Here is a 60,948-nt window from a genome sequence, read left to right on the forward strand (position 1 = left end):
CATGAGTGATGTCAAATTCAGACAACAATAATAACCATCTGGCAGTCCTGCCTGTCAGGGCTGGTTTTTCAAAGAGATATTTCAGAGGATCCATCCTCGACAAAAGCAGGACCTTATGTGATAAAAGGTAATGCCTGAGTCGCTGAGTGGCCCAAACTAAGGCTAAGCAGGTTTTTTCTAGGACAGTATACTTCTGTTCATACTCCAACATCTTCTTGCTAAGATAATACACAGCCTTTTCATGCTTGGTTTCTGGATCTTGCTGTGCTAACATACAACCCATTGTGGTTTCTGTTACTGACAAGTAAAGCAGCAATGGATGCCCCGGTATCACTGGTGCTACTATCGGTGGCTCAGACAAACTTTGCTTTATCTTTTCAAAGGCCTGCTGACATTCCTCTGTCCATTCTTTGGAAGAGTTCTTCTTTAAGAGCTTAAAGATAGGTTCACAAGTTGATGTCAGATGAGCGATGAATCGCCTTAGGAACTGTATCCTTCCTAGGAATCCCCGAATTTCCTTCTCGGTTCTAGGCGGTGGCATCTCCTGGATAGCCTTAATCTTCTGAGGATCTACCTCTATACCCCTTTGACTCACCATAAATCCAAGCAACTTACCGGAGGTAACCCCGAACACACACTTGCTAGGATTCAGGCGAAGCTGGTATTTGAGAATTCTTTCAAAGAACTTCTTAAGGTTCGGGATATGATCTTTCCTTTCCTTGGCTTTTACAATCATATCATCGACATAAACTTCGACTTCTCTATGTATCATGTCATGGAGCAAGGCTGTAGCTGCTCTTTGGTATGTCGCACCGGCATTCTTAAGACCAAATGGCATTACCCGATAGCAATATGTCCCCCATTGTGTAATGAACGAGGTCTTAGCCATGTCCTCGGGTGCCATCTTAATTTGATTATAGCCCGAGAAACCATCCATGAAAGATAGTAATTCATGCCCGGCCGTATTGTCCACCAAGATATCGATATGTGGTAGAGGGAAATCATCTTTTGGACTTGCCTTGTTCAAATCCCTGAAATCTACACACATTCTCACCTTTCCATCTTTCTTCGGTACAGGTACTATATTTGCGAGCCATTCTGGATATTCCACCACTTGCAGAAATCCAGCATTCAACTGCTTAGTAACCTCTTCTTCTACTTTCAGGACCCACTCAGGCTTCATTCTCCTTAGCTTCTGCTTTTTAGGTTTAATCCCAGGCAATAAAGGTAGCTTGTGCTGAACAATGTCTTCGCTCAACCCGGGCATATCTTTGTAGGACCAGGCAAAAACTTCTTTATATTCCTTAAGTAGGTTTATTAATTCATCGCGCTCTTCAGAGGATAGAGTATTTCCAATTCGTATTTCCTGTATTAAATCTTCTGTTCCGATGTTTATAATTTCGATTTCATCTTTAAGAGGCTGGGCTCGGCGCTCCTCCTCTTGTTTGAGCATATGCTGCAATTCAAGGGGAGTTTCGTTGATCCCCCCTTCCTCATCTGAGGAGGGAGTGTTATCATTATTATTAAAGTCAGAAGCAAACACAGAGACATACTGAGAATCAGATTTCATTGAATTGAAAGAAGTTACATCATTATCATTGGACTCATCCTGAACAGGTTCAGGATTCACATAGTAAATAAACTCAGAAAATGACTCGCCTGGACTAGGCACTGACACTGATTCACTCGACTTGACTAGACTTGACTTAGCAATAAAATAAGATGGAAAAACATCAGAACTCCAGTTTGAAAGATTTTCTGTTGCAGGTGCAATCTGACTCTGAGGTTCAGTAAAGGTATCATTACTCTGAATAACTGCCACTAGCACATCTTCACAATCTGTCTCTTCTTGTTCTTCAGAATAGTAATCAACATCAGGCACATTTTCTTCAAACAAAGATTCCAGCACATCTGGCTCAAGGTAGACTAACCAGTCCTCAACAGTTTTCTCAACATAATATATCGGCGGTTCTGTTTCTGGGAGAGCAAGGCCACTGAATATTTCAAAACCGGGTATCATGATCCCTGTCACTGAGTCATACCATGGTTCAGAAAACCCATAGTATGGAAACGTCTCACCTTCTTTGATAAAATGACCATTCATTGATAAGGGATATGGAGCCATTAGGAGTACCCTTCCGGTGCGGCGGATTTCTTCCTTCAATTTCAACAATTTTTCCATGGCTTCCTCCTCCTCTTCAGTAGGTACATATCCAAGACCGAAAATTCCATGGTTTGCTTTGATTGGGCGCCAGTGAGATGCCTTGCTTGGATCACGGCCCAAATTCATACCAGGGAAGTAGTTCATTTTTCTCATCATCTTGGCCACCACAGAACTGATGGCGAACGGCAAACACAACTCCTCCCGAGAGGCATCCTTGTAAGAGATAACAGCAACCTCGAATGCGAAACCATTCAAGTTGTAGTCATCTGCTTTTGCAACTGGAAGGATCAAAGTTTCTCCTGTTATTTGCCCTATTTCTGGCTCTTCATCACCTCTGACAGTGAACAACTTCCCATCTTTAATGAACTTCAATTTTTGGTGAAGGGTTGAAGCGACAGCACCTTCCTTATGCAACCAGGGACGTCCTAGAAGCATATTGAACGAGGCTTTGATATCAATAACTTGAAACTCAACCTCAAATTCTTGACCGCCCATAACGATCTTGGTGGTGAGGACTCCGACCACATTTCTTCGGGTATTGTCATATGCGAGGATACCAAGGGTTGATTCGGCAAAATCAGTGGGACCGAAACCCAAGGTAATGGCAGTTCTTAATGGACACACATTCAACGCGGATCCGTTATCTACCAACACAGATGGTACTTTCTTGCCTCCACAAACAATAGTGACATGAAGAGCTCTAGCATGATTCCGACCTTGAGGAGGCAGCTCTTGATCTGAGAAACTAATGGCCCTGGTGGCCTGGGTTAGAGCAACAACTTCAGCCAGTTGCTCCGGAGATATCTCTGAGGATACCTGTGTTGTATTCAATTCTTTTAACACAGCCTCTCTGTGTTTCTTTGATGCTATCAATAATCCCCATACAGATATAACAGCCTGAGTTTTCTTTAACTGCTGCACAACTTCATCATCTGGATCTTTCACATATTGCGGCTCCTCTCCTCGAGCCAATGCCCCTGGATTTTCGACTCTCAATTCAACAGGTTTGAAAATTCTTCCGCCCCTTGTCACATGTCTGACTTCATCCAATTCAGGCTCATCATAAGTGATAATTTGAGGGACTTGTGGCTCATAGGTGATTACCAAGGGAGGTACAGACTCTCTTAGGTGTGATTCATCACAGAATATGATTTGGGGTTCAGAGATGGGTTCTAAGGCACATATGAGGGTAAGAGGATCAAACTCAGGATCTCCTATGGTTATGGCATTAACGGCAGCAGGAGGATTTGCATGACCAGGTAATGGGTTTTGGGTGACATTGGGTCTTGGCTGGAATGCAATGACTTTCTCATCAATGAGTTTCTGGATTCTAAATTTCAAGGCAATGCAGTTGTCAGTAAGATGACCAGGACCTCTGTGGTACTCACAGTGTAGGTCAGCTCGCCAACTTGCAGGTAGAGGATTGGGGGGAGGCCGGATGGCAGGTAAGGTTATGCGACCTGAAGCAAGACACTGCTTAAGCACCTCTGAAGATGGAATGGGAAGAGGGGTAAATTCTACCCGGGTTTGTTGCCGAGGTGCGGTTGCGGTTTGAGCATAGTCCATTACTAAAGGTTCTTGGGACCTAGAGGATTGAGCATTGGAACGGGAAATACTATTGACTTGGGCTGGAGGGGACTTTTTGAAATCTCTGGGGTTTGGGTTGCTACGGTTGAATACACCTTGAGCCATAGCCTCCTCTATCTGGGTGCCAGCCACGATGAAGTGTTTGAAGTCTGGATAGTATTGCAAAGACATGTGATACTGGAGCTGGGGGGAAATATTTTTCATGATTATCTGGACTTGTTCTTCCTCAGACGGGCGCTCCATCATCTGAGCTGCTATTCTCCTCCATCTTTTCACAAAAATCAAAAAGGATTCCCTCAACTCTTGCTTTGTTCTCTCTAAATCCTTTCTGGTGATTTCTGTCCCATCATCATATTTGAATTGCCTGATGAACTGCTCGCCGATATCCTTCCATGTCCTGTAACGAGTCTTGTCCAAGACCATGAACCATCTCCTCGCAACCTTGGTTAGGGAAACTGGGAACAATTGAGCCATTTGCTCAGAAGATAAGCCTTGAGGCTGACACATGATGGTGAACATTTGCAAATGTGTGATTGGACAACCCACACCATCATATTTGTCGAAATCGGGCATTTGAAAATTGGCAGGAAGGCGAATTTCGGGAAATAAAGTAAGATCACTAGGATTGAAACCACCCTGGTCTTGAAACTGAATGTCTTGAACTTTCCTGGTAAGAGTCTCTAATTTCTCCATAACAGACTTATCAACCATGGACTGAGAAGGCCTACTGTGATTCTCGCTGTACTGCTCTTTTTCTAAGTCTTCTTCGACTTTATCAGGGATATTGATGAACACTGTTTGGGCAGGTGCTACTGGAGTAGCTGCTTGGCGCATAGGCCCTTTATCCTTGGACAACGACGGTCCCAACTTTTCAGAAAGCTGAGCCTTGATAACTCGGTTTTCTTCTTTGAGTTCTTGAAGCTGTTGGAGAATCAAGGTAAGAGTATCGGTAATAGCAGCGGGTGGAAGACCATCTTGGTTGTCTGCCATTGGTGAGGATGAGGACGGGAAAGAAGGAGATGCTGGGGTTCTTAGAGAAGGTGGCGGAGAAACAGATTTCCTCTCTAACCTCGAAGAGACCCGAACCCAAGGAGTATTAGGGTTAGCTATGATGTTTATTGCCCTGTAATATTCGAAAGACATATTTTAAAATCAGAGAGAAGAATAGACGATGATGCACACATAGACAAAGATAATGAAAGAGAAGGATGGACTTTATTGATCAATCATTTGAGTACATGGTTCAATCTTTCAAAGATAAACATGGAACTAAGCATTCTTTTTAGACTTCTTCTTCGGACGACAATCTTCCTCAACTGACTCCTTTAAAGGTTTGATGATTCTTGCATCCCAAGCAGATGAAACAGCTTTGACAATCTTGGGCTTGAGACCCTCAGGCGGATAGAAATGATGAAGGGGAGGCACAATGGATTGCTCCCTTCCATACTGACGCTGAATCCTGGCAGGAACATAAAAGGAAGTCTTTTTGAGACCAAGAAGGCGAACGTAGTTAGCTTCTCCGGTGTTGAAGACAGCTTCTTGGATTCCGGGAATTTGCCAATAAATCTGATCTTCTTGGCGAGAATTTAACCATTCAACCCAATCGCTTTTATGATCGAAAGAAACATCATGACGCCATTCACTGAAGGTGTATAACGTATGATCAAAATGGACAGGAGCTGCAATTTTTAGCTTGTGGCATAACCACACTTGAAGTAATGCAGGACATCCTGAGAAAGACCCAACGAAAGAGCGAATATAAGAGCTTGGACCTGAACTGGCACGAAGGTGAGCCATATCATCCAATCCATTGAAAGTTTCTGCAAGCATAGTAGGAATTGGATTGGCGCCACGATCCATTTGATCAACGAGGTCCAGAAGAACAGCTGACGCAAAGCGAGAAGGCTGGACAGTGAGGAACCTAGCAAAGGAGCAGAATCTCAAAGCGCGCCGTCGAGCTTTTTGAATATCAACAGCACCAATGTATCCAACAGGAGGGTAAATGTCAATCAGTCGCTGCATGGACACTTTTTGGCCTTTCATGAAAGAGTTCATGGATTCATCTGGATTATCCATCAAGCAAAGGAACAAAGGACGATAATCTGGAACACAGGATGGCTTCACTAGAGGGCCATCCACAGGATATTCCAATAAGGCACACCATTCTTCAAAGGTGGGACACATTTCTTGGTTGCCAAAATGGAAGACATGATGATCGGGATCCCAACACTCTGATGCGGCATAGAGTAATCCCCAATCGAGCTTGATGGTTGCCACGTAGCCGAAGAGATTTTTCTCTTGTTCACTTATGGCGTAGATATGGGATTCTCTTAATGTACCACGGATCCAATCAAGAATTGTACGAGTAGACATAGTGCCCGTAAGCCAAGAGAAGGGATATAAGAATGATCAGGATTACATGAACACGAGATTGGGATAAGTTCCTGCCAGTACAAGGAAAGTATGAATACATGATCGAATCATACGATAGAAGAATGAAAGGCATACGATCGAAAGATTAGATGAGATAGCATAAGATTGCTTTCAACGGATAGATCAAGAATGACTAATCCTATGAGATCTTTGGAAATGATAGGATTTATATCCTAACCCCTAAAGGAAATTTTTTTTTTTAATCTCGCACATTTTAACAGTGTGACCTGAAGGCATCAACCCTAATCCTAATCAAGCGGAGTGGAGAGAGGATCTCGACTCATGACTTTGTTCGTGTAACTAGGACCGATCGTAGCCATTGGAAGATGGTCTACGGCCTAATCTAGACACAAATAGGCAGGATATCCTAAACTAGGCTCACACACGTGATGCACATGTGTTCGTATACTACATCCATGTGTGGGTTAATCTAGGGGTAAGGCCAAGAGTTCCCTTAGCGCGAATCCCTGTTCGATATACTGTACCAGTGTCCGGCGTATCAGTACGTGAACAAGAGATCCGTTTACGTACCATAATGGTACTAGGCTAAGGGTGGAATGCTTCTCTAGCACAGAGGCACCAGGTGATGAAATCCCAGTCAACCATGCTAGATAACACTCCGGGTTCCTAAAATAGGACGTGTGTGCACGTGAGATGCAGAGTTTAGATGCAAGTGATGTAAGTGTGTGCAATATGTTTGCGCAATCTATGATGCCTTCAGGTTTTGTTAGATTAAGTTTGAGTAAAGTGTGATGAGAAAATAAAACAAGACAAACTAATCTAACAAGTATAGAGTTTTTATGAGCCAATTAAATTAAATTCAAATGAATTATCTTTTGAAATTTTAATGAAGTTAGGTGGTCCCCAGCAGAGTCGCCAAACTGTGGTACCCGAATCCCGCGAGAGGGGTGGGGCGCGAGCCGCCGCGCTCTCTCTCTTGGTCTCCTGTATCCACGCGATTGGCGTGTGCATTTAATTATTGATTTGAATTCGTCTTTCATGTGAACTTGGGATCACTTAGGCAATCCGAATTCCACACGAAAGAGACTGACAGAGTCGCCACCTAGATGTGGGATCTAGGACCCGAAATTAACCAGAAATCTAGACTCGCTACCTGGTTACGAGAATGGAAGGTATGGGGAGTTATCCGCCACATGCACCATTCCTGCCCGATAATCGGTCTTCGATTCCAAAAGCTAACTCTTTTAAATTTATTTTAAATGGCTCATTCAACTCTATGTTAATGTGCGAACTAAGTGACATGCATCCTATGATCTAATTTCAATGTGAATCCTAGATGTGTATCTTGATTTATTAATTTGTCTGGATTCATTCTAAGTGAAAGTTCTCCTAGAATTCTAATTTCATGGAAAGCCCTAAATGATTTGATTAAGCATTTACAAGAAAATTAATATCCAAAACACCACAATTTGTTGTGGTGCCGACTCGCGGGTGGTATGCCGTCAGACATCCAAGCTGCCTACGTACCCAAGCCTCACTGGGATCAGAGTCGACGTAGTTCGGTGCACCTAAGCTAAGTTACATATGCCTAACTCAACTAAGACACCGACCTAGACGGGATTGACTGTTTCAACAGTTTTAGGGGAAGTTATTTAATTCAAGTTGAGGATTTTATTATCTTAGGATTTCATCTAAGATGCTATATGATTCTCATCTAAATGCAAATGGTCCCTTAGACTAATGCAGGTTTGCCTTACATCCTAGTTTACTAGGCTTGTCCTAGGGAAAGATTGGGTGACTAGTGTAACTAGACCTATGGCACGGTTGCTATACATAGCAAGCGTCCGTGATGAGGCTGGACTCCTAACTCTAGGACTCTCTAAAACTTAGGACACGACACGACACCGGTGTTCCTAAATTGGGCTCTAAGGGTCCTTACGACGGAAACCGTGATCCAACGGTTCCGAAAGACACAAGACAAATCGATTTAAATTCTCGAGGTTAGTGAAAAAAAAGATGGAAGAGATGATGAAATAGTGTGAGGGAATGAGAAAGATAGAGAAAGGTGTGACTGAACTTGGGAGTGCCAAATTGCCTACGTACCCCGCGATGGGGATCAAGCCACACGTAGTTCCGCTGGGGAGGTTGCTTGGATTTTGGAAAACAGGATTGGTATTTGGATCAGGAATCGGGTTTGTATTTGAGCATTGGACTTGAGATTCAGAAACATTGATTTAGCAATGGGATTTTGGAATTGGGAATTTGCATCAAAGAATTGAGCATATAGGAATCATCAAGGGTTTGAATTTTGGGAATTCAAAATGGGCGGGCTTATGAGATTCGGTCAAATGGATTCAGACATGCGACTCAGATTGTGTTGGGATATGACTTGGTTAGGCAAAAGGGAGGAAGTTCTATTAGGTGTAAAAGGGCATTAGTAGAATAGGGGAATGACTCGGTTGTGACATGGAAGGCCGCAACTTGGTCGAATGTGACTCGGTTGCATTGGGATGGGTTGATTAAGGAATTGGATTGAGTCAACTAAGGGGAGAGTCCAATCGGTTAAAGAGGTTGAGCATACTCGACTAGAGAGTTGGGTCAACTCGACTAGGGAGGTTGGCTAGAGTTGACTCAGTTGAGCTGGGTTGGGATCCCACTTGGATGGATTGTATTGGGGCGATTTTACTTAAGCTGCAGGTGGCCTGGCTGGGTTAGATTTAATGTAACTAGATTTATGGATAAATGGTGTGCCTCAGTGAGTGGACAAAGGTATGGCTTGGGTTGATGTGACTCGGTTGAGTTGTGCTAGGGTCAGGTTAGGTGGGGTTAATGGTTGAGTTGGATTGGATTGGGTTAATGGTCAAGGTCAAGTGTGGGTTGACTTGGCTTAGACTGGATTGGAACTGGTTGAGCGTGGATTGGGGTGCGGCTTGAGGTTTGGGTGGTTGGAGTATCTTAGGAACCAATAGGGCAAAGCGGCTCTTAAGGGGAATGAATTAATTGGGCCGAATGGGCCCGATGGCCGGGTTAACTGGGTTGGCCGGGTCTATTGTAGGGGTGTATGAGGGTACTGTTGGGTGGATGAATGAAAGGCATGTGGTGTATGATGTGTGGCTATGGTTATAGGGTTTAAGGCTTATGGGTATGGGTTTAGGTGTGGTTAATGGTTAGGTTGGATTGGGTTAATGGTTAGGGTCAAGTGAGTCGGGTCTAAGTTAGGAGCAAACCCGAGACTAGCCATGGTCTAACTAGGAGGAAGCAGGGTACAAACCAGGGTGCGGACCAGGGTGCACCAGGGTGCGAACCAGCAGGGAACCAGGGTGCGAACCAGCAGGGGAACCAGGGTGCAACCAGCAGGGAACCAGGGTGCAACCAGCAGCGAACCTGGGTGCAACCAGGGTCTAACCAGAGTGCGAACCAGCAGGGAACCAGGGTGCGAACCAGCAGGGGAACCAGGGTGCAACCAGCAGGGTACAAACCAGGGTGCGGACCAGGGTGCACCAGGGTGCGAACCAGCAGGGAACTAGGGTGCAACCCGCAGGGGAACCATGGTGCAACCAGCAGGGAACCTGGGTGCAACCAGCAGCGAACCTGGGTGCAACCAGGGTCTAACCAGAGTGCGAACCAGCAGGGAACCAGGGTGTGAACCAGTATCGAACCTGGGTGCAAACAGCAACGAACCTGGGTGCAACCAGGGTCTAACCAGAGTGCGAACCAGCAGGGAACCAGGGTGCGAACCAGTATCGAACCTGGGTGCAACCAGCAACGAACCTGGGTGCAACCAGGGTCTAACCAGAGGCTAACCGGGGGGAACCAGGGTGTGAACCATTAGGGAAAAATAAAAATGAAGATAAGATGGGTTAAGAGAAGAGGGAAACATGTATAACTTCAAAGTCTACCATCAAGAAGAATGAGTAAAGATTGATCCTAGATGCTTCCTAACATGGTTTTTCTTTTAAAGTAAAAGATATGCATGAAAATAGACCCTACATAGAATTGAAATAAATGCCTACCTCTTTGAAAACCCACTTTGTGTTTGATTTTTCTTTGATCTTAATTCCTTGAAGACGATTCCTTGCTTGATAATGACTGCTTTTGATATATATCACCCAACGTATCACCCGATCCGGCAAGGATGGCCGAACCCTTGAAGAGATGAGGGAGAGGGATGAATTTTCTAAGAGAGGGATTCTTTTTCTTCTTTTTCCTTGGATGGTGGGATGAGAGGGTATTTATAGGAGAATGGGATAGGAGGTTAGGTGAGGTTAGGTGAGGTTAGGTAAGGTTAGGTGAGGTTAGGTAAGGTTAGGTGAGGTTAGGTGAGGTTAGGTGAGGTTTGGGTGGTTAGGATGAGAGGAGAGGTTAGGTGAGGTTAGGTGAGGTTTGGATGGTTAGGATGAGAGGAGAGGTTAGGTGGTTTTGGATGGTGAGACCCAGGTCAAGATCTGTCATTGATCTAACGATTTACGGAAATCGGGTCTCGGAATGGAATCAGGGTCCGGGCTATGAAGTGACCCTAGCTTATTTTGTCCCGATTGATGATCCGTAAAGTCAGATCAAGATATTAATGACCTAAAACATATAAATCAATGATAGAGGGGGTTCTCACATGGATTTAACACACTAAATTCACTAATCAGGGTATTTTTCAATTTTTCGGATCTAATCATCTCACCAGGTACATCTCTTTATCATTTTGTTTTTTTCAAAAAATTTGAGGATGGATCAATATATTAGGTTATTGTTGGTTAAAGTAAAGCAAAATGTGGGTGTCTACAGTATATTGTCGGGATTAAATATGCCAAGACTTCTAAAGGATGGTGACCTTAGTGGGAGTGTAGTGTCTATAGTTAAATCACCTTTAAGGAGAACCAGTACCGGTACTGGTGATCCAAGAGAAGGTGGTACCAATGCTCATTGGAACATTAAAAGACACATAAGTTAACAACCCACATTATAGATGTTTTGGTGGTGACAACTACCGAACAATCCTTGAGGCTAAGGAAAGAGGCACATAGTCTGTAGACTTAGAGATTCTGCTTAAGGTTTAGAGCAGACTTCTCGACAATTGTACATAAAGTTCCATCAAGTACTTTCTATGTTAAGTTTTAAGGAATTGTCACAGGATAATGGATATATCTTAAGGTCAGAGGAGTAATATTATTTTCCTCGTGTTATGTGTTGATGGTATACTACTTGCTAGTAGTACTTAGCCATGTTCAATGATATTCATACAAAAGAATTCAGGTGAAGCATCCTAAATAATAGGAGTTTAGATTCACCTAGTTGGGACTCGATGATTGCTGAGATTGCAGAAAGTCTATCTTGGTAAAGTCTTAAGTATTGAACATGGATAAATTACTCAATTTGTAGTATTCCTATAGTTAAGGGTGATATATTCAGTCAGTTCCAAGGTCCCAGGATCGATTCATTATAGGAGCAGATAAAGAGGTTCCCTAATAGTTCCGCAATTGGGGTCTATTGAATGTTTAAATCTGCACCTATCTGTGTATAACCTATATGGTGGGCAAATTTAGAAAGTACCAATGTTATTTATGTATGGATCATTGGAAATTTGCCAAAAGGTTATATATTGTCTGTAAGGGACTAAAGGTTTAATGCTCACATAAAGTAAATGAGATAACCCTAGTGTGATTGGTTAATCTAATTCCGACTGTTGTCGGAACACCTAGAGTTCTGCTCTAATATATTTTGCAGAAAGTCCTAAATCGTGGAAGAACGTCAAATTGACACTCAGTTGCTTCCACCTTGGGTACGGAGTTTATTGTGTACTTCAAGGCCTTGTACTATGCCTTGAAGTCGCGGAATTTTATCTCAGGGTTTTATCTTGTTGATAGTCGACAAGTTACTGGGAATGTATTGTGATAATTCCGCTGCGGTTTTACAATTCCAAGAACGACAAATCAAGTAATGGGGTCAATGTATTGACATATTGTCGTGAGGAAGTTCAGAATCAGTGTGTATCTGAAGATTACATAAGCACCGCACTTATGTTGGCGGATCCTTTGACTGAGGGCTTGTCACCAAAGCTCTTCAGAGAGCATGTAGCGCGCATAAGGTTGGTTGACACTTTTGATAGCCTATGACAGTGGGAGTCTGCATTAGGTATTGAGATACACTATTGTGATCACATTTTATTTTATGATTCTGATATATATTATTTTCTACCGCTCCATTTCGTGCACATTATGTAAATGGATTGTGAGTAAGAGGTAGAATGTCTGTAGACAGTTTTGGACCATGTTTACATCTTATGCATGTATGCTTTTACATTCATGTTAGTAAGAATTACTAATAATATAATCATGGGGTAGGCTATTGGGTAGAGTTGGTGACCCAATTGTTACATGATTTATTGTTGGTAGTTTTTGCTAAACGGAATGTTGGGTTTATTATCTAACTAATTTAAAGTTATGATCCTTATGTTTGGCTCAAAGATCTTGCTAGCCAAGTGGGAGAATGTTAGGAAATAATCCTAACGGTGGATGTGGCTTTTGCAAGATCGACGGTCAAGATCATTTGGTTAGTTAATTACTTTTGTGAAAAGTCATTAATGAAAAGACTTTATGTGAAAAGGTATAAACGTAAAGAGACGTTTGGGGAGAGGGATCGGCGCGATGAGGAGTCGCATCTCTTCCCACAAACGCTTATAAAAAGTACTCTTGGGTCCTATTTGCAAACAACGAATTTGTTTCCAAACTTTGAGAATCCACGCTTGAAGAGAAAGGAAACCGGTCCCCATCACCGACTATTGTGTAGCAAAGAGAAACCTTAAGAGAAAGAAAAACAAGATTCATGGCTTCCGGTATGTCTTTTTCTCATTTCAATTTATTCCATATTGTTACATGTGATTTTCTCAATGTTGAATCGCTAAGATCCGTTGCCGGTGTTCATATTGTATCGAACACTTACAAACACAACTGTAATATGAGCCCATGATGAAGTTCCTACATTTGCCACAACGCGGCCTCATAATGAAGATGTAGAACAAATCCACCACATCTTCGAGGCTGAGGTTGGCTCTGGAAGTCATGTCAATGCTCACAAAAAGATCATAAGCCTCAGCAAATTACATCCCACTCCTAGCAAGGAATTCGGCAAGCTCTTCGACGCTCACCTTGCCATTGCCATCTGTGTATCATTCCAAACAACTTGTGGGCAATGTCTCCCTGAGAGAGATTAAGGGCTTGACAATATAATAGACCGGCTCTCAGTATCTCCTCCATCGAGCTCTCTTTCGGTTTATCCCTTTTCAGTCCCTGCGCTTATGATGACAACTCATAACCATAGTTAGCAAAATTTGATTTGGCAAAAAAATACAAATAAAATCAAGTTTAATATGGTATATATATTGGTTCAAAAAAAAAAAATGTAGTAACAAAAATGGTCAGATACACGGAAACATGAAAAAAAAAAATTTACTATACTTTTAAAACTTTGTCATTTACAAAATATAGTTGAAAAGTTAGCTAAAAACATATTTAATATGTTTATTCTGAAAATATGACAGTCTTTTTTGGCGCCGTAAAAGTTGTAAACGGAGTACTAATCGGCAAACCTACAAAACATGTTTTTTTCTTTCTTTCAAAAAAACGTTGTTTAAAACGAAGTTTTGCTAACTATGGTGATAACCCTACAGTTATCTCACGTGAAATCTCTCTCAGCCCTCTCTCTCTATTAGAATATATAATATCCTAATAATCCTAAAATGACAGTCTAACTTCACAGCCGAAGCTGGATAATCTTGGAAACAGGATAATCTTGGAAATTCTAAGAAATCCAATCAATCAAGAGAGATTCCCAGTGAGGCCGGTGAGGCAATTCTCTTAATTGGCCAATGACTCTTGCTCTATAAAAAAAGGGAAAGGCTCAAAGGTGGGAATTCTGAAACTATTCTCTTGCTTGTTGAGCTCTCTGACCACTCAGCCATCATATATATCTATTGCCGATTGATGGCTTAAGCATCAGAGAGCCTCCCCAGAGTTCAAATTCCGAGTGGTTTTCTAATGATTTGTTCTTGTGATCAGGTTCCGGATCTTCGCCTCAGGAACCATCTTAGCCTCACAGATTTCAGCGGCACCACCCATAAAAAATTGAACAAGCTAGGGAGAGAGAGAGAGAGAGAGAGAGAGAGAGACTACCACTTTACTCCAAAAGCTTAAGCTGTTAGAGAAAGGCTGTATTTAATCTTTTACACTCTAACACACACACACACACACACACACACAGAGAGAGAGAGAGAGAGAGAGAGAGAGAGAGAGTTTTGAATATAATGTGGAGGCTAGCTTAATTTTGTAAAAAAATAAATAAAATAAAATCAAGGGAAAGTTACAGATAGACCCCTTGTGGTTTGGCCATTTTCCGCTTTAAACTCTGTGGTTTGGAAGTTACCAAAGACACTCCCTCAACTTTCTGACATTTTTAAGTAGACCCCCTCCGTTGACGGTCTGTTAGTTTAACCTGACGGAATGACTAAAACTAACCATGGTTAATATTTTGAGGATAGAAATACCCTTTTATCACTGGTTTTAAGCCATTTGCAAAAGGGATTAGGGTTACGCCATTTCCCACCGCCGCCGCCGTCGCAGTCGCCATCTCCGGCCACCGCTGTCACCTCCACCACAGACAATGAAACCCCACCCCATGGCTACATCAAAGTATCAAACCCACATTTCAAGAAAAAAAACATTGATAAAAATAAAACAAAAAATTCCTAAAATATTTGGGTTTATGTGTAAATCATGATAATGATGTGAATGAAGACATATAAAACTCCTAAATCGATTGTTTATGTTGATGAATAAACAAGGGTTTGAATCAAACCTTAGTTCTCAGTTTTAAAGTATGAAAACCCTAATTTCAGTTGGGGAAGACGAGGGCATAACAGTCATTTCCCCCTTTCCGTCTACTCCGTCACGTTAAAAAAAACCCACGGAAAGATGAGGGGGTGTCGTTGGTAACTTCCAAACCACAGAGTTTAAAGCGGAAAATGGCCAAACCACACGGGGTGTATATGTAATTTTTCCTAAAATCGAACTATGAGATAGCTTTAGGTAGTTGACAGGTATGTCAGAGTCGTGCATGTATGAGACGGTTCGTATAATTTAAAGGCTTAAAAAGAAATTACAACAATTTAGAACCAAAGAAGAAGCTTGTAATCAAGGAGGTTTTACATGGTATATGGTCGGATAAGGCAGTATTTTTCAAAAAAGAATTCTAGGCTCACTTCATAGGATGATCCAAACCGTTCACTTGTTGGGCCATAACATAAATAGGTTGTGCCTCGAGGGGCTGCATATTATAGAAACCTCAATAGATTGGAAGATCATCCTTTGAAAATGATATTTGGGGTACAACCTATTTACGTTGTGGCGGGGCCCAACAAATGGCCTTACAGTACTTTTTGAAAAATATTGGACTACACCCAGCACCATATAAAATCTTATACTAAATAGAGGGGTGCATATATCAAAACAGGATGTTTCAACCGTTCCATGTCTCACCAAGCAATCTATTATCTATTATAATATATCTGGATGGGGGTTTCACTGTTCACGCCCACGTGGACAGCTCCCCCATCCCGCTTGAGATCTACGGGGCGCTTTCCTCCTAACAAGAGAACGTATTGGTATTGGATTCCCAGTTTAGTCTCCTAATTCCTTTCCATTTTTTCTTCTTTTGGACTCTATTAAATAAGGATTAATAGCAATAGGGATTCAGTTACTATTTCTTATACCATTTAATAGTTTCCTAATAGGAAAAGTTCCCTAATAATGTGGCACACACCCTTGTTTTTTGGATTTTTTTAGCCTAAATAGAATAGTATTTTGAGAGAGATTTTCAGTCCTTGCTATTTTATTCTGATTTCCATCTCTCTCTCTCCCCCGTTGTTTCTCAATTTCTCTCCATGTTCTAGGTTCTTTTCTGCAGGTCTCTCTCTCTGTTTATCGATGGTCTTGGGCAGGCAAAATAGTCGGCTAGCTCTTCAAATTTGGAGCCGGATATTGGAACCGATGGCGTCCTCCTTGGTGTTTTCTATCCTATACCACCAACGATTTGGATTTTCTTCTAAGATTTTATTTCAGTCTTCCCAGTTTCTATTAATGATGCCAGCAAACCTTAATCCTATCATATTCAACAAGGTATTTTTCATTGTCATCGAGCATCCGGGATTCTGACATCTAATTTTTCTTCTTTTTTCAGCGGCAATGGGAAGTCATGCTCGGAAATGCGTATGTCGGATGCACGGTTGGTCCCTGAATTTCATTATTAATGGTGATTTCTCAAACTCCAAAACGAGCAGGGCCTAATTGTACATTATTTTTGTTTGCTCCAATGGATAAAATGGCATAGTTCACCTGATTTCCTCCTAATCTACTGTATGTTAGTTAGTTTTTCACCTGATTTCCTCCTAATCTACTGTATGTTAGTTAGTTTTTTACCTGATTTCCTCCTAATCTACTGTATGTTAGTTTTTTTCTTTCCAGTTTTGTTATTAATATATTTCCATTGATACCATTGTAATTACATAGCAGTAATTTCATTATGCCGCCCTTATTCCGTATTCCATATCAGTATATTTCCATTTATTTCCATTGATACCATTGTAATGACATAGCACTAATTTCATTATGCCGCTCCTATTCCGTATTCGATAGCATTGTAAAGAACATGTAAAACCTAAACAAATGGATGACAATGGACCTACCAAAGCTTAGGTTTAATAGCGAAAGAAAATAAAGAGAGCTAATAAAATCTACAAGTTCTCAAGGGCAATGGAGTTTCACCGGTCTTCAATGGAGTTTTAGGAGAGGCAATGGAGCTTCAGTACTTGGCTTGGGGAAGAAGAAGGTAAAAAAGGTGAAAAAGGTTGGTGAAATGCATTGGGATCCGTTTCTCAAAAAGGTTGAGGGAAAACCAAGTAAAGGGCATTCTTGTCTTAAAAAATGCATTGGGATCCGTTTCACCCCGTTCTCATAATTTAGAAAAGAGACTCCTTTTCTCATAATTTCAGTTAATAGTCCCATTTTTTTTTATCATTTTCCCTTAGATAAATGCAACTTTTATCTGTTTAAAAATTTTTAGCTTGAGAAAAACATATTCAAATCAAAATCTCTCAAAGATCCTTCTTCACTAAGAAAATTCAAAGTTCAAGGTTCCTTCGCATTGTTACGGTCCTAAGTGGGGCCTTACTTAGGTATTGGGCTAGTTGCGATCCAGTTTAAACGCGTTAGGCTAGGCCCTTTAAACCTGTCCCATGCTAGGCTGGGTCCCACGTAGTCCAATACCTAAACAGGACGCTACTATGGACCTGCAACAATAGCTCAGGTGAAGTCGTAAATTGTTGAAACGTGAAAACAAATCCACATAACGTTCCTTGAGTAGAGAATTGTGGGCAGACTAACGCTTTTTGACGTGAAATCATGTTAGAAGTGGGGGCATTATCCTACGCAGGAATTAATAGTGTGCAATAATAATAAGCGTTGTAGAATCATATTTTCGAAGTTTAGTAGATTAAAATAAAGACTCATACCATAAAATGAACAGCTATATAGTTATTAATAGAATTGTGTCAGGAAAAAACAAAGGCAGCCGTAATCATGATCTCCCCAAGCCTGTTAATAAGAACATGTGGAAATCCAAGATAAATATATAGAACTCGGGTCTAAACAATCCAATTACTAGAGCATCACTAAAACTAAATTATTTTAGGGCACGTTTGGCTGCCAGGAATTCCTTTTCATGACAAATTGGCCGTTTTCAAGGGGGAGATTAGGGTGAATTTGCTAAAAATCAGGAAACCAAATCGCTCATCTTCCCTGATGAAATGTGGCTAAAAAATCAGGAAAAGGTTGATCGGATTTTGAGTAGAGTTTTTTGTTTCCTTATTTTTAGCGGCATTTCATCACGGAAGACATACTGTCCTCGATTTGGTATCCTGATTTTTAGGAACATCACCCTCATCTCCACTTGAAAACTGTCGATTTATCATGAAAAAGAATTCATGGCAGCCAAACGTGTCCTTAGTGTTCACTGTTAGGTATACAAACTGTCAGCCAGACACAAATTATTAAAGCGAGGAGTTATATGAAACCAAAAACAAAAGAAAATTGATATTAAATATGATTAATACTAGGCTGGCGCCAGGGACGGAGCTAGGAATTTCCTCTAGAGGGCAATTTTTGCCGAAATCCTGAAATTTCTGCCGAAATTCGGTAAAGGCGCATGAAATGTTGTTTTTTTGGGCCGAAGTTTTGGCTGAAATTCGGTAAAGGAATAAAAATTAATATTTTTTTTCCAGTTTCGTCCGTTTTGGTTTCGGTGCGTTTCGGTGTCGGTCTAGACCGAAATCCGAAATTTCGGCGGATTTCGGTCGAAATTTAAAACCATGGTCATAACCATAAGTACCTTATAGGCCATGTTTGGATACCCACTAGATTTAGATGTGGATTTCTCACATTTGGCAGTTGAGATTTGGATCTGGATCAAATCCTTAAATTCCCAAATCAGCTGCAATAGTGAAAAAAGATCTGATTTTCAAATCTGTTCTGCAAGAGATTATTTGGAACATATTTGTGCCAAGTACCTTCACCCTCACTGCTCCTCGACCTTGCTGCAGCAGTAGCAAGCCGTCCATCCATCTCTCTCTCTCTCTCTCTCTCTCTCTCTCTCTCTCTCTCTCTCTCTCAACATGAGCATGGAAATGACTGATGTATTTTGTATCCAAAACTCAAATCCAAATCCAAATACAAAAAATGATGTATCCAAACGTGGCCTAAACGAGAGAGGTCTGGGAAGAAAAGGCGGAGATTAGGAGATTATATCACTTCCATTAAAATTTAAAAACAAGCATCATTTACATTTTTTTATGTTTATAGAAAGTTAGTGGTTGATTCTTGTTATGAGACAATTTCTAACTCAATCGACTAAAGGGATGCAACTCGGGCCGGGCTTTCCAAAACCCTACCCTACCCGAGAATTATCTCGGGTTGGGTCGGGTTTAATTTTTTACAGGAAAACCCGAGATTCCTAAACCCGACCCTCCCCAAGACAGTTTCTCGGGTTGGGTCGGGTCGGGTTTTCATTTTTTAGCGTAGGATAGTGACTAATTTTGAAGATTGTAGGAAAAAAACATATCTTCACTCCAAAAATTTCTAAATTTATGTCATCAAGTGTATAACTTTAAGAAGGACACTATATTTTCACATAACAGACATGATCACCCCAATCAAAATAATTGTATCAATATATTGGAAAATAATGTTCTATGTTATTCAAGAATCACAGTACAACAATTGGAGTCGGGTCGGGTTTCGGATTTTTTTTCTTTAAACCCGGCCCTACCCAAGATTGAGTCGGGTTTTCCAATTTAAAACACGACCCTACCCAAGACCCATGATTTCTAAACCTGACCCATGTTATTTTCGGGTCGGGTCGATGCGGGTTGGGTAAAACCCGACCCGAGTTGCAACCCTAGGTACCATACGACTTTATTGAAATTGAGTATGATAGAAAAAAAGGCGTATAGAAAAAGGTTGCCACGTGTTGCACTCACGTCGTCCAGGATTTCGGGTTGCCACATGTTGCACTCACTTCGTCCAAGATTTCGTTTTACACATATACTATATGGTGTTGAAGCAACTACAAGGTTTAAACTTAACATTAGAAAAGGGTCAGAAGACTTTGTTAAGTTGCTACATTGGGGAACCTTTCTTTTTCTACAAGGAAAAATAAGATAAAACTGAAATTTTATTATTATTCCATGAAATATCTAATTTCATACAATTAGAAAAGGGTCATCATAAATATACTAGAGGAGGGTGGCCGAAGGAAGAAAAGGGGGTGGAATTATTACTTCCCCTCATCTTTTCAGAGGACATGAGTGTAATGGTGCATTCACATAATGTTGCATACGGCAGTAGCCACATCTAGGGCAGTGCGAATAGCGTCCGCCACATCAGAGGCATTGCCAATCATGTCCCCAAAATCAGCCGCATTGCCAGTCATGTCGCACCCGTAAAAGCTTTTGCCAGTTCAATTGCCACGTGGACAATCACCTTAAAAATCATGAGAGTTATTTTCCCTCCTTTCCCATTTCCTCCCCGTGACCCTTTGGTTTCTTCTCCTTCCCCTGCTAAGCCACTACTCCCCTGGCAGAGAATGAAACAAAGATCAATTTCTCAAGTAACATTATGTCCTTGTCAACATTTCTGGCGGAAAGCTTATTTATTTGACTTTTTTTCATTCTATGATTTGGAGGGAAATGATATGATTATGATAAATTTAGAGGGATTTGTTAGACAATTTTGAGAATCTGCTAAAAAGTGAGCCTGTGGTTGTTCTCTCTGCAAAAGTGAGCTGCTAAATTGCTTTCCGCTAAATTGACTAGGGAAAGGATTTCACACAACAATGTTTTGAGAGAAATTATATGGTGCCCGACCATCAAGTAGCATGAAGGTGGTACTTCAAAAGCATGGTTTTAAATTTCGACCGAAATCCGAAATTTCAGATACCGGTGGGGACCGAAACCGAAATTTTTCGAAATTCAATTTTTCGCCATTTACCAAATTTCGGTCCAAAATTTGGAACCAAATTACCAAATTTCAGGCAGAAATTTCGGTTTTTGGTGGTATCCGAAACGGTTACCGAAACCGAAATTTTAAACCATGTTCAAAAGTACCACCCTTAATATTTGATCCAACAGCAGCCTCTTAAAAAGTACCTTTTTTACGGTACTTGACGGTCGGGCATCATATAAAAACTCATGTTTTGATATTTTCACTAGTCTTGTCTTTTAATATTTGAAGAGCCGTCAAAAGTTTATTACAGTTCCTTAAAAGTTCTCAAAAGGCAATTAAAGAAGAAAATACAAACTGTGCCTGTGCATATATTAAAACATGATTGTGCCGATTTCATTTCCTTAAATTTAAGGTCCCTCTAAATAAAAATTGAATAGGGTTGCTTTAAATTATCCTTTTTGTTTGTAAAAAAAATTAGGCCCTGTCTGGATTGCAGGGATTTTCTCGAAAAAAGTTTGCAAAGGAAAAATATTTCTAAAATTTCTTACTTTTTTTACACACAAAAAATGCTTATTTACACCATCCTTATTAAATTTTTACTCAAGTGACTTCAATTTATGATAATATCCATCTAAATTAACCACAATCATATCATTTCCCTCTAAATTGTGGAAAGAAAGAACCCGAGAAAATAAAATCCTGTCAGAAATGTTTTTCTTGCAATCCAAATAGTGAATGAATTACGTATCTCATAAGTTGGCACCAAAGTTTGCAAAATTACCTTTCCGTCACTGTAGGTTTCTCGGACGGCCTCCATTGGGATCTTTTGAGTTCAAGAGGGGCGAGGGATTTGGAGACGTGGATGAGTAGTTAGCCTTAAATAGAGAGAGGGTTCCAGTGGCGCCATATATATATATATATATATATATATATATATATATATATATATATATATATATATATATATATATATATTTTTATTTTATTTTATTTTTTCCTATGGTTCAAGAGGGACATTCCTTTGGCACACCCACGAGACCAAAGTGGGCCACGCCTTATGTTCATGCACCGACAAAACGACCTTTCATTGTCTCTATGTTATACCTCTCTATTTTTTCCATGAAGAAATTTCGAATGTTGAAAGTTTTTTTCCCACCAATCATTTTCTACACGTCAAGTATGTCATGTGGAGGCCACTGTAATGAATGTTAAGCTCTTTTCCACAAATCATTTTCTATGCGTTTTCTAGGCATCAAGTGTGCCACCTAGAGGTGATTAGTTCCATTGATCCAACCGGGGAACTCAAGTCATTTAGATCGGTTGCTGTAAGGATAGGGACGAGCCTTTATCTCGGTGGGGAAAATTCTAGCTAGTACCATGATTTAATTGCATGTACTTTTTGATATAAGGGATTTATTAATGACTTTCGCCTAAAGGGCCGGCATTTCACGAAAGGCTGTTCCATGACAGAGCAGCCGCCTCAGACGAATAAAATGAATAAGACAAAATCCGAAGAAAATTGAGCATGTGTGGCTTCTCTCGTGCGAAATGCCCTTCTGCAAAAGACCCTAGCAAATCTTTTTTTTTTTAAATAGTAATTAAAGATTTGTTAATAAGGGCGACTACGACCAAGGTCGTCACGATCAATAGGCATTTATGGGCCCCACCTGTGCTTTCTCTCTATACTAAAGTATAATGGTTCGAAGATGCGAACAGTCCAGAGCTCCAAAGATGCCATTTTTTTTTTTTCCTTTCTCTCTATTAGCCTGCTAATCCCCAGTTTGTGCCATACAATCACGGGTTTGGCCGAAAAATGAATAGTACGAATCTGAATCCCATCTGAATACAAGATAAATTTTGGATCCAATTAGCCTTAACCAATAGGTTGATCCCACACACATGAACACAATCTAGATCACCAAAAGATGGACCCCACTATAAAGTTTTCCTCCAATTGAGCCTTTTACAATTGCTAAATATGCATCACTATCTACCACAGCTCTGATCTTTGTTTCCTGCCCTCACCAAGAAAATCTTTTCCACACCTAACTATGGCCGGGTTTTCTCACATTGACTCAATTTCCACCTGCCTTCAGGATCTTGAATTTGAGATCACTGAACAGAGACAAGAGAATTAGTTTCAAGTCTCAACACGGCTCTTTCTGAGAGAAGCAGTTGAAGCTAAGAAAAACAACTTTCGTGATTGTTTGAGCCCACCTGTACCTTCTCTCTTTACTAAAGTCTTTGATAGGAAGTAGGATGGTAGTAAAATTTTATCCTTATCAATATGTTTCTATAAGTTGCGCTAAAGCATCTTGTCCTTGAGTGTGGAAATCATTTCCAAAAACTAACTTTTCCCTTTTGTGTCATAGCTCTTGTGTGTTGTCGGAGGGAGGGATCATTAAAACAAGACAGTGGTGTACCTTGATGTACCGGTTGTGGCTTAACAAACGGTAAAAATGAGTGAATTTATCCCTCGAGGGGGTGAATTTGTTACCGAATCCAATAGTAGAGAAAAATAAGTCATCCAACCACTGGACGGAAAACAATTAAGGGAAATGAACCCCCCCCCCCACGGATAAAATCCCCCCTTTAACGGTTTTTGTGAGAAGGTTCACTGATTGAGGATAAATTCACCCACTGTTAACGTTTTTCTTTTGCTTTAAAACTTAACAGATAATGTTAAAGGGGAAAATTTTATCCGAGGGGGGGAAATATCATTCCCCAACAATTAAATGAAACTGATGGAATATCCATCCTTCTAGAGAAAGAGAAGAAAAATCATTCTACGCGGCTAACAACACCATCATGGACCAAAGTCCCACTGCCCAGCTAGTACGGCTTTGAAGAGATCAACGGAGGATGTATGAGGTCGATCGAAAATTATCATAAATTTTAAATTGATTTTTCCACATCATGCGTACACACCTCCTATATACCATCAGACCAATCACTCTAATGGTGTTTGCTTTCAAAATGTCCGTGGACAGCAAATTTGGCGTAAATTCACTAACACGAAAATTGGAGAACAAATTACAAAGAAATATTGTAATTAAAAGAAAATGGTACAACTTTATGGAGTCCTCTGATTAACGATCAAATTGAAGAAGTCAACGATCGGTGTGTTGAAGACGAGGGCTTTCGTAGCGTAATCATCGTTCTTCGATGTTTGAAGATGTGCGAACTTCACTCCGGGTGTTAAAGTATAAAAGATAAATAACGCCTTTCTCCAACAGCTTAAGCTTTTGGAGAAGTTGGTTAGTAAACATGGTATCAGAGCCAAAGGTCTAGAGTTCAAACCTCCCGGATAGCAAAAATCCACATGCGATGGTCGGCCCAAAGTGGGACCACATGTGCCACATGTTTGCCAAGTGGGCCACACGTGCGGGGAAGTGTTAAAGTATAAAAGATAAATAACGTCTTTCTCCAACAGCTTAAGCTTCTGGAGAAGTTGGTTAGTTAACACCGGGCTTCGCGCTTTATCGCTTGCGAACATGTTTTGATTTTCTCCAATGAAGGGCCTTTGTTTGGTGGCTTGATCTTCGCGGAGAATTTTTTCAAGTACTTGATTTGTTTTCTCTTGGATCCTCTTGGCTTCTTCTTTTTCTTCCTTTGCTTTTCTTTTTGTTGCTTTCTCTCCTTGCTTACCTTTTTTGCTATCCCTTGAAAAAGAGAGGAAAGACCCCTCCCACATGCAATAACTACGCACACAACCACTTGCATAGTGGTGTAAGTGGTTGTGGGACCCACTGCTTCTTTGTTTTGGTTTTGGTTGTGGTGAATGTACTTGAAATGGTGGCCCTCGGGCTTGCCACTTTGCTGGCCTCCCATTTGGGCTCAAGTGGGACCATTTACATGTAAAACCCATTTTTTATGGGTAGGGCCCGCTTAGGGATTTGAAGGGCAATTTTGTAACTTAAAAAATGGACATTTTTCTTTTGATGCCCACAACGTCGAGTATTACTGGAAGCCCAAAGCCTATAGCAAGTGTCAAGACTATAGCCACTTGACCAACAAATGCCACAAATCTCAGCAATGTCTAAAAAATTCCGAATCAAGAATGGGGGCAGTGAACCAAAAGAAGCACTATGAAAGAGAACCCATTGCAGCCACATACAAAAAAAGGTAAATGGAGGCAAATTTTGTAATAAAGGGAAAACCTAGAGAACGTACGAAATGATGTGCTCCAGACTCTCCCCAAGTAGTAAACAGTTTTTCAATCCTTGATCACTTGGAAGAAGAAGCCCCTGCGAAGCAAGACTCAACTCACACCTAGACCTGGCAAATAGTGACCTGGCCCACCCATAATTTATAGGTCTAGATCACCAAATTAGTGACCCGTTGAAATTTGACCTCACCCGGTCCAAAACTAGGCCTGGCTGGGTAAACCTGCGAGAGCCCACAAGTGCCTGCAAAGAACCAAATGATCGAGATTTTATATGGTGTGAGCCCTTAAAGTCCCGCATTTTTCAAGTAATGAATGGACCACATCATAGGATGATCTAAACCGTCACAACGTAAATATGTTGTGCCCCAACAATCATTTCCATGGGCGCTTAGTCATGAAATGAATTTTTGAGATTTTATATATCGGACAGCCGTGTAGTCCAAAAATAGAGTGAGACCGAGACCCATTGGACTTTGGTGATCCGAAACCTTCATTTGTTGGGGCCTGACATAGATAGGGGGCGCCCAAAAAATCTTCTCTGCAGAGTGATCTTAACCCTCCAATCTGTGGAGGTTTCTATAGTGTGCCGTCCATTTTAAACTTCCACAAGTCAGAGGGCTAGGATCATCTTATGCAAAAGATTTTCTGGGCACACCCAAGTGAATGGTTTCGATCACCTAAATAAATAATGTGGGCCTCAGTCGTACACCAATAATTTCACAGAGTTTTTAGAAAAATGATATTTGTCCCCCTTAAACGGATAAAATAACGGTTTCTGTGAGAATTGTTCACTGCTTGAGGATAAATTCACCCCCTGTTAACGTTTTTCTATTCCTTTAAAACTTAACGAATAACGTTAAAGGGGGGATTTTATCCGTCAGAGTTTTCTTATTCTCCCTCCAAATTCCCTGAACATAAACCCTAGCCCCATCTCTCGAACTGAACGTCGATTTGAGAAGAAAACCTTCAAACGCTTAAACCCATTAAACCATTTTTTTTTTCCCGATATAATTACAAGCCATGCCTGGACGGAAAACTAAACGGAGTCGCTTCTCAAAATCTCAACTCCTTGCTTTCTCCTCCTTTGCTTGCTCCATCGCTCGATTCCCATCCAACGGCAAAATCAAGCGCAAATCTCTCTCCAACTACACTGAGAAATGGCCAAACCCTCTGAGAAAAGATGAATTGAAAAATTGGAGAGGAAATCATATTCTGCGAAGTGGCAATGTAGGTGAAACTTCATTTAAAACTTTTACAATAAAAACAACTCGCATTTTAGGAAAACATTTAAAACTCCATTTACTTTTAGGCAAGACATTGTTGGCCATACTTCGAAGAAGAGTACCAAACAGCTCGAATCTTCTGATGAGGAAGAGCAGGAAGTAAGTGTTATTTTTACCACCCCCCCCTGTCAAAGATATGAACCGTTCAGTTGTTAGGCCCCAATGTAGAGATACGTTGTCCCACAAAATTAATCTCCATTTTTTTTTTTTTAAGTGATAGGGGTACAACACAATGACTTCTCAGGAGTAGACCTGGCAAACGGGTGGGTCGGGCCGGGTCAACCCGCGAGTGATGCGGGTGCGGGTCACACGGGTCGGGTCAGGAGTTGACCTGCAATTTTGCGGGTCGGAATTTAGGTGACCCGCGCGGCCCGCGGGTGGGACGGGTCAACCCCCGGGTCACCCGCAAAATGGGGATTGTAATTCTCATGATTTGACCGTAAAAGTTTTTCCAGTAATTGTCATAACTCTCTACATGTTGTTGGTATTTTTCTCGTAATTTTATAACTTCATAACCATTTATACGTAATTTTTCATTTAAAACTTTATAACTCAGTTATTTTACTTTTTTTTTTTTTTTTGTAATGATTAGGTTTTTTGCTTTTTGTCGCATCTTTCACCGAGTATGACCACATGCTGTAAAAATGAGGGTGCCCGCGGGTTGACCCGACCCGGCCCGTGTTTTTGCGGGTTGGGTCAACCCGCGTGTTAGTTTTGACGGGTCACTAAAAGTCAGACCCGTGCCCGCAAATTTGCGGGTGGGTCAGGTCGACCCGCGGGCACGGGTTGCTTTTGCCAGGTCTACTCAGGAGAGAATCATCTCCATTGGATGATCCTAACTCTTCGATCTGTAGAGATTTCTATATGATGTGGTTTTTCTACAAAATTTCTATATGAAATGGTTTTTCTACAAATTAGAGGGTCAAGATCATCCGAACCATTCATTTGACGGAACCCGATGTAAATAAGCCTCTCCCCAAAAGTCATCTCCATATGATGATCCTAAGTCACCTATTTGTAGAGGCTGATTTAGGGTTTGGATCATCCTAAGGAGATGATTTAATGGTAAATGCCTATTCATGTTGTGGCGCAACAACAGGTGAGCGGTTTGGGTTTTTGAACCATTCATTGTTGGGCCCCTTCAACAATTGAACGGTTCGCATCTTTGAACCATTCTACTTTAGTATAGAGATAAAGTAAAGGTCACAAGTGGGGCCCGTAAATGCCTATTTTTTGTTTCGATCTTCAAAGGATCTAAACCATTCATTGTCATTGTTGGCCCCCACCTGTACTTATTCTCACAACCATTCATTGTTGGCCCCACCTGAACTCTCTCTTCTTCTTTCTTTGATAGCAAGATACTCAAATTTTATGAATTAGTCATTGTTGGGCTCAAAGAAAGACCATCCAAACCGTTGATTGATAGCAAGATTGTCATTACTGAGCCCACCTGTACTCTCTCTCTACTAAAATCTTTGATAGGAACTAGGGCTCAAAGAAAGATCAAAGTCCCATTGCCCAGCTAATACGGCTTTGAAGGGATCAACGGAGGATATATGAGGTCGATCAAAAATTATCATAAATTTTAAATTGATTTTTCCACATCATGCGTACACACCTCCTAGATACTAGGGGTGCAAGTTTGGTCCTGTCAGCCCTGACCCGCCCTGAGCCCGAACAGGATCAGTACTGGATTTTCTAACCCTGAGGGCGGGTCAGGGTTCATTTTTTTAGACCCTGACTCAGGTCGAGCGGGTTTTGGGTTAATGCCTCCGGTACCTTGACCCGGCCCGACCCTAAGATTTCTATTATAGAATTAAACCAATGCATGTTTCTTTTGCTAATGTTTTCTATTATCTTGGATTGATGTTTCTTTAGATTATTATTATTAATTGTCTCTGTTGCCCGTCATGTTGTTGAATTCATATTGTCTTATTTTGTTCCCTTTCTCTGTTTATTGATCATTTTGTTCCATATGATAAGTGGTTGCTTTATTTTTGGCACTCTTAACAGGTATTTACACTAGGGTTAATTAGGGCCAATCAGGGCGGGCCAGGGCCAGCATAATACCCTGTAGGGGGGGTAATGGGTTGAGGTTTTCCGGCCCTGACTCAGGGTCACGGCGGGTCAGGGCCGAGATAATGGGATCCAGGGTTGGGCTAGGGTTTTGAAAAACCCGACCTTGTTGCAGCCCTACTAGATACCATCAGATCGATCACTCCTATGGTGTTTACTTTGAAAAAACCGAGTATTACTGGAAGCCCAAAGCCTGTAGCAAGTGATAAGACTTTATCCACTTGACCGACAAATGCCACAAATATCAGCAATGCCAAGAAAAAATTCTGAATCAAGAATGGAGGCCAATGAACCAAAAGAAGCTCCATGAAAGAGAACCCATTCTAGCCACATAGAAAAAAGGCAAAAGGAGGAAAATTTTGTAACAAAGGGAAAAACTGTAGAAGGTAAGAAATGATGTGCTTCATGTAGACTCTCCCCAACTAGTAAACAGTTTTTTCAATTCTTGATCACTTAGAAGAAGAAGCCCCTGCCAAGCGAGACCCAACTCACACCTAGACCTTGCAAAAGTGACCCGGACCCAGTCTGCCCATAATTTACAGGCCTGGGTCACTAAATTAGTGACATGTTGAAATTTGACCTGACCCAGCCCGCTGTCGAAACTAGGTCGGGCTGGGTAAACCCGCGAGTGCCCGTAAAAACCCAAATGATCGAGATTTTATATGGCATAAGCTCTTATAGTCCGGTATTTTTTAGAAAGTAATGTACAGTCCAAATCATAGGATGATCTAAACCATCCATATAATGGACCAAAACATAAAGATGTTGTGCCAAAAAAATTATTTCCATGGGTCATGAAATGAATTTTAAAGATTTTACATGGTGAAGTCCAAAAGTACAGTAAGACTGATACCATTGGATTTTGGTGATCCAAACTAGGGCTGCAACTTGGGTCGGGTAAACTCGAATATAGCTTGGGTTGAGTTCATGTTTCTCGGGTTTCAGGTAGAGCCGGGTTTGAAGGGGCCCGACCCGACCAGAAAATAGCTTGGGTTGGGTTCATGTTTCTTGGGTTTCGGGTCGAGCCGGGTTTGAAGGGGCCCGACCCGACCAGAAAATAGCTTGGGTTGGGTTCATGTTTCTTGGGTTTCGGGTCGAGCCGGGTTTGAAGGGGCCCGACCCGACCTGACCTGATCCAAGTTACTTAAGTTATAGTATGCATTTTTTTTTTCTAAAACTTTATTACTTTAAAAGTGAAAACTTAAAGTACAACTCACGCTCGCATGCAATCATAGGGACTCTTTCCATCTTTTATTTGTTTTCCCCCTTTAGCTCTAGGGTTTCAAATTTGAACTAAATAGTTAATGCACTAAATAGTTTGTTGTTTATCTCATATGAGTATAATCATTTTCATTTGATATAATGCATCAATTTATTCTCTTTGGACTAGTTATTAGTTAATGCACTAAAGAGTTTGCCATGTTTGAGTTTTTCTAGTTCTATGAGTTGAGTTGCCTTGCCAGACAAGAGTTTTCTTTAAAACATTGTGTCAACATAAAAAAACCGGACCCAATCCGATCCGACCCAAGATTTATCATGCGTAGCGCCGGGTTTGGGAATCGTGGGTTTTCCGGAAAAAAACCCGACCCGACCTGACCTGAGATATTTCTCGGGTAAGGTTGGGTTCTTCAAAATCCGACCCCCGGCCCGAGTTGCAGCCCTAATCCAAACCCTTCATGTGTTGGGGTGTTAAAAAATACAGTGAAACCGAGATCCATTGGATTTTGGTGTTCCAAACCCTTCATTTGTTGGGGCCTGACATAGATAGGGGGCGCCCAAAAAATCTTCTCTGCTGATCTGTGGATGTTTCTATAGTGTGCCGTCCATTTTAAACCTCCACAAGTCAGAGGGCTAGGATCATCTGATGCAGAAGATTTTCTGGGCACACCCAAGTGAATGGTTTCGATCACCTAAATAATGTGGGCCTCAGCCGTATACAAATAATTTCAGAGTTTTTAGGGTATTTTTAGGGAAATGATATTTCCCCCTTAAACGGATAAAATCACCCCATTTAACGGTTTCTGTGAGAATGTTTCACCGCTTGAGGATAAATTCACCCCCTCTAACGTTTTTCTTGGTCTTTAAAACTTAACGAATAACGTTTAGGGGGGATTTTATCCGTCAGAAGGGGCAAAATATCATTACCCTTTTATAGTTTTCTTATTCTCCCTCCAACTTCTCTGACCCTGAACATAAACCCTAGCCCCACTGAGAGGAAAACCTTCAAACGCTTAAACCCATTTGACTACTTTTTTTTTCCCGATATAATTACAAGCCATGCCCGAACGGAAAACTAAACGGAGTCGCTTCTCAAAACCTCAACTCCTTGCTTTCTCCTCCTTTGCTCGCTCCATCGCTCGATTCCCATCCAACGGCAAGATCAAGCGCAAATCTCTCCGAAACCCCCCTTCTAAATCTCTAGGTAACGTTGTACGATCATATCTCTGATCTGTGATTTCTAGGGTTCTAAAACCACCAAATAATTTACTTTTTGCGCAATCTGTTTTTTTTTTTGTAGGGTTCTAAACCCTAGAAAAAATTCTTTGTTTTAGGTTAGAGATTCATCGCATGTGATAAAGACTCGGAACAATCATTGCCAATTTCAGTCAGGGATGTAACAATGATTACTGTCATTTAATCTGTCACTAATTAATCAATCGAGAGAATCAATTCTGTTTAGCATTTATAAATTATCATGTCTTTTGCTTCAACGAGATTGGAGATCTGTTCTCGTTGCAATTGATAGGTTTTTTGTGTTTTTAGATTGGTTAAGGAAAATTGCAGACAGGGGCAAGTAATCAAAGGCACTTCTATTCAAAACACTTTATTCATGTAGTATAAGTTTCCAAATCGATCCATAGGAAGGTCCAAACTGTCTATTTGGATCTTCCTATCGTGGGGGCTAATTTATCACTGCCCAAACTAATCCGCTCAATAGCCCCTCAATTGATTGATCCTACAGTTGGGATCGTGTGGTAGTGACATTGAGATCGGATCCAAAAGTAACCACGGAATAAGATGCTCTTGGGAAGAGAAATTCTAAAACGATGCGTACTCTTATCCTACTTGATCAAGATGACGACGTCCACATATAAACAACCCTCATTGAATGACCAATTAAGAGCTCCATACATGTGTGGGGAATGAGGATAATAATGACCCCCACGCACTCCTAATATCAATGGGTCATATTATCCTAGCCGTTGATCTTTGGAAATGCCTCCGAAGGCTGGTATTTATCCTAACAGGTTGATTTAAGATATATGGGGGTCGATTTATCACTGCCCGTGATTTATTGTAATAATATTGTGCCACATTGAAACTCAGCTGATGTGTGAGAGTGTGGTCAAATAATTGTCTTTTAAGATGAAACATAAAAGTTTCTTTTAGATTGTGAGAAATACAGGAATTGAAAAATTGGGTGCAATCAATCAGTAGAATTTTATGGAATCGTTTATTGTTTTACTTTTCCATGGACTGTTGTGGAAGTAGACAGAGCTTTCATTTTATTTTTTCCTGAACCGATTGAGAAAAAAAGATTAAAAGAATATACTGTACTATAGATGGATAGTGTTCTTCAACGGTATATTTAGCCAGTGTGTATGCCAACAGTATTGGAGATGCTCAGAGGATTGCAAAACCGTATGGGTCCCACACAACAACAGTTATCTTCATCCATGGTTATCTTTCCCTTGCATTAAGCACTCAGTTACATGTTCTATCATATCTTTTAGATTGTATCTTTATCTGTTGTATATTTTAGATTTTATCTCTTGAACATCTCTCTCTTATGTCACGGGAATGGTGACGTCGGAACATCGGTTGATGGCGATACGACGAAAATAATAGCCGAAGATATGCATCGACAGATTGATCATCCAAAAGAGATCCAATGTACCGAAAGGATCAAAAGGCTAAATGGGTAATTCGTGCATTTACACAAATAATAACTGAAGGGTATTTTGGGCATTCCAAATTTCTTTTAATTCAGTGTAATAAGGCTTACCTATAAAAAGGCCAATTACACTTGGTTGTTTTCAGTTTTTAGAGGTCATTGTTTCATTTTTGGGGAATTTGAATTGGACGGAGAACAAATCTGAGATCTGAAAATTACAGTTCTTTGGAGGAATTATTGTATGAATTTTCATTTAAAAAAAAAATGGAATAGTGTGAGGAGATTTTGATTCCGTCAAGTTAGAAGCGTCACATGCTTTGAGTTTCATCTGTTGGTTGCCTCGATGTAAGAGTTATGAGCATGGTGTTAGTTCATACTGTATTACAACTTTTGATCTTTGTCTCCATACCCCGATGCTCTTACATGGCCGAGCATTTGCTCGAATCAGTCATAAGGAAGAATGTGGGAGGTCGTTGTTTGAGATTTTTGGCTTTAGAATTGCATCAAGGTATGTATAGAAGTAACGTCTCAAGTCCACATCTGTTTGATTTTTTTATACGAACTTATGCAAAATTGAGGACATTTGAGTTGGCGTTTGATGTTTGCCATTACTTGGAAGAGAATAGGTTCACCTCCAGTCACATAAGTTTCAGCACATTGATCCATGCCATGCGAAATTCAGTCATAATGTATTGGTCTGGGTATTTTTTTTCTTTTCTAAAAAGACATTTTATTGGTTTTCCATTTAAAACTCCATTTAAAACTTTTACAATAAAAAAACTCCACATTTTAGGAAAACATTTAAAACTCCATTTAAAACCTACTAATTCTATAGTTTTATACTTAGTTATTTTTTTCATTTTTGTTTACTTTTAGGCAAGACATTGATTGGCCATACTTCAAATGATGGGAGTTTTAAATGGAAAACCAACAAAATGTCTTAATCACAATAAGCGTGCAAGTCAAGCTTTGCAAAGTATTTTCCTTGGATCGAAGTCCTAACAAGGTAGAATCACAGTTGCATACACTAATTTCTCCAAAGAATTGTAATTTTCAGATCTCAAATCTGTTCTCCGTCCAATTCAAATTCCCCCAAAATGAAAAAATGACCTCTAAAAACTAAAAACAACCAAGTGTAATTGGCCTTTTTATAGGTAAGCCTTATTACACTGAATTAAAAGAAATTTGGAATGCCCAAAATACCCTTCAGTTATTATTTGTGTAAATGCACGAATTACCCATGTAGCCTTTTGATCATTTCGGAACGTTGGATCTTTTTCGGATGGTCGATCCGTCGATGACCTCTAAAAACTAAAAACAACCAAGTGTAATTGGCCTTTTTATAGGTAAGCCTTATTACACTGAATTAAAAGAAATTTGGAATGCCCAAAATACCCTTCAGTTATTATTTGTGTAAATGCACGAATTACCCATGTAGCCTTTTGATCATTTCGGAACGTTGGATCTCTTTCGGATGGTCGATCCGTCGATGCACATCTTCGGCTATTATTTCCGTCGTATTGCCATCAACTGATGCTTCGACATCACCACTCCCGTGACATAAAGAAGAGATGTTCAAGAGATAAAATCTAAAAGATACAACAGATAAAGATACAATCTAAAAGATATGATAGAACATGTAACTGAGTGCTTAATGCAAGGGAAAGATAACTATGGATGAAGATAACTGTTGTTGTGTGGGACCCATACGGTTTTGCAATCCTCTGAGTATCTCCAATACTGTTGGCATACACACTGGCTAAATATACCGTTGAAGAACATTATCCATCTACAATACGGTATATTCTTTTGATTTTTTTTTCTCAATCGGTTTAGGGAAAAATAAAATGAAAGCTCTGTCTACTTCCACAACAGTCCATGGAAAAATAAAACAATAAATGATTCTATAAAATTCTACTGATTGATTACACCCAATTTTCCGATTCCTTTATTTCTCACAATCTAAACTAAACTTTTATGTTCCATCCTAAAAGACAATTATTTGACCGCACTCTCACACATCAGCTGAGTTTCAATGTGACACACTATTATTACAATAAATCACAGGCAGTGATAAATCGACCCCCATATATCTTAAATCGACCTGTTGGGATAAATACCAGCCTTCGGTGGCCTTTCCAAAGATCAACGGCTAGGATAATATGGCCCATTGATATTAGGAGTGCGTGGGGGTCATTATTATCCCCATTCCCCATACGTGTATGGAGCTCTTAATTGGTCATTCAATGAGGGTTGTCTATATGTGGCCGTAAAATTGTGGACGTCGCCATCCTGATCAAGTAGGACAAGAGTACACATCGTTTTAGAATTTGTCTTCCCAAGAGCATCTTATTCCGTGGTTACTTTTGGATCTGATCTCAATGTCACTACCACACGATCCCAACCGTCTGATCAATCAATTGAGGGGCTGTTGAGCAGATTAGTTTGGGCAGTGATAAATTCGCCCCCACGATAGGAAGATCCAAATGGACGGTTTGGATCTTCCTACGGTGTGGGCTAGGATAGTCTTCTATAAGCATTTTCATTTCAAAAAAAAAAAAAAAATGGAATAGTGTGAGAGGAGATTTTGATTCCGTCAAGTTAGAAGCGTCACATGCTTTGAGTTTCATCTGTTGGTTGCCTCGATGTAAGAGCTATGTGCATGGTGTTAGTTCATACTGTAGTACAGCTTTTGATCTCTGTCTCCATGCCCCGATGCTCTTACATGGCCGAGCATTTGCTCGAATCAGCCATAAGGAAGAATGTGGGAGGTGGTTGTTTGGGATTTTTGGCTTTAGAATTGCATCAAGGTATGATAGAAGTAACGTCTCAAGTCCACATCTTTTTGATTTTTTTATACGAACTTATGCAAAATTGAGGACATTTGAGTTGGCGTTTGATGTTTGCCATTACTTGGAAGAGAATAGGTTCACCTCCAGTCACATAAGTTTCAGCACATTGATCCATGCCATGCAAAACTTAGTGGTAATGTATTGGTCTGGGTATTTTTTTTTTCTTTTCTAAAAAGACATTTTATTGGTTTTCCATTTAAAATTCCATTTAAAACTTTTACAATAAAAAAACTCCACATTTTAGGAAAACATTTAAAACTCCATTTAAAACCTATTAATTCTATAGCATTGAATTTTTTATACTTAGTTATTTTTTTCATTTTTGTTTACTTTTAGGCAAGACATTGATTGGCCATACTTCAAAGAAGAGGACCAAACAGCTCGAATCTTCTGATGAGGAAGAGCAGGAAGTAAGTGTTATTTTTTACATCCCCCCCCCCCCCCCCCCACACACACACACACACACACACACACAACAACAACAACAACAACAACAATTAAATTCATTGACTTTCTGTTATGGGTGGAATTTCTTTCTCATTATTTCTATATCTTTGGAAGGGTATCATCCAGGCGGATTTCGCTTTCTTTGATCCCAAACCTGGGGATTTTCATGGAGTGAAGATTTTGCTTCAGTCGTATATTGATAATAAGCAGTGGGATTTGAGTGGTTTTGTTGACTTGATATTGGGACAGACGACAGTCGGGACAGTAGTTAAGATAGATGATGAGGAAGATGATGGGCTATTTTCTGTTGTGACTGCCATTAATTTGGGTAGATACAAGGCAAGAATATCTCCTTCCATGTTTTCGTGTTTGGTAATTATAATGCAGTTTACATTCTACTTAGTAGACAAACCATACATGATCGTAAAGAAATCGACGGATATAAAATATTGTTGTGGAGTCAGATTAACCATTTTGCATTTTGTGGGAGTAGGTAATTAGTAATTTAATATGTTGCCTCCATCTAGTCCACAAATTTTTTTGTTCTTTTTTTTATTGCTTGGTTGGTTGAGGGGGTGGGGGGATTGACCCCTAGCTCAACTGGAAGGTGCTCTGGTGTTGCAGTGCAAGCTTGAGGTCATGGGTTCAATCCTTGCCTCGCAGGCCTTGCCTTGTAGGATCAAAAGGGAAAGGAGAGGAAAAAAACAAACACAAATTTGAATTACAATGTCATTACCATCGATTATGGACCATTGCTGCATTAATTGTCTACTCAAGGCCCCACATCCACTTTGCAGTCTCTTGATTTTTTTATGATTCAGGTCCAAAGTAGTTGAGGTTTTGCTCTTTTGTTGCTGATTCATCATTTTGACTGGTGCATTTATTCTTACCAGGATCTTCAATGCATTTGGGATCTTAAGGAGTTTCTTCTCGGAATTTGTCGTGAGAAAGATGTAACAGATGGCCTGAAGTTACTTTTGGGAGAACAAGCACAAGATGTGGGTCTCTTGGTTTCTCAACGTGTGGTGAACCTTCCTCCTCAGCTTTTACCTCCACTGTATGATGCCCTATTTGATGAAGTCTTGTGGGCCACAGAAGATGAGGTTAGGCTCATTTACTTTGAGAAAATACTTTTGAATGAGCTTTTTTGAGATGCGTCGAGAATCTCTCTAGATTTGCATGTAATTGTCAATGACTATTTCAAACTAATTCCTTTTTCATTCCATTTCTTAAAGCCAACTCAGGAGCTTCAGGATTCCTTCCGCTTTAAGTTTTATCTACTTGTCACTAAAATTTATGAGGTATCTTGTTTCTTCTTGCCACATGTACCTTTCTGGTTGACTATCAAAATCATTAAAATGCTAGGATTGGTAGAAGCCATTTTGTTACCCAAAATCTGTATATATAATATTTTACCTATATTGATTGTTATATGGTCTCACCTCACGTGTGTCTTATATATATATTTTTTTGCTAAAACCCTAGAGGAAAAGTGACCAAAGGAACGGGACATCAAGAAGTTACAACAATGATCCAGTTATATATACTAAGCCAGAAGATGAAATATTTCATAAGGTAGTGACTTTTCAATTTATTTATACTATGTTATGTTTTTGAGACGCATGCATGTGTTTATTCTCTGATCTCTTTTCAGCTCAGCTCATGGTCCTTCACTTTTCCTCTGCTCACCCAACAGTCAGCCACTCATGAGGTATGTAGCAGAGCTTTTAGTCTCGTGAGTTGTGACTTCCCTACATTTTGCTGGAAATTTCGCAGATTACTAATATGTTAGCCGTAGTTGATGGAACAAACTCATACTGCAGATAATCTTCGGTGAATAGGGCTGGCAATTTCACCCGTGAAAACGGGGATCCGGTCCGCCCGCCCAGCATGGGGCGGGGACGGGGATTTGAAAAATTCCTCGCAGTGGGACAGGGGAGGGGAGGGGCATAGGTTTGGCCCCACCCTGTTCAATATCCAATCATTAATTTATTTTATTATTATTTTCAAGTGTTTTACTATTTTTTTTGTGAGAACTAGGAATATATTTCTTATAGGCTAGTGATATTAGCACTACCATATTTTGATAAGTGCACAAATATAGCTTGTCTTTTCTTCGTATATTAGTTTTAACATTTGACAATTGTTCAAAAATTAAAAGACAAGATGAGTTAGCCGAAAATATCAAAACATGGGAGTACCAACATCAATTTCAGGGCAGGGATGGGGCAGGGATTTTGTCCCCGGAGGGTGCGGGGCGGGGATGGGGATTAGATATTCCCCGTGGGGAGTGGATTCCCCGCCAGCCCCCGGCAGCAGGGAGGGGACGGGGACGAGAAAAATCCCTCCCAGAGGGGAAGGGGACGGGGGATGCAACATCCGGCCCCGACCCGCCCCATTGCCAGGCCTATCAGTGAATGAAACGAAAAAAATATTCACCCAAGATGTTGTAATCTTATATATACCTGTCAATGGGCTGGGTAATACGAAAGTTTTTTAGGTCCAGTTCATGTTGGGCAAGACTTATTATAAGGCCATCAAGATGGGCCATGCCTGGCCCTTAAGTCAATACCTGATGGGCGATTACCAACATAATCATATTTAAAAAAAAAAATATGCATTACGTGTTTGTACGTGTGAATGTATACTTGTATGTATTGTTGTGAATTGCATATGTGAACATGACAAAAATAAATAATTTGGTTAAAAGGTAGGTCTTAAAAAAAATAGAAGTTTCTAATTTAGAACCATGCTTCTCTTTGTTACTAAAAATGGTAATCATAGCTATTGGGAAGCTGCATTCTTCCCACCCTTCGCTTTTTACTATTTCCATCTCTAGCACTCTACCTATGCTGTGTTTCTTTATCTTCAGTCTGATTTCTTTTCCTCATCCCAGTCCTTGTAACCCCAACGGTTTTCTTAGTCATACAATAAATAGAGAGGCCAAAAACTGGAGGTATCCTAGACGAGTCTCCTAGCGACGCTTAACAATGGGGCCCGCTGTTACAAGTGACACGATAGAATTTATCGTGCGGTGCCCCTAAAGGATCTGGATCCTCTTTCTTTAAAGAAGCCAACAAAACATAATTGTCATGTAATGCTTTCTCGTCCCACTCCACCTCATCCATCACCTCCTGTGTCTTCAGTAGCATGCTTAATAAGTTGTTATTTCCGGATAAAGGTTTTCCATGTTAGTTTCGCTCATTATTCTGTGTTGCAATCTTCTTCCTTGATTGTAGTTCTACAGCTTCTTTTTCCCAGCAATATGATATTCACAATGTGTATGGTGGATAATTTCAGCTAAGGAGTTACAGGTTAACTGGACTAGTCATGGCAGTAAAAGAGGACAAAATTCCTGCATTCCGAGAAGAGTTAAAATCTTTAATAGCTGAATCATAAACCAGGAGGTATAACATCTTGCACATTATACTATATTTCTTCTTCCTTTTTACCTTCTAAGCTTCTAACTGCTGCTCTGTTTGTTTCTGATATATATGCAGCATGCTTGAGCGGCCACAAGGTGCTTACTGTCTGCCATTGCACCATGCACATAGAAGGCAAGAGTTTTCCAGCTCGATTCTTATGCATTTTTTTTTTTTTTTTTTTGAAAAGGTCTTGATTAAATGAGATACACTATCTTTATGTTAACCGGCCTAATTATGCTAAAAATGCTGAGTGTATTTATAACATGATAGGCAATGAAAGCATTTTTGTCGATTTTATGGCCCTCCCCTTATCTCAGAGTGCACAATGATTGTTGAGAATCTTTTATGAGGATTACTTGCACCGGTGTTCCTATAAACTAACAGCATCTAGAAGGTTAAAAAAAGGAGACTTCTTTTGCACAAGGGCTGTTGGGAGAAACATGGTTAAAGAACTGTAGCCTTGAACTTATTTTTCTTGATAAAGGTGACTTTATTAAGTAAAAACAGCCATACAACTGTAGCGTTGAACTTGCGTGATTAGTCTGATTTTTTAAGTTTATATTGTATTGGCTTCAGAGCTTTGTTAGCTCCAAGCGGGTTTCAACTTGAGCGAGTGAACTGATGCTTGGAATTCATTGGCAGCTTACATTTGGCATGTGAACATAGTTTCCTGGTTTGCTATCTGCTTAATCTACAAGATTGGTAGTTTGACTTGTTGTCATGAAATCAAGAGACAAATATCATAAACTGCTACTAAATTCCATAAAACTGTTTAAGTTTTCCCTTTATCCCACTTTGAAAACTGAGCACATTACTTGCAAATTTGTCCCGGGAAACTGAGTACATTACTTGCAAATTTCTTCTGCTCTGCCTATTTTCCCTCTCAAACCCTTTACTGTTTCGTAACTCAATGATTTGAAGACACATATTAGTCTATATCACTGGCTACAGATTTCTTTCCATCCACAGCATGGAACTACTTGATTTTCTCTACTATACCCTATCTCACTTCCTTTTAGTCATCCTTCCAATGGTGAGATTACAATTATTAGCAATGGATTTATCTTTACACCAGTTACTCTTTCCATCCCAAGACACATTTTTCTCATGTCCTATTTTGCTCTTGCAAACCCCATCTCATACCGTGTCTCTTTCAATGATTCTATTGAGGGGTCATCACACATTTTTAGTTTGCATTGATGGGTGTTTTTCTCTCTCTCTTTTTTTTTTTTTGAAATTGCGATGAATGTTATGTATTTTAATGCCCATTATGCCCTTCTTTTGAATTGATCTCTATCTTCCTTTTTTTTCCTTGGCATTGTATAACTTTTTCCTTAAAATCAATAAAAAAGGAAAAAAGAAAAGAAAAAAACATGTCACCACACTGGCAAAAAAAATATATCATATTGTGGCAGATGGTGATGCAAGTCTGCCAACTGATAGTTGAGTTATGCTGATGGAATCCCTTCTACACCTCCTATTTAGAGATCAGACTTTCCAAATCTTGAATGAGCTCTCTTGACAACACCTTTTCCGTGTGTTCTGCACAGGCCCTGGCACCAGAGTCTGCGTGTAAGACCTAATTGTATTTGGGGTGTAATTAGTGTGTAAACTTGCAAACTAAGAGCTCCCGTGGCAACACCTTTTACCTGTGCCCTGCCTGCACATGCCTTCGCATCAGAGTCTGCTTGTAAAACCCAATTGCATTTTGGCTGCAATTAGTGTGTAAACTTTTTACCTAAGAGAATTTTCAGATTTGTTGCTGGCTGAAGAAGTTCAGATCTTATAATTTAGTTTTGAACTAAAAGCTGTTAGGAACTATGCAACTAAAGCTTTTAGTTTTGGCATATAACATGCCAATCTACATTAAATTCCTTTCTCTTGTTTTGTTTAGCCACCAGTTGACTCCTTTCTACAAGTTCTCATCATTGTCATGACATCCATCTCCTCCCTTTCCTTAAGAAGCATTTATCATTATTTTATACTGTGATTGTCAGCTTGTATATTGGGAATTGGAATGAATCTGCAAGAAAATGCACAATCTCATCATCGTCGTCTAATCCTCAGGCAGCCCACCCCCCCCCTTTTTTTTTCTTCAATGGATCTAATCCTCAGGCCACTGTAAAGCAAACAATACAAATCTCATTAATCTTTGATTATTGCTTGTATCTTGTATGCATCTCTCCAGTACTATTATGATCAATGTTTGATCGTACTTAGTTTCGAGAACATTTTGGTCTACAGAATTTGCTTCTTGTCCGGATTTTGAGTAGGGAAAAGATATATCCCCTCCCTTATTTCAATACTTGGCACTTCTTTATTTTGCCACTTTTATTAATCCTCTGTTAGAGATGGTCAGTTGGTCACAATATACAGAGTTTAGTGTAGCGTGAGGAGTACCATTATCAAAACAAATGAGTGTAAATTTTATTTTCCAAATTATGTTCTCCACTTTCCTGCCAGCTGGAAGTTTTGAAAATTTCCTGTCTAAATAGTGACCTTAACCTCCGTTTAGCTTCGAAATTTCAGTTTCTTTTGCAGCTTTAAAATCATGATTTTGAGAAACTTGGAGAAACAGACGGAATGAGTCCGAGTATGCCAAACACTGATCTTTCAATCTTCTTTTTCTCTGCACAGAGAAAGTGCAGAGAAAGTGCAGTCAGTAAGTGCTGCGGAACATAGGTTTTTTTTGGTTCCTCCGTGAGGAGTCAATGATTATGCACATATGTTGTTTTAGTTGTACTGTTTCGAAAACAGGAATCTTCTCGATTCCCCTGTTTTCCTGTTTCATAAATGTGGGAAATGCGATTCCCACTCTATGTGAAGCGTGTTTCCTATCTACCCTCTTGTCTCTTGCTAGTTCTATTCTCTTCCCCTTCTTAGTTCTCTTCCTCTTCTTAGTATTTACATGGAAAGTCATTTAATTACTTAAGATTTACATGTAAAGAAGGGAATGACCCCTATTTGAATCTATTAAAAATAGTTTCAAGACCCAAATCTAAATGGATAAAAAATCTACTTTCCAGCTCTAGTATAAAACTAAAAAAAAAAAATGGGTCGGGTCAAAATCTTAACTTCCAAACGATGAGGTATTTTTTCAATTTTAAAAATTCATAAATTCTATCATGTCCCAACATTATTAAATCTCAAAAGTCCAGTAGAAAAAAATCTCATAATTTGATTTCTAAAATTTTTCTCTTCTTGTCAAGCACTGGTCAACAGACTATTTGACACATGCATTTCAGCTATAGTGATTTTCCTTTAAGTAAATGTGAAACTTTTAATAAAAAGTTTTTTTTTTTAATATTTGATTCGTATAATTATTTCTATATAATTTTTAGTATTTTTATAAATATTTAATTATTAGAAAAATTCTCCGACCCTTCACACTTACCGCTTCCGACCTTCCTGAGAGCCTTCGCTTCCCGCTCTGGCAACCTTGCCCATGACTGTCTTGGTCATAGTTGCCGTTAAGTAATAAAGAATTACCAATTCGAAAGAAAATGGCTGCAGAAAATAGTTGCTGAACACAACTTAAAGATCTTGAAGAAAGAATGCTAAAGAGAGATGCTAAAACGAATGAGTTCAAGCCAAGAAATGAGGGGCTTAATCTTGTGTCCATCGTTCGCTCTGTCCTTCCAATACAACGGGAAAGTCTGAACTGCAAAAGATCATCACGTGTGGCTACCTGTGATAGCTTTAGTTAAGATGACATTTATTTGAAAATTTAGGGGGTGATAAATTTGTACCCTTGTAGGATAATTCGCACCACTCTAACGTTCAAAGAAAGAGTTGCATACCCTCCTTTAAAGGGGCGCGAATTATCCAAAGGGAGTGCGAATTTATCATTGCCCAAAATTTAATCCTGAAAAAGTGTATTTTCCTCATGGAAGACGTCTGAATTGAATCCGATTCTTTAATCGCCGTGAATTTTATCAATAGGACAAACAAATGCGTATTGAAAGTAGTCCAATTAGAAAACATAGATCAAAGACAACCTTAGTTCCTTTAATGCATGGAAATCTCGAAAACAGGAGATGAGAATAGGCCAATTTAACAGCTGACTTCTAAATTTTGTATCTCTAGATAAATTAGGGGTAATTTATAATTTATAAGCAGTTGTAATAGCTTCTATATTTCATTTTAATACATTGGTAGGGTAGGGTAGGGGCCAAACCCCAACTAACAAAAAAAAAAGGGTAGTGATAAATCGACTCCCCATTTGGATAAATCGACTCCCCATGTGTCTTTCTCTCTCCTCTCACCTAGAGGAGAGAGAAAGACACATGAGAGTCGATTTATCACTCCCCCAAAAAAAAAAGGTTTTTTGCTCATTATCCATCAAATTTTTTAGGGAAATGATAAATTCACATCCCCTAAGGATGATTTGCACCGCTGTTGCACGTCAAAAAGCATTAGTCTGCCACAATTCACGTTAAGAGGGGTGTGAATCATCCTACAGGGGGTGCGAATTTATCATCGCCTAAGAAAATGATATTTTCACCTCATTGCCCAGAAAGAAATCGGAAAGGAAGAGAAAAACTAAAAAAAAAAAGAGAGAGAGAGAGAGAGCAGAGTTTAAGTGGGCCCATCTCTATCCAGAGATGAACAGAACCAATTCATGATACTACAGTGGGTCCACCTAAAGTCTGAATTATGTATACAGGAAGTGATATCTTCGCCCCCTTTTCTTCCTCGGGCCACCCCTCTTGTGTATATCTGGCTGACTACTCTTTTACGTGATTCTCACTCCCTTTTTCTAACCTTTCACCTCCTTCGGGTGTTACTTCTACCTCGACAGTGGCGAAGGAATAAATACGGCTGCAACTCGAGCCGGGTTTTACCCGACCCGCATCGACCCGACCCGAAAATAGCCTGGGTTGGGTTCAGGTTTCATGGGTTTCGGGTCGAGCCGGGTTGAGCATTCAAAAGCCCGCATGAATCTCGGGTCGAGCCAGGTTTGAAGGGGCCCGACCCGACCCGAGTTACATAAGTTATAGTATGTACATTTTTTTCTATTGCTAGTTAAAAGTTAAAAGTGAAAACCCACGCATCCACTGTTACTTACTGTATGTGAGTGTAATTTCTGAGTGTAATTTCTGCTTCTATGAGTTGAGTTGATTCAAGTGTTTGATTCAGCATTGTTTGATTGTAATTACAACATTGTTTAATTACAGCATTATTTGATTCAAGTGTGATGTGAGTGTAATTACATCATTGTTTGATTCAAGTGTAATGTGAGTGTAATTTCTGCTTCTATGAGTTGAGTTGCCTTGCCAAACAAGAATTTTTCTTAAAAAATTGCGTCAACGAGAAAAAACCCGACCCGACCCGAGATTTATCATGGGTAGGGCCGGGTTTGGGAATCGTGGGTTTTCTGAAAAACCCCGACCCGACCCGACCCGACCTGAGATATTTCTCGGGGAGGGTTGGGTTCTCCAAAACCCGACCCGCCCGACCCGAGTTGCAGCCCTAGGAATAAAGGAACCTCTCTCGCTGCGAATCAAGGAACCTCCTTCTCTCTCACCAGCTGAAAATAGGGGTGGAAATATAATTTCTCTCAAAACAAATCCGAGAAGAAAAGCACCAAGAACTATTTTTACAGTATTTTCAGCCATGGACGAAAAACAACGATCGCTTCTCATCGATTCCGCTTCCCGTTTCCCGCCACCTCAAGGCGTGTAATCTCCGCTGAAAAAATCACTTTCTCAAATTCTCTTTATCATTTTTTCCCATTCTCATTTTCCATTTTCATTCAGGGGTGAAGCTTTCGTATGGGACAGCTGGATTTCGTGCGGACGCTAAAATCCTTTCTTGTACGGTTTTTAGGGTTGGGATTTTGGCAGCATTGAGATCTTTGAAGACTCGATCCATCATCGGATTGATGATTACAGCGTCTCACAATCAAATTTCAGATAACGGGGTTAAAATCGCGGATCCAAATGGTGGTATGATGACTCAGGAATGGGAATCATTTGCCGATTCTATCGCGAATGCCAGCAATGCTCAAGTACTCGTGCAGGTCAGTTATTTAGGTTTTCTTTTTTGCTTCTGATTTTAGTTGATTAGGGTTAGGGTTTTGGTTTAAGGCTTTGTAACTGATGAAATAATTTTTTTTTCTTTTCCCTCTAAAATTGAGAGCTTGATGAACGGGAGAAACTGAAAATTACCTTTACGTTGTTATCAATTCGGGTTTTAGATTATTGCCAGGAACTCGATTTCATCTTCTATGAATTTAATTGGGATTTTTTTTTCTTTATTTTTTTAACCTTTTCTGATTTAGTATACAAAAGAACTTGAAAATGATATTATTCTGTTTATCAGCTTGATTTAGTTCAATGCTGTGAAATTGTTGGTATAGTGACTCCCACAGTAGATGTCTTCGTCTTTTTATCAAGTTCAATGACTTTGCCAATCTATTTGATGGGAGGATCAATTTAAGAGTGCAAGTTTCTACTCTTTTCAATTTGTTGTATGGTTAAAATCTGCAAAACCAAATGGACTTTAGTTTTGGTAATGGATGTTCTTTTTATTGCTTAATGGATTAGTGTTATTTTTATAAATTGGGGTGGGGATACCCTATGTCGTAAAAAAAAAAAAGTTGTTATTTTTATTAATGAAGTCTAAGAAGGTGGAATCTGCAAAACGCCATTTTGTTTTTAACGAATTGTATATTTGGCTCAAGTCTGTGAAGTTGTGTACTGTTTAATTTCCCTTTTATTTTGTTAAATCGACAATGTGATGTTCTTGTGCTGCTTAATAATGGAAAATCTGGGAGAGGGTGCAGTTATACTATCTAGGAAAAAAAGTTAAAAACATATTGCTGATTTTTCCTTCAAGAATTGTCAGATTGAAAAAATAAGATTGTCTGATTGTCAGATACACCTTTTGTTACTGGGAACAAAATGTAAAGGACGCGCCTTTGGGATTTTTTTTTTATGATTCCTTTGGGATAATTTGACTTAACTATGGATATGCTTGAGGGACCATGCACTGTTGTAATTTTAAGTGCTCATTTGGGAGTTTTTCTCTCGTATCTTGAAAAGTAGGTGTATACTTTTTAACTATTGTCCGAGATACCAATAAAATGCCTTTTCTAACACTTCCATGCCCTGAATTATTTGTATGATATCAGTCTAACCAAATTCTATTTTTCAAACAGTTGATAAATCAGTTTGTGGATAAGGAAAATATTCCATTTGGAGGAGTGCAGACTGCGGAAATCTTATTAGGAAGAGACACAAGGCCTAGTGGGGGAGGGCTGCTTGAAGCAGCAAAACAAGTATGGCTCCCTCTAGATCTCCCTTGAATTTTGGGTCTTCTTATTGTAGTTGTTTATTTGTTGTGGAATAACTTATCCTTTAACTTGGATAAAAGGGAATCAATACTATACTTGGTGCGGTTTCCGTTGACATGGGGATTCTAACCACTCCACAACTTCATTGGATGGTTCGTTGTAGAAATAAGGGATTGAAAGGATCCGAATCTGATTACTTCACACAGCTCTCAAGCTCTTTTGGGTCAGTTTGAAAGAAAGAAATCCTCTTTTTTACATTATATTCACCGAAACATGCAATCCACCATGATCATTCTTAAAAATGAACTTTGTCATTGGTTACTTAATGTTAAATTTTGCATGCAGGTGCCTAATGGAGTTAATGTCAAAGGATATGGTCAGAGATATGATGGATGTAAAATTGATAGTAGATGGAGCAAATGGCATAGGTGGAGAAAAGCTCGAAGAATTGAAGAAATATCTCAAGGGATTGGTAGTTCAGGTGAAGAATTCGGGCACTGAAGGAGAAGGGATTCTTAACGACAGAGTTGGTGCTGATTATGTGCAGAAGGAGAAAGTTGTTCCACGTGGGTTTGGTCCAAGTGATGTTGGGATAAGGTTAGTTGTCTGCGTCTTCATCTATACCACGTGTGTATGTTGAGCTCTAATCCTAGTTGAATATTAACTGTATGGTCTGCTTTAGAATTTCAGGTGTGCAAGTTTGGATGGGGATGCTGATAGGCTTGTATATTTTCGTGTCTTATCAGCAAATAACAATACAGTTGATCTTATTGATGGCGATAAGATATTATCTCTTTTTGCATTGTTCATTAATGAGCAGTTACATGTTTTCAAGAAGGAGGAACATACAAACAATGACTATGAAATAAGGCTTGGCATTGTACAGACTGCATATGCAAATGGAGCTTCAACTGATTTCCTCAAACAGCTGGGTTTAGAAATTGTATTTACTGCAACCGGAGTGAAATACCTGCACGAGAAAGCCGCAGAGTATGATATTGGGATCTATTTTGAGGCAAATGGGCATGGAACTATTTTGTTTTCTGAACAGTTCTTATGCTGGTTGGAGGCTAGAAATAATGCGCTTGCTTGTACACTTGCAGGTTAGCTTAGCACCTATTGTTCAAATTTCACTTATGTAGTTTTCGCTTATTAATATTGATATTGCTACTACTGACAGATATTATTACTATTTATGGCAGGTTCTGAGCATCAAAAAGCTGTTTTAAGGCTGTTGGCAGTTAGTAAATTGATCAATCAGGCAGTGGGAGATGCTCTGAGTGGGTTGCTTTTGGTGGAGGCCGTTTTGCAGTATAAAGGATGGTCAATTGAAAGATGGAGTGAGCTTTATCAAGATCTGCCCAGTAGGCAGTTGAAGGTCAGTTGTTACCTTAATACATTATATGGTTAAAAAATTTACATGCATGATTAATTGAGGGTAGAGTCTCTTTGGAGACATCCAATAATACTGGAATGATTAATTGAGGGTAGAATTTTGAAATGTATCTTGTCTACTGCACACTGCTGTCTGTGTGGTGAATTTCTCTGGGTTGAAGGCAACTAGAGCATAGAATTGTGTATAGTTTCTGGTTTCTTTTATGTTTTATCTAGTTTGATAATTTTTGATGCGTCGAGTCACTACTAATTTTTACTCCTCTTGTCCACTCTCTATTGCCTTCTCAGGCTGTTTTGGAGGTTGTGCTTCATTCCCTAGGTTCTATGGTTCCACGTCTTTTTTATTGTTAGTCTAGAGGGCGTCAAACTTGCACCTCAAAGTTGATACACAAATCCTCATCCAGTTGAGCTAGAGTAACAACCCCTGCACAATTCCAGTTTTGTTATCAAGCTTTCATTGGGCTTATGTTTGGTGCTTTATTTAAGCAGCTGATTTGTAGTATGGCCATAAGTTTTTTGTTTTTTGCGGATAAGATGCAACTCAACTTGTCTCCTTCCTAGCCACCACTTGGGTTCTATGGAAGGAGCGCAATGCTAGGATCTTAAAGGGCTCTTCAAAGGGAGCCCAGTTTCTTTACAACAAGACGATTGCTCTTACTATTTCATGGGTGAAAATGTTGGAAGCTTCTAGTTACGTATCAGCATATGACTTATGGCGTGGTTGGAGAGAGATATGTTGGGCCGATAGCATCACTTCTTAGGCGACTCAGGCTTGGTCCCCCCTTCCCAAGGGATAGTTAAAATGAATTTTGATGGCTGAAGTATGGGAAACCTGGGACCTTCGGGTGTTGGAGGGCTTCTAAGGAATGAGGATGGGCTTGTGATTTGGGCTTTTAGCAGGCCAATAGGGGTGGCAGATTCTAATGAGGCGGAAGTACGGGCCGTATTCCAAGGTATCAAACTGCTTAAAAACGAGGACATGAATAGGGTGGTGATAGAAGGGGACTGCCTCAACGTAATGAGATGGCTCAAAGGACCACACAATGTTCCGTGGAGATTTGCGGCTTATTTAGATGAGATCCAGAATAGAATTGGATCCTACTCCATATCCTTCAACCATATAAGGCGTTCAACAAACGGAGAGGCTGACAAACTTGGTAGCGAGGGTGTATACAGGGAAAGGATGTAGCTTTTCGATTTCCTCCCTCCCTAACTATTTCCTTTTTAGCTTGCTATATTTCTTCCTTTTTGTATTTGCAGGACTTCCTCGGTCTCAGTTTTATTATCAATGAAGTTTCTCTTACCATTAAAAAAGAAAGAAGATGCAACTCAACTTGTGACATCAGGTTTGGATGGCAGCAACTACGTTTGACACCTACACTTCCATTTTTTTCATAGCTTTTTTAGTGAATCAAGGTCATATGTCTCTGATGTGGCGAGATAAGCTTCTTAGATATTAATAAGAGAAATCCTAGTGTTCCAATGGTATACTATCAAGCATATATTGGCTCCTTAGTCTCTCTTTCTCTCTTCTGCTTGCCTCTGTCACTGATGCTTTTTGTGGGAGATCTTGATCCGAACGAAACAAATTCTCTTTGATCGAATCTTGTCATCTACGGGAAGTTTCCGTTGCTGTTTCTTCTCTTTATGTTTATTGTCTACTTTTCTCTTTCTTATGTTTTATTTTCCTTTGGACCTTTGTGTGGTTTCCATTTTCTGAAACTGAGACTCGATATGGAAATTGTCTAATGGAATCTGGCTATGGTTTGTGATGAAGATTTTGGGTTTTTTGGGTATGTGGGTTGCTCTTGTTTGAATCCATGGTGTGTGGGTGTACTGATTCTGGATTTCTAGGGGCATAGTCGGGCGGATTACGGAGCTGTAATTTTTCTCCCTGATTGGTGGGTAGAATTGGCCGACCCCAACTAGTTTGGGACAAAGGCTTTGTTGAGTTGAGTTGTTGAGTATTGGTGGGTAGAATTGCTCGGGGTTAGGGGAGATTGGGTTTTTTTATTGTGGGTTTGTTGGATTTTTCGTATTTCTTTAAGGGTTTGGATTCTTGGTATTTGTATTTTGTTTGGTTGGCTGATGGAGGCTAAGATTGGAGAGGACAAGCATCGTTGTTTTTATGGGTCAGGTGTCTTTTTTCATCTTCTTCAATAATTTGATGAAGGGAAAAGAAGTTGTGGTAGATGTTTGGCTGGTCGTCACAGACATCCTGATACCGTTGTTGGTGGGAGTTCTTTGAATGATGATCAGGCTAGCAGCTATATATTGATAAGTCTACTAAGAATTCTCTCCAATGTCCGCAAATTCTGAGATGCCTGCAGAAGTCCGGAGAGGTTCCCTCCGTCAAATGCACCGGCAATGCTGGAAGGTTCCTTAAAAGATGAGGCAAAAGACCTTGATCTTTCGCCCGGTCTGGGTGGTTTGATTGCAAATTGGAGAGAATTCTTAGTAGACTTATCAATAGATAGCTTCTAGCGTGATAATCGTTGAAAGAACTCCCACCAACAACGGTGACAGCAGTAATTGAGTTCTTTCAAACTCAATTACTCAAAAGTACCTACTTCCCATATTCAGAGTTCTTAGCTAGATACACCTATGATATTATCTAACTGCAGAGAAACCTTATTTTTCTGTACTTTAATGCTATATGCATTCAGCATTTAAAATTACCTTTTTTGAAGTCGATTTGTAACTAATTTTCCCATTCTTTGTATACACAGGTTAAAGTTGCAGATAGAACTGCTGTTATTACAGCAAATGCAGAAACAGTGGTAGTAAAACCATCAGGGCTTCAGGAGTTGATCAACTCAGAAACTGGTATGCAAATATATTGCTTTAGCAAATTGCAAATCTATGGTTAGATAAAACTTACTATAATTTTCCAGTTCAAAAAAAAAAATTACTATAATTTGTTCATTAGCTGATTTGACTGATGTATATATACTTTCCTTTTCATGGTGGCTGGTTTTGCTATTTTCACATCTTTAGAAGCCTATCATACTATGGTTATGGGTGCAACTAGGGTCGGGTCTTGGTTGATTCCAATTCATTTTTTGGCGAAAGCTCGGCCCGACCCGACCCTAATTGCGCCCCTTATTGGTTTTCAATTTACTATTTTTCACTTATAAAGAATTATCCATGCCAAGCTTAGCTAACTACACCATTTTCTGTGTTTAAATACTTGTGCAGCTAAGTATCCACGAGGTCGGTCTTTTGTGAGGCCATCTGGCACAGAGGATGTTGTACGCATATACGCAGAGGCATCCACGCAGGAAGGTGCTGATAGCCTGGCTCGATCTGTCTCACAACACGTGGATCGCTTTCTTGGGTTTGACAGCTGCAACAAATAGGTGAATTTTTTTTTTCCTACTGAAATTTCATATCAGAGTTACACAACACCTGGTGATTTGTCATTTTCAATCAACCCTGTTTGAGTAGAAAATTGTATTATTTCAACTATATTTATTTGAAGACCGTTTGGGATCCATTTGAGGAGTCATTTAAGTATGGGAAGCAGTCTAGGGACATCAACTGGATTCCCTTGTCTTAATAATGGCACCCCTTTCTATATTCTGTAGTTGTTCTTAGAAAGGCCATTATCAAGAAAGCAAGTGTGATGGGAATGGGAGGAAATCTCTGAAGCTTCTTTGGTGATCATATGGTAGATAATCTGGCATCGAACAGAACTATTGCTAAACAGAGTTTATCAATAGGTCATCCAAATAACCTGTAAATTTTGTCATGGATCGTTAGGTAGGCGACATTGATTTTTACCAGTGCAGCTCGACGTGTACACTAAATGCACTCTTCAGTAATTGGAGATCATTCCAAATTTTCAAAGCACGGCCTATCGAATGGACGGTTTAGATCATTCAAATGTGAGACCCACTATTCTATTGTAGCCCCACCTTGTTGTATTACGATGATGTACCAATCATTCCTCCTTTGGCTGATACTTCAGGGTCCTTTTGGTTGCACATTTTATAGGGCTTGTTAAGTGTTTTGTTTAGTTTTGTTTTGCCACATCATCTACCAGTGATGTTTGTTGATTGTTTTGATTACAACAACTCGGGGACTACTTGCCTTGTCCTTGGCTTGTCTTCCCACCTTGCACGACTTTTGTCCCCAACCAAACAACTCGTTTAAAAAAACAGGTTTTTTTGTTACTACTCTTGGGATTTAGCACCCTTCTATCTTTCTCTCTTTTTCTACAGTAAACTATTTCAATCAACAACCAAACACTATGTACGACTACTCACTCTGCTAGGAGACTACTTCCCTGCTGTTATACTTGTTGACTACTTCAGTTCTAATTCACCACTATTCTACGAGGGGCCTTATCGGTTTTCCAGAACTGTGCATCAGTTTATTTTTGTCGGAAAACCTCGTCGTATACACGCCGTAGAACCGCATTCCAAGAAACGAAATCCGGATTGTCATTCATCTCCTCAGAGATACCAAATGCATGAGAGAGATCCAAACACTCTTCCTGCAGGCATTTGTGGCTCTCAATAGTTGGAGTTCTAAAGGTATTAATGGAAAGACCATTAAAAAAAAATGTAAACGTGCATCAGGGGGAGCATTTCGACATTTTATTCAATGCAAGACTAATAGAGCGGAAAGATCGAAGAAGTTTCTTTAATTGATGCATCTGCATCAAAGACCTTAGCACCTTTGACCACTCTTTTTTTTTTTTTTTTTTATAAATTGGGTTTTGCTAACGAGAAACTTCGTTTCACATATTTCTCCGTTGCCATGTGGCATGTAGGGATTTGTTCAGTTCCACTCTAGGTCTCCAAATCGTTCTCCACAGCAGCACTCCACCTTAACGACTGCCTTTATATTAGCATAATGGGAACTCGTTTTTCCAGCATTTTGTTTTTTAAGAGGGCTGCAAAAATGAATTTCCTTTTGGCCATGTTTGGAAGCCAAGGAATTTATTTTCATTATATATCAGTGTCACCAAGTGGTGAGAGAGCGTAGGGCGGGTGGGAGAAGAAGAGAGACTAGAGAGGGTAGGATTGAGATGAGCAATTCGATGTCCTTGGTTTAGAGTTTCTCTTTCCAGAGTTAAGCATCTCCCTTCCTCATGTATTTTGAGAAAAAGAAAATTTTCTGATTTTTAGCTACTTAACAAACCCTACCCTCTCTCACCACTCGGAGACGCGCACAAGAAAACAAACAAGAGAGATTAAATCCCCAACCAACGCAAAAACACAGTTTGAAAATGGCCAAATCGATCCGAGGTCATTTTCACTTCTTTATTTTTCCGTTTTGGCAGGGTTCTATGCACGGCCTGTACCTTATTCCCACTATATATGGCGGAGGGGCTAAGACAAGCCCCTGGGTTCTCACGCCCTTAACGGCACGCAAAAATGAGATGTGACAAAGACTCATAACACGCACCGCCTCCTCCTCGTCCGTGTGTTCCCAAACTCATAAAATACACTAGAATGAGCTGTCCCAAGTAAGAAAAGTGGGCAAATATGTCGCTTCCTGCCTTTGAATTTGAGTGTGGAAGATTGCTCTTTTTTTTTTTCGTACTATACACTTGGAAGCCATAGAGTTGTGTTCAATGTCCCGATCATGTCACCCCAATAATAGGGCCTCTCAAATTAAGAGTCTCTCTATCATTTGAGGTACATGATGTTGTGTCCTGGCATAGGAGGGATCCACAAGGACTGACATGAACATCCAACAAGTGGGTCCAATTGCACTAATGCCGGCTAATCTATTTCCTATATATTTGCTAGCACAAAACCACGCCTGACCAAAATTTACAAGCAAAACACAAGTCTTTCTACGTAGATAGTGAACAAGGAATACATCCATATATGTAGTAGTAGTAGTAGATAGACAGAAAGACGATCACAAAACATACCATATCACAACTATATAGGTTCCTCTAAGTATGAGTCTGTGCTTAGTTGCATTATAAAGGGAAAAGGTAGAGACCGAGCAGAGGTAAGGCTCCTCTCTCTTTCCACTATCTAATATTGCTGGGGCTTGTCGACGTCCTCGAGGGGGCGGAACCAGGCGGTCAGCTCCATAACCGAACCATCAGGGGGCAAGGGTTGGGTCAGGTGGTCCCCACCAGCACTGCCGTTATGGTCCGGGGGCCCGAATACTCCGGTCTTGGGATGTGGGGCCCAGTACTTTTCGGACTGTGGCTCGATCACATCGTCATGGACCACGCTCGTTAGTAGCTGATCGTCTGGGTTCTTATCGTAAACGTAGAAGTGCGCACCTCTCCTGCAAACACCCAAAATCAGTATCCCAGGAATAAAGTTAGGTACTAAAATACCCCCGTGGTACAGTTTTTTTTATTATGACTAAAAGACCCTCATCTTGTCATGCAAATGTAATGAAGCAATCCAGATTTAAGAGGAAATTAGAGAATTAATCATGGAAAGACGGAAAATTAAGAAAAAGTGGCTGAAAGGGACAAAAAACGAGGAAGGGTTGGTGTATAATTGAGGGATCTGATACGGAGACTCAATTCTTAAAAACAACTCGTGAAAATTCCATGTAATATATTAGTCGAAACGTGGCGTTCTATATAAGACAAAATTGACAACTTTCCGAAAGATAATTTTATTTTATGAAAGCGAGGCAAACCGAGAGTAGGAATTTCACGATAATCAGGCTCAGTAAAATTGGACGCCCCTACCATTTTTGGTAGTTGCCACCCATATCTTTTTACAAGTAACAAGGGGGTGGAAATATAGAAGAAAGGAGTGGAGTATTTCAGATGATTTGACCTTAATCTTAGCATCAAACAACAGAATTCGAGAAAATAAGTAACCAATGGACACAGATCATTCTAAAAAAATAAGCAGAAAAATTTATGTAAAATAAGAAAGGTCCACAGATTCTTCAGAGAAAACGATGATTTACTGTTCAAGGCATACAAAATAAGCAAAAAGTGATCTAGAATTCATCTTCAAAAACTAGATCTAGAAATACGGAAAAAAAAGAGAGGCAAAGATTCTACAGAGAAAAATATCGATTCAGAGATTCTAAGATTACCTATCAGTAGATACCGGCAGCAAAGTTGCCGGAGAAGGATCTCGAGAGCTCGATATCCAGTTTTGTTTGATGAATCTCTTCCCGATAGTAACAAATCCTCGCCTCTGCAAATTGGCTGCCATGCAATAGGAATAATCTCTGGTAAGAAAGCTTTTCTTTGCTTTACCTTGTTTCTTGATCAGTAAAAAGAGAAAGATGAAGAGTTCTTTGAATGATCGCTAGCTCCACATTCCCTATATTTATATTTATAGGGACACCCCTATCTGACTAATACCCTCCCTACCTACTCCTTAACGGCCGGTTTTCCGTTTGAGGAAACGGTATGACCGACGTTTACCGTCAGTTAACGGCGTCTACACATGCCGAAACACGCGCTCATAAAAAAAACGCGGTGACTTGCCGTCCTACATATTTGATCATAATATATACCGACGGAATATCCACTCAGTAAAGGTAATTACTTGACGGCGTTACAAAGTTGTTGGTCATAAAAAGCACATAATCAAGTAAAATGACAGTAATACCCTCACTAAACGAGAATGCCACCGTTTAATATTTTGCCGCAATGCCCCCCGCGGATGTTGGCATTAGATTTGCTAAAATGCTAAGCCCTTTTTAGTCATTGCACATGAACATTATTGGATAAAACAATATAATATTGCAATTAAGAGAGTACCGCGGGAGGTTTTAACTTGAAGCTTTTTGTTTGTGTATCTCTCAAGACTCAATTTCTTCCTTGAAAGGTACCGGCAAAAGGAAGGGATGGGTTTGGCGTTTTGTAATAGAGGATAAAATTTTGGCTAAAGTGATGAACAGGAAAAATTGCTAATAGGGGACATCAAAATATGAGAATTGCCAAGGGGGGGCACTTTTGCACTTTTGCAAAAAGGATAAATTGCCAGGAGACCAAAATACGAGAATTGCCAACGGTGGGACACTCTTTTGAAAAATTGTTAGAGAGGGACGAAAGAGGGGTTATCAACCCTCTAAATGGGGTTATCAAACTCTCAAAAGGGGGTTATCAACCCTCTTTAACAAATTTTCAAAATTGTGTCCCCCGTTGGCAATTTCAGGTTTTTTGTGTCTTCCATCAGCAATATTTCCTTTGAAAAATTGTTAGGGGGGACCAAATGGGGGTTATCAAGTCTTTAAAAGGGGGTTATCAACTCTCTAAATGGGGTTATCAAACTCTCAAAAGGGGGTTGTCAACCCTCTTTAACAAATTTTCAAAAGTGTGTCCCAGTTGGCAATTCTCGTATTTTGATGTCCCCCATTAGCAATTTTTCCTAATGAAAATACTCACCGTACATCCCATCGTTTTCGTCGGTCATTTTCGCACAATTTCGAAGAAGGTTCCTCAGTGGGGAGAACTTCAATAATTAACTAAAATAACAGACTCTTCTTTATCTGATTTGTCATAAAACGAAAAGCATGAGTAGTTTAATCCCATGTGACGTGTAAAGATTATACTTAATTATCGGCCAACTTAATACATTGCTTTAGATAATGCAGAAATAAGATTGAGGTCATGTGTTAGTAATATTAGCGGCATTTTTTGTCATTTTCAATATATATTGTATTTTTAGTTGCCCTTCTTCTTCTAATCGTTTTCTTAGTGGATCCCACTTCACCTTTCATTCTAAGAAAATTGTTTAGAAATGAAAACTGCAGTTGCCCATCTTAATCTTACTAGGCCGAAGGCCAGGAAGACCCTAGAATTGACTTACATGAGCCCTCGCAAGAAAAAAAAAAAAAGTGGGGGGGGGGGGGGGGGGGGGGGAGTGTTAAAAGAGTGTTACCCGTGGCCAGTAATACATTTATGACGGTTATGATCGTAATTTTCTGTACCATCATAAATAGAAATTGACCAATGGGTCGCCTTTTTACCCCTTTTTTGCAAGGGCTCCTGTGAGTCTAGCATTCCTTTTTTAAATAATATGCATTATTATCACTCATTTGTTCATAATGAAATGCTGAGGAATGCTAGACTGACAGGCGCCCTTTTAAAAACCGGGTAAAAGGGCATCCCTATTGATCAAAGTCCATTTATGAGAAATATGATCAAAATTTTCTGTGGAATGCATTATTATCACTCATTTGTTCCTCACTTTACATATGCCTTTAATTGGTAATTAAAAGAACAAAAAAGAAAAAGAGTGGAGTACACTTATCCAAACAAGAGAGTGGAGGGGTCATCTGTAAAGCCAAGTTGACTAAAGGAAACTATTTCAATTAGGGAAGTGATATATTCACCCCTTTCTTCCCTGGGCCAGCCTTCTCTACTGAGGAATGCTAAACTTAGGGGCACCCTTTTGCGGCCCAATTGGTTGCCAATCACCAAAGAGTATTTAAGGTTCTTTGACTTTTACATTTTATAAATACAATTTGGTGACATGCAACCAATGGGGGCGCCCAGCATTCCTCTCCTTTCAATTATCAATTTCTTTTGCATTCAATCTCCAAATAAGCACGTTATCCTTTCCTTATTGTGCGGGTCTAGGTGACTTCTCCATTTAATACAAGGCGGGGATTGCATTTTCTTCTGTTGGGAGTCTTAAAAAGTGGCCTCTGGATTTTATGTTGGTATGTTATATATTATTGCCAAAATATTGAGAGACCAAAAGGTAGTCAAAATTGGGTGCTGTTTTCAGTTTCTTAATGGAAAACAACCCATTTTTTCATGAGAAAGCTGAAAGTCGTATGTTCACTTGTCTTTACGAGATTTTAAAGGAGCCCAGGTGGAAAATGTCACATCTGACATGGAAATTGAGAAAAATGATATGGAAATGAGTCTTTTCTCACAAGTGTGAGATTCATTTTCCTTTTATTTTGGCGGGATTTGCTTTCCTAGAAAAACTAGTGAAAAAAGGTGGGCAAGCAGTTTCTCGGGAAACCTTTTCCTGCACAGTTTCCCTAAATTTCTTTTCCTAATGCCATGTCAGATTCCCAGGAAACCTTTTCTTTTCCTTTCCCGGGAAAACAAGTGAACAGAGCCATACTGAATAGATTTGTAATCTCCCCTAACCACGCAGGGAATGCTGATTGTTGGTTTCTCCCTTGGACTTCTTCTTGGTCCTCTCGTATTATTTTCTTTTTCTTCTATGACAAAGTTTTCCCTCATTTTTAGCAATGCGAAGCTTAGATTCAGTGCTTTATGCATCTCTTCTTTGTCGTCTTCTTCTTCTTTGTTTTTTAAAGGCATTACACTAGATAAATGACACCGGTTCTGCAATTTACAATTGTTCTATTAAAATGACCCTCCATATACATGTACATTTGTTGAGTATGGTGATCACATCAAGGGTTTGGATCATTCGCTCAAGGTGGGACCAACTTGGACAAACTAGCCTGATGACGGCCTACCAAATCAAGGATTCCAATCATGCCATGTGTATGGATTGCTTTGTAACTTGACCACAAGGCTTTGTTACGGTGGTGGTGAATAGGACACTGTTTGGTGTTTCTTGTAGGACGCTTCCTTTTTCCATACTCAAAATACTCGTCGGAAAAAATGTTAATTAAATAAGATTACAATGGGCAAATTCAAGTAGTTCTGTTATCATTAATCAAATTATGTGCTCATATTTTGTCAAAAAATAAAATCATGGATTGCTTTGTTACTTGACAAGATTATGTGTTTGAAGAAAACTATTTAGGAGATGATATTTTCACCCCTCTGCAGTACGCATTCGCCCCCTTATAACGTGAACAGTGGGCAACTTTAACGCTTTTTGACGTTAAATCACGTTAAAAGGGGCAACTATAATGTGAACAAAGGGCAACTTTAATGCATTTTGACGTCAAATCACGTTAAAAGGGGGACGAATGCGTACTGCCGGGTGGTGAAAATATCATTGCGCAACTATTTAAGGTATTTAGAGAGGATGGGAAGATCAGGATACAGTACTAACTTTACCATTGGAGTATTTTACCATGAATGTCCATATATCTATTTATAATTCATTATTTAAAGTGGTATTTGCTATTTAATGGATAATATATAATAATGCAAGAATGAAAATATTATTATATTGTTTCAAGAATGGATGAAACTTACAAGCTTAAACATCTAGAGCGTAAATCGTGGGTTCAATGCGACCCATATTTAGTTAAAAGAAATATCTTTTAAAACATCAATGGCGCGCCCAAATAAACATCAAACCCAGCTTGGGTTGCCCTATATATAATGACCTCAGTGGTATTGATCACCAAGCACATATACCACATGTGCATTGGATCATGGTTACTTATGTTCATCAAGATGAGTTCTCTTACGAGTCGATCACTTAATAAATAACATAATGTGTTGCATGGCCACACCCGGAGTGTAATTGCTAGAGCTATCAACGGGTTCAATTCAGATCGAATCCACATAATTCGGTCACAATCTGTTTGAATCCTTAATTGTCAGATCCCAAGTATAGAATTCCATGGATCCTATTTTACATGAATACATGGATTTCATAATCGACGCAAAGTATGGTTCCAAGCCTGGTCACTGGTTCTGGTTGCCTGATGACAAATTTAGTCACAATGCTCTAACTATTTTGAGCGACATATTTGTTGGTGGGTCCAGCCCATGTAGGTCCCACATCCAACACCCACTATACAAATTATCCTATTAAAATAGGAAATATTTGACCTTTCCTATTTGATAAAGGAAAGCGGTGTCGTGGGTGTGTGCGTGAGGTTTTTTTGGAAAACAACAAACGTGAAAACGTTAACAGTAGAGAGAATAGTAAGAGAAGAAAAAAAAAAAGGAAAAGAAAAAAAGAAAGAGAAGAAGAAGAAGTAGTAGGAGAAGAAAATGAAGGGTTTTTTCTTGGTAGCTCTTTTGGGGTTTTGTGTGGAATCAAAACCTAACGTTTGGAGCGTTTCTTCTTGGAGATTTTCACCGCGCCGTTGGATCCTCTCATTGCACGGAGACTTCGTGAGGATTTGGATTTCTTTGAGTTGAAGATCGAAGTGGGTAATTTTGGTGAGAAAGTGGGTTTTGTTGTTCGCAACGAGGGAACCCTTTATCTCTCTTGTTTCTTGTATTGGCTCAAGTTTCGGGTGAAAACTTGAGAGAAAGACGTTGTATTACTTATTTGATTAGTGGATATTTCGTCGGTTTCGCCCCGTGGTTTTTTCCTCTTTGTTAGAGGGGTTTTCACGTAAATCTTTGTGTTCTTTTGTGTGATTGCTCTCTTGTTGGTTTGGTTTCTTTAGTCCACATATTTATTTGCTTCGTAATTAAAGTGGGTTTTCTTCGGTGAAAAACTCAACAAGTGGTATCAAAGCCGTGGTTGTTTGGAAGCAAAGTTGTTTGTGTGGATTGAGATGGAGAGTTCTTCAGGAACCATGATCAAGTTGACTGGATCAAATTGGATGATTTGGAAACCAAAGATGGAGGATATTCTTTATTGTAAGGATTTGTATGAACCCATTGAAGGTGATAAGGCTAAGCCAACTGGCATGTCTAATAAGGATTGGCAAAAATTGAATAGAAAGGCTGTTGGACATATTAGGCAATGGTTGGATGACAACGTGTTCCATCATGTGTCTAAGGAAACATCTGCACGTTCGCTTTGGACAAAGTTGGAGGGTCTTTATGAGAGAAAGACCGTTGGGAACAAAGCTTTCTTAATTAGAAAGCTTGTAAACTTGAAGTTCAAAGAAGGTGGTTCGATTGCAGAGCATCTGAATGAAGTTCAGAGCATAGTGAACCAGCTGTCTTCAATGAAGATGGTGCTAGATGATGAGTTGCATGCTTTGTTACATTTGAGCTCGTTACCTGATAGTTGGGAAACTTTAGTGGTTTCACTTAGTAATTTTGCTCCAGATGGTGTACTTACCATGAGTCAAGTTACCAGTAGCTTGCTTAATGAAGAGACTAGAAGGAAATCAACGAGTTCAGACCAGGCACAGGCTCTTGTCACAGAGAACAGGGTTAGAAGTAAAAGTAGAGAGTCACAAAATCATGACAAATCCAGAGAAATGTCGAATTTAAGAGAGAAGAAAAAATGCTTCCATTGTGGCAAAGAGGGTCACATAAGGAAGAATTGTTGAGTTTATAAAAGAGAACAAAAAGAAGGTAAAAATCAGAAAATGGATGATGATAAAGACACTACAGCTACCGTGTATGATGAAGATGTGATAACACTCTCTTTTGGAGAAAAAGAGTGTTTACATGTTGCAGATCAGGGTATAGAGTGGGTTGTTGATACAGGTTCTTCTTATCACGCTACTCCCAACATGGAGTTCTTCACTTCATATAAAGCAGGAGACTTTGGTATGGTGAAGATGGACAACACTAGTCTCTCAAAGATAGTTGGAATTGGTGATGTGTGCATAGAAACCAATATTGGGTGCACCTTGACTTTGAGAGATGTGCGAAATGTTCCT

General features: G+C 39.8%; 4 protein-coding genes and 1 long non-coding RNA gene across 7 annotated transcripts in view; 2 read left to right on the forward strand and 3 right to left on the reverse strand.

Annotated features, from left to right (window-relative positions):
* LOC143893131 (uncharacterized) overlaps positions 1 to 10,369 on the reverse strand; it is a 10,720-nt gene extending 351 nt beyond the window's left edge. Inside the window, exons 1-2 of the mRNA XM_077398117.1 lie at positions 10,159 to 10,369; positions 1 to 4,874 (exon numbers count right to left, since the gene is read on the reverse strand). The exon at positions 1 to 4,874 is cut by the window's left edge and continues 296 nt beyond it. Of these exons, the coding sequence (XP_077254232.1) occupies positions 1 to 4,741 (4,741 nt within the window). The 5' untranslated portion in view covers positions 4,742 to 4,874; positions 10,159 to 10,369. The remainder of the gene's footprint in view (positions 4,875 to 10,158) is intronic.
* Positions 10,370 to 19,897: 9,528 nt separating this feature from the next.
* Positions 19,898 to 21,614, reverse strand: LOC143887173 (uncharacterized). Its single transcript, XR_013254091.1, has 2 exons — positions 21,467 to 21,614; positions 19,898 to 20,316 (listed from the first exon to the last, which is right to left on the reverse strand). It is a non-coding gene; the product is annotated as an uncharacterized LOC143887173 (long non-coding RNA).
* An 8,723-nt stretch (positions 21,615 to 30,337) lies between these two features.
* LOC143879435 (CDK inhibitor P21 binding protein) lies at positions 30,338 to 39,123 on the forward strand. Of its 3 annotated transcripts, none has more exons than XR_013251290.1 (9): positions 30,338 to 30,634; positions 35,296 to 35,369; positions 35,521 to 35,745; positions 36,300 to 36,509; positions 36,642 to 36,707; positions 36,892 to 36,981; positions 37,066 to 37,117; positions 38,707 to 38,813; positions 38,907 to 39,123. XR_013251290.1 is itself a non-coding variant. In XM_077381816.1 (9 exons), exons 1-8 carry the CDS (start codon positions 30,490 to 30,492, stop codon positions 38,803 to 38,805), a joined length of 966 nt encoding a protein of 321 aa, XP_077237931.1. In that variant the 5' UTR covers positions 30,338 to 30,489; the 3' UTR covers positions 38,806 to 38,813; positions 38,907 to 39,123. The 3 variants fall into 3 exon arrangements, 2 of the variants coding, with proteins under 2 accessions (XP_077237931.1, XP_077237940.1); XM_077381816.1 differs by having other exon boundaries at positions 37,061 to 37,117; XM_077381825.1 differs by lacking the exons at positions 38,707 to 38,813; positions 38,907 to 39,123 and adding an exon at positions 37,230 to 38,700 and having other exon boundaries at positions 37,061 to 37,117.
* Positions 39,124 to 44,182: 5,059 nt separating this feature from the next.
* Positions 44,183 to 51,017, forward strand: LOC143887180 (phosphoacetylglucosamine mutase-like). Its single transcript, XM_077391285.1, has 9 exons — positions 44,183 to 44,508; positions 44,591 to 44,853; positions 45,994 to 46,113; positions 46,209 to 46,351; positions 46,474 to 46,725; positions 46,819 to 47,231; positions 47,331 to 47,506; positions 50,253 to 50,349; positions 50,722 to 51,017. The coding sequence occupies exons 1-9, from the start codon at positions 44,448 to 44,450 to the stop codon at positions 50,880 to 50,882; spliced, it is 1,686 nt and encodes a 561-aa protein (XP_077247400.1). The 5' UTR covers positions 44,183 to 44,447; the 3' UTR covers positions 50,883 to 51,017.
* A 2,291-nt stretch (positions 51,018 to 53,308) lies between these two features.
* On the reverse strand, positions 53,309 to 54,807 carry LOC143887190 (late embryogenesis abundant protein At5g17165-like). The gene is made up of 2 exons (XM_077391297.1): positions 54,562 to 54,807; positions 53,309 to 53,784 (listed from the first exon to the last, which is right to left on the reverse strand). Exons 1-2 carry the CDS (start codon positions 54,681 to 54,683, stop codon positions 53,523 to 53,525), a joined length of 384 nt encoding a protein of 127 aa, XP_077247412.1. The 5' UTR covers positions 54,684 to 54,807; the 3' UTR covers positions 53,309 to 53,522.
* Between the last annotated feature and the right edge of the window lie 6,141 nt (positions 54,808 to 60,948).

Source organism: Tasmannia lanceolata, unplaced genomic scaffold (genome assembly GCF_043159265.1).
Source record: "Tasmannia lanceolata isolate RefF3 unplaced genomic scaffold, GAP_Taslan_0.1 ptg000002l, whole genome shotgun sequence".
NCBI lineage: Eukaryota > Viridiplantae > Streptophyta > Magnoliopsida > Canellales > Winteraceae > Tasmannia > Tasmannia lanceolata.

Bases quoted from the DNA above. Each gene is read 5' to 3' on its own strand.
- LOC143879435 (XM_077381816.1), top strand. From the start codon at position 30,490: ATGCCCGAACGGAAAACTAAACGGAGTCGCTTCTCAAAACCTCAACTC. The intron at 35,370-35,520 runs GTAAGTGTTATT...TATCTTTGGAAG, and splicing joins CTGATGAGGAAGAGCAGGAA to GGTATCATCCAGGCGGATTT. The intron at 36,982-37,060 runs GTAGTGACTTTT...ATCTCTTTTCAG, and splicing joins AAGATGAAATATTTCATAAG to CTCAGCTCATGGTCCTTCAC.
- LOC143887180 (XM_077391285.1), top strand. From the start codon at position 44,448: ATGGACGAAAAACAACGATCGCTTCTCATCGATTCCGCTTCCCGTTTC. The intron at 46,352-46,473 runs GTCAGTTTGAAA...TTTTGCATGCAG, and splicing joins CAGCTCTCAAGCTCTTTTGG to GTGCCTAATGGAGTTAATGT. The intron at 46,726-46,818 runs GTTAGTTGTCTG...TTAGAATTTCAG, and splicing joins CCAAGTGATGTTGGGATAAG to GTGTGCAAGTTTGGATGGGG.
- LOC143887190 (XM_077391297.1), bottom strand. From the start codon at position 54,683: ATGGCAGCCAATTTGCAGAGGCGAGGATTTGTTACTATCGGGAAGAGA. The intron at 53,785-54,561 runs GTAATCTTAGAA...GGGTGTTTGCAG, and splicing joins CTGCCGGTATCTACTGATAG to GAGAGGTGCGCACTTCTACG.